This window comes from Sphaerodactylus townsendi, linkage group LG03, assembly GCF_021028975.2.
Source record: "Sphaerodactylus townsendi isolate TG3544 linkage group LG03, MPM_Stown_v2.3, whole genome shotgun sequence".
Taxonomy (NCBI): domain Eukaryota; kingdom Metazoa; phylum Chordata; class Lepidosauria; order Squamata; family Sphaerodactylidae; genus Sphaerodactylus; species Sphaerodactylus townsendi.
Genome location: NC_059427.1, coordinates 174,347,258 through 174,418,683, shown reverse-complemented (window position 1 = coordinate 174,418,683; position 71,426 = coordinate 174,347,258). Strand labels below are relative to the sequence as shown.

Genomic DNA, 71,426 nt, shown 5'->3' with positions numbered 1-71,426 from the left:
TCATGGGATGACTCACGCTCAATAACTAACAAAACAACACCAGACTTTATTGCAGAAAAAATACCTTGTGGCAACTGAGGAAAATAGCATGATATGAAATCCAAAATAAATACTTTCGCCTTTGCGCTTCTTTGGCCATAATCAGTTTTTGCACAATAACCGAACCACACTTTAAGTTGCTGTACACAGAATCTGGATGGGGAGAGTGATGCAGTTTACCAAACTTTGGTTATTAGCAACATTGGTTAACCTACCCCGTGTAAGAAATTAAAAGTACACCACCACCAGGTCAGTTACCCCCTGACCACACTACCCCAAACCAGAAACAGTTTTCTTTTAAAGATATAAAATTATAAGCTTCTAGACCAGGGGTCTTCAGCCTATGGCCCTCCAGATGTTCATGGACTGCAATTCCCATCAGCGCTGCCAATTGGTCATCCTGGGCAGGGGCTGATGGGAATCGTAGTCCACGGACATCTGGAGGACCATAGGTTGGAGACCCCAGTTCTAGATCAAAAGCATGCAAAAGGTAAGGATGAAACAATGTATATAATACCTGAAAATATTTCAGAAATCAGAATTCATTCATGTCATTTCAATCTTCCTTTTTTTTCCACACCATGGAACCAAAAGGCATTTTACACAGGAGATCCCCATCCAGGCACTGATTGGCCCCAGACCTGCTTAACTGCAGCAAGAGGGCAGCATTGTGTTCCTCCCAACTTTACTCTAGAACCCAAACAGGAACCAAATTCCCTGTAAGCGGGAAGGAGTTTGGGAACCCTGCACAGCCGACCAAAGGAAATACATGCAAATAATATTATTCATCAATTTTTACCCCTGGCTTATACAAAAGTCTCTAGGTGGCTCAATACTGAAACAATAATAAAAATATGCTTCAGTCATATAATGTAAGCAGAATTCAGCTTTACTTGATGCAGAAAATCCTGGGACCTGAGGATGCTGACATAGTGATCAGCTAATCAGAGGTGGCCAACCTATGGTGCTCCAGATGTTCATGGACTACAATTCCCATCAGCCCCTGCCAGCGTGGCTAGTTGGTCATGCTGACAGGGGATGATGGGAATTGTAGTCTGTGAACATCTGGAGCACTATAGGTTGGCCAACCCTGAACTAGGTCATGCACAAACTTAATAGGCCACTTCCTCAGAGCTGAAGGACTCTTGCCCCCTTCTCCACACTGCCAAAATACTCACTGCCAGAAGTTTCCTGCCCTCCTCATCGAGGGGTGGCACCACCTTACTGAAGTCCTGCCGGGCCCACTTGGGAAAGCTGGGTTTGTAGTCAGGCATGGACGTGACACCGGGCCACACGGTCTCATCTGGGGTGCCCAGCGTGCGGAAGATGCGGAACAGCTGGTCAATTTCGGAGTCACCTGGGAAAAGAGCTCTTCGGGTAATCTGTTCGGAAGAAGGACAGACCGGGGCTGTGGTTTAATGTGCCATATCTGAGAGTATCCCTCCTTACGTTCATGGCAGATACAAAATGGCGGTGTTCCCACAGATCCAAAGGTATCCATTGGTATTTAGCTATGCATATGTCATGATTGTTGTTATTTTGCTGATACTGTTACATTATATGCTAATGGGTTGTGTTATTGATAAATTTTATGTGTTGGTACATTTTGTAATGTACGATACTGACTTTGTAAAGTACGATATTGCTGACTTGTTATTTTGTTGACTTAATTGCCCATGTCTATGAATTTTTCTTGTATATTGTGATGCTTATTGATGTTTGCTAGTATTGATAATGTTGATATTGATATTGTTACTTATACTATTGTTGTGCGCCACCCTGAGCCCTTCGGGGGAGGACGGGATATAAATTGAATAAACTAAACGAACGAAACTAAAGCAGTGCTGGAAGGAATTTTCCCATTATCTGCCAGTTATATAACACTTCCAGTTTGCAAAGGTTGGCTTCCAAGCATCCCTGAACATTTCTGTAAAGGTTGCATTTACAGAGGGGAGACAGATTCAGAAACAATTAGCAACTTGCTCAAGACCACACAATGAAAGAGACAAGACAGTGGGCAGGGAGGGGGCAGCAACCTCAATTACACAGAAGAGATGGCTTATTCTGCAACATGCACACACCCCTCCCTCCAACAAGAATGCTGCTAGGAGGCGGGGGAGGTTCAATGGCACAAAGATATTGCTCGTTCTTGCAGGGCATGCACCCCATTCCGATCAGCCGGAGCTACTGCTAGGAGTTGGGGGAGGGGAGCAAAGAGGAAGGGGAGCTGAAGGTTCTTGAGCTGTTTGAAGATGTCAGATTCTATGCAGCGAGAGACATGCAGGCAACCTTCCCTGGCCTTGCTGATCTCCCTCTTCCCCCTGGCCTAAGCACTCTTTGCTCTTTCACCTGCAAGACCTTCCAGGTCCTTGTCCCCTGCTTCAAGAACCGTGGCAGGCTTTAGGGATGTGAGACTTCGGGTGTGTGGGTGTATGTGCTTAGGGCACATTCTTAACACTCACGGGGGAGACGAGTTTTGGGGGCTGGTGATCCGATTGCACCCCCCCTCCCCCACCGCCACCTTGTGCTCTGCTGAGGTGCTGCAAGCCCTGGTCAAATGGGGCAGAGTGGAAAAGGATGAGCTCTTCTCTCCACGCTGCTTTAAAATGGGAAGCTGTGTTATGTTTGGCTTTGCCAAAGGTCATGAGTAGACCTACCCCCTCATCTGATAGGCTTGGCATTCCCTAGAGAGCCATGTTGAACCCTGAGGTGGGGGAATGGGTAGGCCAGTTCATGTATATGATGTTTCATCAAGTCATTTCTGACTTATGAATCAATAACCTCCAAAAAGTCCTCTTATTAACAGCCATGCTCGGGTCATGCAAACGGAGGACAATGCTTTCTTTTATTCAGTCAGTCCATCTCCTGGGGAACCTTCCTCTTTTCCTACTGCCTTCAATGTTTCCTGGCATTATTGTCTTTTCCAAAGACTAAAGTACAGCATCTTCAATTTAGTCATTTTAGCTTCCAGCTGCATAATTACCGGATAAAGCTTTTCTTGGGACGTATTTTATCAGGCTGCTAAGGCACCTTAGGTGTGTTTGGTGTTTCCCGTTACAAAATTAGGTGTGATGTAAACTAGGCTGCAAAAATTCTCTTCTTGGATTGGGTTTTGGATTGGATTGGCAGCAGTGGCGTAGGAGGTTAAGAGCTCGTGTATCTAATCTGGAGGAACTGGGTTTGATTCCCAGCTCTGCCACCTGAGCTGTGGAGGCTTATCTGGGGAATTCAGATTAGCCTGTACACTCCCACACCTAGCCAGCTGGGTGACCTTGGGTGAGTCACAGCTTCTTGGAACTCTCTCAGCCCCACCTACCTCACAGGGTGTTTGTTGTGAGGGGGGAAGGGCAATGAGATTGTAAGCCCCTTTGAGTCTCCTGCAGGAGAGAAAGGGGGGATATAAATCCAAGCTCTTCTTCTTTTTATGTGTGCAGAGGGCTTGAGGGAATAGTGAAACATTATAGATAGGTAAAATAATGTAAAAAATACAATTGTTAACAGTTCATAAAAATCAACATAATTTATTATATAATTTAAAAGAATCATTGATTATATATGTCGATTATACAGGCATAAATAAATAAAAATAGGACTATACAGTTATCCCTTCCACATCTTTGGGGTTAGGGGCGTGGTGCAAACCGTGATCTGGAAATCCGCAAAAAATAAATTTGGCCCTCCCTTTGTACCAGAGAATAAATCTGATTTTTTAAAATTTTAACATTTGAAAAGAAATTGTGTATACTCACAGTATTAAAAAAAATGTAATATGTTGATATTATAAAATACTATACATATATTTTATGCATCTGAGTTTCTAAATGTTTGCTGTGTCGTCTGCTGGCTTTCGTGCGTCGCCTGTAATATATAAGGGGCATTATCTTGGACTTTTGCTCTCCTTCAAAAAAATAAATAAATAAAGCTCAGCCCTGACTGACTTCAGGGACTAAATTTGAACAGTCCTTTCGTTTTGCTGGTCACTTTGAGCACCTCTCTATAGCAAAACAAGATTCTGTTTTTTGGTTTTTTAAAAATAATAATGATAGAAGTGTTGAAGGCTCAGGCACCTATCCCTGCCAAACAAAGAATTCAGGGTGTTGCAACCCACAAAGTGTTAAGTAGATTTCGGGGAAAGGAATGCTGGGCCAAAAAGCAATGCTTCCACAGGCCCCCTCCTCGACAACTGACGCACAGCCCCGCTGCATGTGACACAACTCTTTGGAATACAAATACACCCACACAGCCCAAGGGGAAGGAAGCAGCCTTCCCAAAGCCTTAGTTCAGGCCTCAAAAGGCCAACCCACAACAAATCTTGTCTGTTTGCCTCTTCCCAGTTCTATCAAGGCTTCTGCCCCAGGGAAAGGTGATGACATAAGCGGCTTCCTCCCACATGAGGTGATGCCAAGTCAACTGATTCTTGTCAGAAGGTCTTCACAAGGGAATGGAGTGGGGAGCGTTTGACCCGGACTGACTCTACTTCACACACACAAACTCATGAATGGAGACGCAAAAGGCAATTCTACAGCCAATGCATGCTACAGCGCCACTGCAGTTTAAAATGTGCTGGATGAGGATGTTTTTGAGGCTCAATCACCCACAATGCACCAGTCATGCAAGCCGGGTATACCTACCTGAATCCATTCAAGTTGCATTCTTTTGAAAAAAGAATTTGTTACACATTCATGGGTAGAATCTGAGATTGTTTGACTGATGGAACTTGTGTAACCAGCATTGTGTAGTGGTTAGGAGCAGGCAGACTCTAATCAGGAGAACTGGGTTTGATTCCCCACTCCGACATGAGTGGGAGATTCTTTTCTGCTGAATCAGATTTGTTTCCCGGGTCCTACATTCCTGCTGGGTGACCTTGGGCTAGTCACAGTTCTTCGGAACTCTGTCAGCCCCACTTACCTCACAATGTGTCTGTTGTGGGGAGAGGAAGGGAAAGGAGTTTGTAAACCACCTTGAGGCTCCTTACAGGAGAGCAGGGCATGGTCAATCCAAACTCTTATTTTTCCCACTGCAGCGATACAAAGCAGGGGAATGGCAAAAACCCTTTCAACTACTGAAGAGACTTTCCAGTTCCAGAGCACAGAAAGGTGTAGTTATCCTTATAATGAGCCAGACCAATGTTCCCTGCACTCCAGATCTTAAACTTAACTCACTTGACCTGGTGGCCTTGAGCAGCACCATACTAATAAAGTTAAAACAATCCTAACAGCCCGACCTACCTACCTACCTACCTACCTACCTACCTACCTACCTACCTACCTACCTACCTACCTACCTACCTACCTACCTACCTACCTACCTACCTACCTACCTACCTACCTACCTACCTACCTACCTCTCTACCGTATTTCCGCGAATATAAGACAGTGTCTTATATTAATTTTTGCTCCCAAAGATGCGCTATGTCTTATTTTCAGGGGATGTCTTATTTTTCTGTGTTCTGTTCGTCGGGCATGCTTCCAAACAAAAACTTTGCTATGTCTTACTTTCGGGGGATGCCTTATATTTCGCACTTCAGCAAAACCTCTACTATGTCTTATTTTTAGAGGATGTCTTATATTAGGGGAAACAGGGTATCTATCTATCCATCCATCCATCTATTCATATCATTATATCTTGCTGTAACTTGGGGGAAAAAACTTTGCAACAGCTGAAGTGGCCTTGTGCTCAATGCCTGCTAGATGCATTCACAATTTCTCTTCAGTAGGTATATCATATATTTGCCTTCTCTTGAAGAAGCAGCAAAATTCATAGTTCTCTTATATCAGAGAGAAATATACAATCTAAAAGACAATGCTCCAATGTTATCAATTCATCCCAATAGGCACAAACATAATCTACTTGAGGAATGAAGCTTCTTATAGCAACCATCCATTACCTGAGAAGATATTACGTGTCACAACCCTAAATAAAGGGGGGGAGCAAACTCTAGATCTGGGTTGCCCAACCTCTTGCCCTCTTGTAGTCCATGGACTACAATTCCCATCAGCCCCTGCCAGCATGGCCAATTGGCAGCAACGATGGGAATCGTAGTCCGTGAACATCTGGAGGGCTACAGGTTGGAGACCCCAGCTCTACAAGCTGTCAAAAGAGCTCAAAAAATCCAGTTCAAATGGCTCAAAATTTAATCTAGGTCAGCCAACCCTGACTGAAATATAGGATATCAGGTAGGCCTTTTCCCTAGATCTGTGATCAGAGGACAAAGCTCTGCTCTGGCCTGTAGTAATTAAGCCTTGAAACCTACACTGACCAGACTGTCTTTGTTGATGGCAGTGTGTGTGTGTGTGTGTGTGTGTGTGTGTGTGTGTGTGTGTGTGTGTGTCCAGCTTTCCCTTATAGCAGCGGTTCTCAACCTGTGGGTCATGACCCCTGTGGGGGTCGAACGACCCTTTCACAGGGGTCGCCTAAGACTCTCTGCATCAGTGTTCTCCATCTGTAAAATGGATAAATGTTAGGGGTGGGGGTCACCACAACATGAGGGGCGCGGCATTAGGAAGGATGAGAACCACTGCCTTATAGTGTATCACATGGCATATTTGCAAGAGTCATCTACACGCCTTGCAAGTATCCTTTTATACAGTGCACTGCACACTACTTGGGTAAAATCTGATTTCTATTGGGAATGGTCTGGTAGATGGTTGCCGGCGTCTGAAGCTGGGGACACTAGACTAGATGGTCCATCGATAGGGTTCCACTGATGCAAAGATGCACTGGTGAATCCTCTCCTCTCCCCGCCCCCCATGTTATATCTAGAAAGTATATGGCTCAGATCACTGTGTCCTTCCATAGCAGTCCCCTGGTTTTTGTTTCTTAGGCGCTTTCCGCACACGCGCAGAAACGCACCTCCACGAATTATGCCGGTGGAGGCTCGGGGACTGTGTGAGCAGCCCCAACTTTCCCCTCAGCCAGGGAGGTGGCTCTGTACGGAGCTGCCTCTGGTCGCCCTTCCTCCACTCACCGTCCTGTCCAGCGTCGCTCTGGAGGGCTGCAGGGACCACCCACACTGCCCTCCGACCTCCAGGGGTCAGAGGGCAGCGTGGGTGGGTCTCTGCAGCCCTCCAGAGCGACGCTGGACGGGATGGTGAGTGGAGGGAGAAAGCGGTGTCTTCCCGCTGGTGCTGTTCGCACCATGCCGATGGGAAGATGATACTTTGCAAAACCCTTGCTCGTTGAGTGAGGTTAAAAGCAGCAGCTTCATGCTGCTCCCGGGCAGGAGCGCCTCCTGCGCAAACAGCAACCCAGGGACGGCGTTTTTGCCGTCCCTGGGCCGCTATATATCACCCGTGCGGAAAGGGCCTTAGTATCAGGGAACCAGATCCTTACAGGAGGTCAACAGGGCATCATCTGCTTCATACTGGCATTTGTACTGCTACTTCTCCTCTCACCTCATTACCAGGATAGTGGATTCACTTTTTCTACTTTTTTCCACCTAGAAGGGCTTTTGTCATTGGTCCAAAGCCAGAACTCTGCTAGAGACTAGAGAACAACAGACCCATGGGTTCTCTGCCCATCACTGTCCTGGTACCAGGGTCAGTCCAGGACCACTTTGCTTCCCAATATTTCTAAAGGGTACGTACCATTTCTGCAAAGATGCAACCCAGGCTCCAGATGTCTACAGCTGTTGAGTAATATTTGCAACCAAGCAAAATTTCTGGAGCCCGATACCAGAGGGTCACCACCTAGGACAAAAGAGAACATAATTCACACTTCTCCTTTCGAGTTCCCAAGCAGAGATTAGATCAGAAATTTTTTCACTGCCACTCTGAAATGTCTTACTAACTAGCCAGATCGTCAACCAGCTCACTGCTTAGACCAGTGGTGGCGAACCTTTGGCACTCTAGATGTTCTGGACTACAATTCCCATCAGCCCCTGCCAACATGGCCAATTGGCCATGCTGGAAGGCTGATGGGAATTGTAGTCCAGAACATCTGGAGTGCCAAAGGTTCGCCACCAAACTAGACTATCACATTGCTAACAAAGAACTGCTACTGTGCACGTAGAGAGTGTAACAAAGAATATATATCTAATGCCTAGTGTGCGACTGCATGTGCCTCGTGTCAGTCGTCTTAACCAATAGGTATCAATTACCTGGTCACTAACTCAGAAGACCTCACTAACTAATTAGCATGCAACAATTAACTCCTTCATTGCTGGATTGTGGGAAAAGGATCTTAACTAGCGTCACAGACCTTTTCCAAGTTGAGGTCACAAGCTGATTAGAGGTCACAAGCTTCCTTCCTCTGCTACCCCAACAAATATTCTTTAAAAATCATTATTTTTCTCCCCAACTATCAACAATGGAAAATGGGATATCAAATCACCAACCGGTAAAAAATAATAAATCTCCAGGTTTAGATGGCTTTACAGGTGAATATTATAAGGAAATGGCGGAATTATTAATTCCGGAATTATAAATATTATTCAATAAAATATTAAAAGGCCAGAAAGTACCGGAGATACGGAAATAATAACTATTCTAAAACCAGGGCGTAAATCAGAACAAGTGGAGTCATACAGACCAATAAGTTTATTAAATCAGGACTATAAAATATTTGCCAAAATAATATCTAACAGAATAAAGACAATATTACCAAAGATAATAGGACAGGATCAATATGGATTTGTAAGAGGAAGAGATATCAGTCACCCTCTGAGGAATGTTCTAAATGTGATGGAACACGGGAAAAAAAATGCTATAATAAAGCTAGATGTGTATAAAGCATTTGATACAGTAAGCCATGATTACTTATTTCAAATAATGGGAAAATTTGGGTTCGGGAATGGTATAATAGAGATAATAAAATAAATGTATAGGAATAGTAAAGCAAAGATCCGAATAAATGATGGCTGGTCAGAGGAAGTAAAGATAGAAGGAGGAGTTAAACAAGGATGCCCTCTATCACCATCATTATTTGTAGTCGCAATGGAATACTTAGCAGATAGGATAAGAAATAATGGAAGAATTAATGGGTATAAAATTAATCAAGAAGAAATAAGGTTAAACTTATTTGCTGATGTTATATTATTAATAACAATTAACCCAGTGGAAATGTTGAACGAATTGAAAATAATATTAAAAGATTTTCAGAAATACTCAGGGTTGCAGGTAAATATAGACAAAACAGAAATTTTGGGAATAAATATAGAAAAGAAAACATTAGGAAAGGAACTGGTGAAGAAGAGAATAAAATATTTAGATATAACTTTAACAAACAGAAAGGAGAAGATGTTCAAATATAATTACGAAACAATGTGGCAGAAAATTGAGAAGCAACTAAAAGAATGGCAAGAGAAGAACTTATCCATCACAAGAAGAATAATGGAATTAAAAATGTGTGTAATTCCAAAAATGTTTTACCTATTCCGCACTTTACCTATAGAGATTAAAAAGAAGCAGTTTGAAGTTTGGGATAACAAAATTAAATCTTGGGTGTTTAATCAAAAAAGGCCAAGAATAATGAATAAAATAGTATATACATCAAAGAAACTTATGGGCTGGGAGATCCTGAAATTACAAGAGTATTATGAGGCTTTCCAAATAAAAAGTTAAATGGGAATTCAAGAAACCAAAAGTGAAAGATGGATCAAATTTGAAAATGAGATAAATGAGATGATAGGCTGTTCTGGGATATATACAAATTATTTAAAAATGGAAAAACAAAAATTAATTGGAGCCAGAAAAGTCATATTAGAAATTTGGGAGAAATGGAAAGGTAAATGGAAGCCAGGAATACTGGACACGGTGCCACTGGGGAGCATGATCGGTAAAGAGGGGAGAAATGCGATAAGATCTCTACAAAGAAAAGGTATAAATATAGTAGCTAATTTGTATAATGAAAGAGGTGAAATAATATTGTTGTCAACACTTACAGAACTGGGAGGTTTAGATAACTGGTTGGTGTGTAATTAAATATAAGATGGCAGGAAGAATTTTGGGAGATATATATATAAATTTATGGTTGACGATAAAGAATTCATAGTAAGAGCCATCTCGGATAAATGGAAACAAGATGGGGTAAAAGATAAAGATACTATCCAAAAAATGATAGATAATATAAACAAGATAAAAATTGAGAAGTATGCAGAATTGGAGAAAAAATTAATGTTAAAATGGTACAGAACCCCAAAACAATTGGCATATATGATAAAAGGACTCAGTCCAAAGTGCTGGCATTGTGGGGATAAAAATGCTAAATATCTTCATATGTGGATGGAATGTGAAGAGGTTAAACAAATGTGGAAACTTCTCTTGCCGTATATAGAAAAATATGTAAAGGTACGATTAAGGATAAATGTACACCTATTACTTCTAGGAATAATTGATAATAAAGAAATAGAACAAAGACAGAGGTCATTGTTTAAAATAATGACAAGAGCAGTTCATGGTGTAATAGTGTTGGGATGGAAAGATAAGAAAATATGGACAAATACCGGTATTTGGAATAATGTCAAGAAACTGGATATGGCAAGAAAAACAAATGGACATGATGATGATTTGGATGGAATTCACAGTCTGGTTGATTGAAGTTGGAATTACAGATGATAAATGGAAAAGAAGAGTTGAAAGAATGAAACTGCTGCTGCACATTTGAAGAAGGGAAGAAAAATATGGAGGGAGGGAGGGAGGGAGGGGAAAAAGGGGGGTAAAATGATATTAAGGACATAATGAACGGTTTTAAAATACATGTAAACATATCGATGCAAAATATCAATAAAAATCCTTAAAAAAATTAAATCACCAACCGGGGCTATTAGATCACTACTTTCCAACTGACAGTTCTCTTATCAAGTTACCACAGCCCATTTTACTGCCATACTTACTTGGAGTTCTAGCCCGCCCAATGCTTGCCTATTTAGAAATTAACTTATTACAAGAAAGAATGAAGAAACCAAGAGAGGGCTGAGCAGAGAGGGCGAAGGGAGGGGGGGATGATTACTTGGAAGTAAATCTCACTGTACTCAATGACATGTGTGCCACAGGACTGTCTCCTTCAGTGAGAAAATCCATGTTTGAGAACAAGCAGGGATCCTCAGTAGAGTTCTACCGTCTCTAGCTAGCACAGCCTATTGAAATAAGTTACTCATGATGTACGAGTCTAATCAGAATTATCCCAAAATTATTCACACAAACGGGCCATTTCCACTGCCATTCCATAGATTATTAAGTTGACTCAAGACACACAAAACAGGAGCTGCTAATACAGCTATTTAACAGGAATTCACTGTTGTTATGCAATGCCCCATCCATTATTTCCATTGGGACTTTCAGTCACTCTTCAGTTACACTCACGTCGTTTCCTGCCCACCACCTGCAAGCACTTCTTAAAAATTCAGGCTCAATGGCCCATAAGTCACATACCAAGAAAATATTCAAGACTTTAAAGCCACAGAAAAGAAGAATTTTGCCACATCAGCCACCAATGCCTCACAACAGCCACTCAGAAACAATTTTAACTGATGGGTATCAGAAGTGACAGAAAATTTTAACAACCATTTTGCAAGAAACTGCTCCCTGGCAAAAGTGCATTTGGAACAATAAAAGAAAACATGTGATAACGAATTAACAAATTGACAAGGAGTGATCACAGAAAACGTTGCTTTGAGGAATCCCAGCAAGACACCCTTTCATCTGGGCTGTAGGCAGAATATTACAGTGCACAAGCTTATATTACCATCTTAATTTAGGTATCGTCAGCATATAAAGACAGGACGGGATCACCACCTTCACGTTCCAGTTCTAAACAAAAACAATACAGTGAAACCTCGGTTTTCATTGCCTTCAGTTTTCACCTGTTTCAGTTTTCATCGATTTTTTTCAGTGAAACATTTGTCTTGGTTTTCATCGATTTGCAGTAAGGTGCAGGGGTTTGTGGAGAAAAATCAACCGGACAAAGCTGTTTCAGGCCGTGTCTACAACTTGTTTAATGCCAATGTCTTGCCCCATTTCAGATAAATCTTAAAGAGACATCAGGAACAAACCTATTTGGACATCTTTCTGGTGCGACATTAATCCACTGGCTCGGAAGCTGGTCCTAGTGTTATTGTTTGTTACTGTTTTCAGCATTAAACACTATATTTATTCACCCAAAAAATGTGTTTTGGGTATGTTTTTTGGAGTGCCTAGAACGGATTAATTGGATTGACATTGATTCCTATGGAAAAGTTTGCCTCTGTTTTCATCGGTTTCGGTTTTCATCGATTCTTTTCAGACGGATTACCAACGACAACTGAGGTTCCACTGTACTTTAAATGTCTACGCTGTTTCACAGGCTTAGCTTGCTTATGTTCCCAGGAATGCTAAACACAGCTTGCTCTCATTTTCTTGTGGGATATTCCCTCAACCGCAGCTTCTCAGCGACGAGTCCTGATGGCTTCTGAATCACATGCTCGTTCAAATTTATGAAAAAAGGCACAGCTTACAGAACTTCACTCTAACCTATAGGTTGAGCACTGATTCTATTTCTCAGAGTGCAGAAAAGAACTTGGACGTCTCAGACTAGTACTGTCAAAGGCTTTCACAGTTGGACTCAACTGGTCGTTGTGGGCTTTCTGGACTGTGTGGCCGTGGTCTGGCAGACCTTGTCCCTAACGTTTTGCCGGCATCTGTGGCCGGCATCTTCAGAGGTGTATCACAGAGAGAAGTGTGCTCTCTATGATACATCTCTGAAGATGCCTACAGGCATCTGAACCAAGATCTGAACCCGACCGACACAACCAACCCTCAACAACCAGTCTCAGACTAGGTGTTTAACTTGTTGTAACCAGTGGTGGGATCAAAAAATTTTAGTAACAGGTTCCCATGGTGGTGGGATTCAAACAGTGGCGTAGCGCCTATGGGGCTGGGCAGGGCACGACGGGGGCGTGGCCAGGCATTCTGGGGCGGGGTATTAATAATTTCTCTGTTACTGTAAAAAACTCTTACTGTAAAAAAAAAGTTCCTACTTTCCAGCTGGTATCTTTCTGCCAATAATATAAACTCATTATAGCAAGTCCTATCGTCTACTGGCAACAAAAACAACTACTTCTCCTCTAATTGACTGCCTGTCAAATACTTAATACTTTCAAATACTTAGTTTTGTTTCTAGAAATCAAAAGAAGGATACTTTCCTTAAACAAGGAACTTTACCATATTTCTAAAACATGTTTTTAAAACAGCCCAACAGGGAGAATTATCCCGTTTTCTACCTTCGCTAACCAGCCACATAGGAAACAACAGGGCTTTATGATTTTTGGACCTAATGGAATTTCTAACAGAAAAGCAGACCCAATTAACAACCGCCTCTCGGCACACACAAATAATTAGTAACCCACTCTCGGGAACTGGTGAGAACCTGCTGGATCCCACCTCTGGTTGTAACCCACCCTGAGCCCTTTGGGAAAGGGCAGGATAAAAATAGGATTAAATGAATGAATGAATGAATGAATAAATAAATAAATAAATAAAATGGCAGGATGGGTTGTGGCAGAGAGTTAAAGTCACCCCATGTGTCATCACATGCATCTTATCAGCTTTGGGGAGATATGGCAATCAACTCGGTACTAAGGATGAGAACATTATGGAACAGGGATGTTCAGGGATGAGGGCCTCTCCAGCCACCTCAACTCACCTGGAGAAGGCCCTCATCAAACTCTAAGGGACAATATGGAAGGCGGGAGAGCTTGAAGAGGCAGGCTGGCTGGGGAAAGGCCAACCAGCCCAGAACCCTTCTGCCATGGCTGAAACCTCTGGTCTTGCCTGATTGTGCTGGAATGCTAACGATGAGCTAGCTCTGTGGTGGCGAACCTTTGGCACTCCAGATGTTATGGACTACAATTCCCATCAGCCCCTGCCAGCATGGCCAATTGGCTATGCTGGCAGGGGCTGATGGGCATTGTAGTCCATAACATCTGGAGTGCCAAAGGTTCGCCACCACTGAGCTAGCTGGAAACGCTGCCCACCACCCCACCTAGTGACTTAAATCTGGAAGCATGCCCATGGGATGGGCGGCTAGTCTGGGACCCAGCTTGGCCTGACTGACGGCGTGCGGGCCAATGGGGGCTTCCAGATGGGGCAAGGCCCCGCTGAGCTGAGCTAGGTTGGCTGGGAGACAGGGTAAGGGTGGGTGAGAAATTGGGGAGGGCACAAAAGAGAGGTGGTTCGAGTGAGAGTGAGCAAGAGAGAGGGAGGCAGAGAGAGGGAAAGCAAATGTAAGAACAAAGCAGAGTTGCTGAGCAAGAAACAAAGCTAACTGGAGAGCTGTCGGGACCTGCAAGTGAATAGGGCCTGTAATGCAAGGTGCCTGCAACAAGGAAGGGTTAAAGACCAGTCGGGGAGGAGGGATGGCTGATAGGTCTGACCCCAGGGGTTATCCCACTGGTTATGATGTCAAAATGCTACAAATCCATGTTTCCTCCATCAGATGACAGACGAAAACTCACATAGGAAGTAATACCTTGAAATGCTCACCTCATGGGTATAGGTTCTCACTGGAACACCAAATGCTCGGGCAAGCCCAAAGTCAGCCAGTTTTATTGCTCCCTCAGCATTGATCAGCAGGTTCTGTGGTTTGAGGTCACGATGGAGCACACGATGCGAGTGGCAGAAGGCGAGGCCTTGAAGAAGCTGGAACAGGTAGCTCTAATGGGAAGAGAGAGAGAGAGAGGCAAAAGGGTTGGGAACACAGCCACACAAATCAGAAGGCTAGCTGTCTTTCAGGCACAGCCTCAACATAAAGAGCTGACAGGTACCAAACCAAGCACCCTCAAGTCACCTCAGTCTTCCACCTGTAGCCACTTAAGGAGATTAATGAAGGTGATTCATTAACCCCGACTCCACTCCCATCATTATCTTCATTTCAACATGGCGTTTTTAAAATTAATGAAATTATGGGAGAGGACTTAGGTCACATGCGTCAGAACTCTGAATCATGCTAAATGGCTTCATACAAAAGTCTCAAGTGGCTAGAGAAAATGTGTTCGCTCAGTGGTGTCCAACTCTGGCGCTTCAGATGTTCATGGACTACAATTCCCATCAGCCCCTGCTGGTATAGCCAAATAACAACAACAACAACAACAACAACTATTATTTTCTAAACTGCCCTCCCCCTAGGGCCGTGGTGGCGAACCTTTGGCACTCCAGATGTTATGGACTACAATGCCCATCAGCCCCTGCCAGCATAGCCAATTGGCCATGCTGGCAGGGGCTGAAGTGTAATCCCATAACATCAGGTAAGAACCGCCCTACAATGCTCATCGTTAGCATTCCAGCACAATCAGGCAAGACCAGAGGTTTCAGCCATGGCAGAAGGGTTCTGGGCTGGTTGGCCTTTCCCCAGCCAGCCTGCCTCTTCAAGCTCTCCCGCCTTCCATATTGTCCCTTAGAGTTTGATGAGGGCCTTCTCCAGGTGAGTTGAGGTGGCTGGAGAGGCCCTCATCCCTGAACATCCCTGTTCCATAATGTTCTCATCCTTAGTAAGCAAATCCATAACATCCACGGAGAGGCCCAATTGGCCATGCTGGCAGGGACTGATGGGAATTGTAGTCCATAACATCTGGAGTGCCAAAGGTTCGCCACCACTGCCCTAGGGGCTCAGGGCAATGGACAACAGTGATAAAAACAGCTTAAAAACATAACATAAAACAACTAATTAACAATAATAAAACCAGGAACCGTATAGCGTCAGATGGCGTTTCAATTGGCCATGATAAGAAGGGCTGACGGGAATCGTAGTCCATGAACATCTGAAGTACCAGAGTTGGACACTCTTGTGTTAAGCTTATTGTCAAATGTTGAGGTTTTTAAATTTTACATTTCCCTTTGGTTTTTGAGCTGTCTGAAAGCATTTTTTTTTCATCACAATCACGAGGACTAGAAACCTGGGGCGCAAGCCCAGCTATTATTGCTATCCAGATCTTCAGCCCATAGGGTCGCACAGATCTCAGTTTGAGAGTGTCCACAAAGGGAGGCCAAGATGAAATAGGTCATAAAGCCGCACGATCCCCACCCTCAGCCACATAAGAATGTTATTCAAAAGCAAGCCAGATCAAGGTTTTATTCATGCCTGCTGATCTATGGGACATATGCATTCATGCGTGGGTGGCCTAAAAGGGCTCACGGTAGCTCTTGCAGAACTTCCTCATTTACTTCAAAGACAGAGTCAGCCCTGCGTGTGCATTCCTTTCAGCACACAAGCCATGCTCAATGCTCAGGGGAAAGGAGAAGCCTTTGCCTGCAAGAGCACATTTGTGCTCTTGCAGCTGGCATTTCCAGGGCCCAAGAAGCATTTTATTTTCCCTCTGCAGTTGGTCACCTTGATAAGGGGCAACTCTACACCACTGATGGAAGTTGAAGAATCCATGAACTTCTTGAGGTCCTGATTCAGAAATTCGAAGACCAAGTAGAGCTTGTTCTCTGTGTGGATCACATCCAGCAATCTGGAACATCAAGGAAAGGGGGCAGAAGAACAAACAGAAGAGAGGTTTGGTAAGGAAACAGCGAAGTGAAATGTGCCGAATGCCCTAAAAACAGAAAAGCCTGAATCATCCAGGAGGAGATTCAGGGGGTTCAAGAAATCCTACTATCTCTGAGAAGAGCATTAATCAAATTAGCGTGAATGGCAACTGGTGCCTTTTTTGATTGTCACAGTTCTTCCTTCATGCATTCGGGGTCGGCAGCTATCAGATATAGGTCTTGAATGGGTAGGGTGACTGCTGTGAAATTAATGAAATGTTGGGCTTTTCTATAAAATGTGCCTAGATTCCCCACTGGCTTTCCATAAGGCATCAGCTGCAAATTCATACTGGGAATTCAAACCAGAATTCAGAATGCAGCAGCCAGGCTGCTTACTGCCAGTTCGAGCAGGGATCGAATTACACCGATCCTATACCATCTGCACTGGCTGCCGATTGAGTTCCGGATTATGTTTAAAGTGTTGGTTTTGACCTTCAAAGCCGTTCGCGGTCTCGGACCTGCATACCTGAGGGACTGCCTCTCCCCCCATAATGTGCTACGTGAAGCCCCTCCCGCTCCTCGGAGGAGGACCTACTGTGATCCCCTGGCCCAAAATGATCAGGCTGGCCACCGGCCGAGGGCAGAGGCCTTTCAGCCCTGGCCCTACCTGGTGGAACAGGCTCCCTAGGGAGATCAGGGCCTGAGGGAGCTTACAGAGTTTCCACTTGGGGCCTGCAGGACGCACCTGTTCGGCCGGGCGTTTGGCCCGCCTGGTTAAAACCATCTCCCATGCCATCTGGCCTCCCGGGGGCACAAAGGGGGAGGAGCCAGGCATGCATCCACATTTTTAAATGGGTTGTTTTTTTATGTAATTAATATTTAAATGATGTTTTACTGTATGTTTTAATCTTGTTGTAAACCGCCCTGAGCCCTCAGGGGGAGGGCGGTATATAAAACTAATAAATGAAATGAAACCCCAAGTTCATGGGACTCCCTATACCAGTGGTTCTCAACCTTCCTAATGCCATGACCTTTTAATACAGTTCCTCTTGTTGTGGTGACCCCCCACCCTAACATTTATCCATTTTACAGATGGAGAACACTGATGCAGAGAGTCTTAGGCGACCCCTGTGAAAGGGCCGTTTGACCCCCAAAGGGGTTGCGACCCACAGGTTGAAAACCGCTGCCCTATACTTTCTAAAACTGTAGCACACAGGGGGAAAAGGCTTCAGCTTTCCCCTTGGTCCTGTTTTCCAACATGAAATGGCCGTGGGAAACGTGTGTAGCGTAATAGTAAACACATAGCTCCCTCTCCGTCCAAGACTAGTATACCTCTAGTATCCTTCACATTATCCCTCTATGGCTGTTTCAGGTAAATGGTACCTGGTGGTACCTTCTCCCCACATCTCAACCCAGATTGGGTCCCCTTTGGGCTTAGGAACCATGTTTCCAGTGAGGAACTTGCAGCTGACATCTGGCTGAAAGTCCTTGGGAGAAACCCAGGGACAAACCATGGGAATATCTAATGTGTAGGCCACCCCTCATTTAGACTGGGCTTTGTTAAGGCGTAGAGAGGTAGAAGCTGAACAGATGGATCTGTGAAAATGGACTTTAACTCGCCGTACCCAATCTCTAAGAAATGAGATTCCCCTAACTACTTTCCCCAGGATCTTTCTCTGCCAACTCTCCTTCTGTCACTTACTTGACAATGTTGGGGTGGTTCAGTTCTTTGAGTAGGGAGATCTCCCTGATAGCTGTGCTTGGAACCCCTTCCGTCTCCCTGTAAGCAAAGAGCAAAGAGAAAATTATGCTACAGGAGTGAATTAACCAAGGCCTTGCTTAGTTGACGCTAAGAGATAAAAAACCAAACAGACAGCTAGTGCAGTTGCTTCATAATATGAAAAGTCATCTAACAAAGGCATACTGTACTGTAGTTTTGTCCAATTCGCACCGGGGCTTCCAAATTAGTCTCTCTCTATAGTTAGGCTGGCTGTTAGAGAGTAAAATTCTTGGCACCTTGGCCTTTTCTGCCAGTAGGGTGGGTTCCATCTGGTACAAGCAGAGTATTGCTTGCAGAAATGAACTTTGCCATCTCCCCATTTGAGTCTGCTGTACCCCTGAAGTTGTGCCAGGCAAGCTGAGTGGGATTTCAGGATTAGTATGGGGAAATTAGCCAAAACCAGACTCACTTCCCACTGAAAGTTAGCTTGTTGTTAGCATTGCTTGTGTGCTTCAACTAGAAACGTAACCAAGACTTTGCATATAAATTGTCTGTATGCTAAACCTTTGGCAGGATTCACAACTACCATCTTGCCCACTCTGATGATCATGAACCCTGGAAATATTAGGTAATGACCCAACAATATTGTTTCTTAAAATCGTTGGACTTGAATGCAGTAGAGGGGAGGGCTCTTGTAATCTGCACTCCAGCTACAGCGGAACCTCGGTTTTCGCCGATTGTCGCCAGCCGTTTCTCACCTTGCTGACAAAATCCAAGGCAACTTTTGCGTAATTTCGCTGCACCGTTTGCGTTGTGCCTGCGCAGGCAGTGTAGCCTCGGTTTTCGCCGATAGTTGCCGGACGGATTACCGGCGAAAACCGAGGTTCCACTGTATAGCCTTTTCCGCCAAAAGATCTAAATCAGGGGTCTGCAACCTGCGGCTCTCCAGATGTTCATGGACTACAAATCCCATCAGCCCCTGCCAGCATGGCCAATTGGCATCTCGGTGCCATGCTGGCAGGAAGGGCTGATGAAATTATGAATCCATGAAGCGTTCGGAAAACCGCGGGTCTGATTTCGCCTAAGTATGTAAAGGCATCTGCCACTATTTCCTGTGTAATGGGAGGTAGACCAGCCCTTTGAGCAGCTGCGAGTCTTAGATGCGAAGATTTCTCATTTAATACATCAGCAACAAAAAGGGGGGAAAAACTACATGTATGCATGATTGCCTGGAAAAACGAACTTTATTCATCAACTTTTTACAGTGAAATGGCCTTCAGATAAGCTGAAAGCAGAGGAAATGCCCGGAAAAATTCTGCAAACGGTGACGGCTGCAGAGGTTCCGGAAGCTGACATAAAATGGCGAAAAAGGGGGGAAAAGAGCTCTAATGTGGTTACGGTGGGGAGACAAGTTTTGCTGATAGTCGTTCGACGCGCTATAAATGCTCTTTTATCAAACTACCATGTTGAAAACTGTACAGAATGCTGGTTTTGATGAAGGCTGCGCTTAAAAACGATTCTTTAATGCTCATAAACAATTGAGACTACTTTCAACAGTGGAAACTCACTAATGTCACTTCCAACAAACCACAACTGACGATGGAAGGGAATAGGGGAAAAAAGAAAAGAAACGTGCCAGGTGTCATGACCCTCTAATGTCTTAGCCTGGGTCCTGCCACATTTCTATCTACTGAAAAATTCCTGCTCTTTCAAGCCTGGGAACATTATCTGGTACAGTGGAACCTCGGTTTTCATTGCCTTCAGTTTTCATCGATTTTTTCAGTGAAAAATTTGTCTCGGTTTTCATCGATTTTGCAGTCAGGTGCAGGGGTTTTGTGGAGAAAAAATCACCCGGACAAAGCTGTTGCAGGCTGTGTCACCGCAGCTTGTTTTAATTTAATGACAATGTCTTGTCCCATTTCACACACAAATCTCCCAAAAGAGGTGTCAGAAACAGACCTCTTTGGACCCAGCTTTCGGTCGCGACATTGGTCCACTGGCTCTGGAAACTGGTCCTAGTGTTATTGTTTGTTACTGTTTTCAGCATTCAACACTATGTTTATTCACCCAAAAATGTGTTTTTGGTATGTTTTTTGTAATAAAGGTAACAAAGATGTAGGTAACGTTTTTTGGAATGCCTAAGGCAGATTAATTGGATTTACATTGATTCCCTATGGAAAAGAAGTTTACGTCTCGGTTTTCATCGTTTTGGTTTTCATAGATTCTTTTTTGGGCCAGTTACCAAGCGAAAATCCCGAGGTTCCACTGTACATTGATTAAGTCTAGATAGGCTGTTAGACAGTTAACTGGGGTGCCAGAGTCAGCAGTGGTGGTCCCACAGTGAGTGCAATGACATTGGAAATGTAGCCCGGGAGGGTTCTGGAAGCTAAATTTAGGCTGCTGAAACAGGTTCAGGACCCCAAAAGGTGGCGCATTCTCCCGAAATGCTACCTGTTCCACGGCGAGCTAGGCAAAGCCGGAGATACAGGGTCTCAATGCGTGGATGAGGAAGGTGGTGTAAGGCAGAGGGTTTCAGCTTTGTCAGGAACTGGGGAACCTTTTGGGATAAGGTGACCTGTACAAAGGGGCCGGGCTTCATCTTAACCAAGAGGAACCAGGCTGCTGGCTCAACATTAAAAAAGGTGGCAGAACAGCTTTTAGAAAGCTGATCCTTGGGGAAAGCTTGACAGGAGCTGAGGTGACTTAGGTTAGGAATACAGAGTCCATGGGGATGCAGACACAGAGAGGTTTTTTTTCTAAATCCAACCACATACAAGCGAGGAGCATAGCAATGCTTGATAAGTGATAGTGTCTACAAAAGGCTAGAGGGCAACACATAGAAATCAGGTTAGGGACAGAGACAGAGTATACAAGTGTCTCTATGCTAATAGTAGAAGCATTCGACCTAAAATGGGGGAGCTGGAGTACAGAGTTTTTGAAGGAGGACATTGATATAGTGGGCATCCACAGAGACATGGTGGAATGAGGGAAGAGAACCAGTGGGATGCTTTGTTATCCCAGGCTCTCTACAGGAAGGATAGGACAGGGAGGCGTATTGGGGTGGGGTGGCCCTCTACATCAAAGAAGGCATAGTGTCATAAAATAGACAATACGGGGGGGAGCTGGATTCCTCTACAGAAGCACTGTGGATATCAATACCAGGGGTGAAGCATGGTTTAACATTAGGAATATATTATGTAGATCCCCTGACCGAAAGTGCACAAGAGAGGGATTCTGAGATGGAAAAAAAAAAATTAGAGGCCAACAAAAGAAGTAAAATGTGCGTGGTAATGGGAGTTTTAACTATCCCCACATAAACTGGAAAAATGCATGTTCAGGGTCACAGTAAAGGAGAACATTCCCTGGATATGCTAAATGACTGTGGCCAACTAGAGCAGATGGTTGTAGAGAACCAACCAGAGGAGATGTGATCCTAGATCTAATTCTATATGTAGGACCCAGGACCTTACAGATGCGGGGAAGTCAGTGTTATTGAGCCGATAGGGAACAGCGACCACAGCCACTGCATCCAGATTCGAGCAACTCTGCATGCGAATGAAAGTAACAACTACTAATGTAGTTACATTAGCCTTCAAGAAGGAATGAGGGGGGATAGTGCGCAGGAAGCTGAAAGGGAAAATCAAGAGAGTCAAAAATGTCCAAGGTGCTTGGAGGTTATTTAAAAACACAGTCTTAAAAAGCTCGGCAGAATGTGTTCCACAGGTTAGGAAAGGCAACCCAGTCCAAAGAAAGCCACCATGGTTAACAAAGGGGAGGTTGAGAGGTAATAGGAAAAAAAGATGTCTTTTAGAAAATGGAAGTCCCAACAGCTGATGAAGAATACCAGAGAGAGAACACAAATGGTGGCAAAAAGAAGCAAGTTAAGCTGTAAGGAGGGCAAAAGTTATGAGGAGGCGCATGGCTCGCGAGGAACATCAAGACTAGCAACAAACAGTTCTTCAAGTACATCAAAAGCAGGAAGCCAGCTAGGGAGGCGGTGGAGTCCGGATTAGATGATGAAGGAACAAAAGTGTACTAAAGATGACAGGGAGATTGCAGAGAAGCTGAATGAATTCTTTGCATCTGTCTTCACCCAGAGGAGAGTGAGAAAAAATTCCTGCACCTGAACCGAGCTTCTTAGGAGGTGAATCTGAGGAACTAGCGAAGTTAGTGGTAGACAAGGAAGAAGTTCCTGGCAGCCATTGATAAATAGAAATGTACCAAATCCCCTGGCCCAGATTGCATTCATCTAAGAGTTCTTAAAGAGCTCAAGCATGAAATTGCTGATGTTCTCATTAATATGCAACTTATCCCTGAAATCAAGGCTCCATCCCTGAAGACTGGAGAAGATGGCCAATGTCACACCAATCTTTTAAGAAAAGTCTAGGGGGACCGAGGGAAATTACAGAGCCAGTCAGTTTGACATGTGTTCCTGGTAAAGTGGTAGAATCTATCATTAAAAGATAAAAATTGTGTAAACATGTAGAAAAGCAAGACCTGCTGAGGAAGAGTCAGCATGAAACTTTTTTTGTAGAGAGCAAGTCCTGTCTTACAAAACTTACTAGAGTTCTTTGAGGGTGTAAACAGACATGTGGATAAGGGGGAACCAGTGGACGTGTCTACTTGGATTTCCAAAAGGCTTTTGACAAAGTTCCTCACCAGAGACTGTTGAAAACTCAGCAATGAAGGAATAGAGGAGAATCCTCCTATGGATTAAAACTGAAAGTTTGAGGAACAGGAAACAAAGGGTGGGTATAAATGGGAGTTCTCACAATGGAGAGATGTCGGGAGTGGTGTCCCCCCAAGGATCCGTTTTGGGACCAGTGCTCTTTAACTTATTCATAAATGACCTGGAAGTAGGGGTGGGTAGTGTGGTGGCCAAGTTTGCAGATGATACCAAATTATGTAGAGATTGGTAAGAACCACAAAAGGATTCTTGAGAGCTCCAAAGCGGACCTTGATAAAATTAGGTGAGTGGGCTAGAAATGGCAAATGCAGTTCAATGTAGCTAAATGTAAGAGTGATGCACATGAGGGCAAAAATCCAAACTTCACATACTGCGCTACAGGGGTCAGTGCTATCAGTCTGAACCAGGAAAGGGATTTAGAAGTCTTAGTTGATAGTTCCATGGGAATGTCAACTCAATGCATGGCAGCTGTAAAAAAAGGCAAAACTCTATGCTGGGGATAAGTAGGAAAGGAGTTGATAATAAAACTGCAAAGGATTGTCATGCATTTATATAAAGCAGTGAATGCGACGCACTTGGAGTACTGTGTTCAGTTCTGGTCACCACATCCTCAAAAAGGATGCTCCCGAGAAGAGATAGAAAAAGAAGTGCAGAAGAAATACGCGAGGGATGATTGAGGGACTGGAGCACCTTCCTTATGAGGAGGCTGCAGCGTTTGGGACTCTTTGGTTGGAGAGGGAGGCGTCTGAGGGGGATATGATTGAAGTCTATAAAAGTATGCATGGGGTAGAAAATGTGGACAGAGAATTTTTCTCTCTTTCTCACAATACTAGAACCAGGGGGGCATTCATTGAAAATGCTGGGGGGAAGAATTAGGACTAATAAAAATTTCCGCATAGCGTGTGATTGGTGTTTGGGGTATGCTGCCTGGGAGGTGGTGATGGCCACTAACCTGGATAGCTTTAAAAGGGCTTGGACAGATTTATGGAGGAGAATCAATCTATGGCCCTGCCAATCATTGATCCTCCTTGATCTCAGATTGCAAATGCCTTAGCAGACCAGGTGCTCAGGAGCAGCAGCAGCAGCAGCAGGCCATTGCTTTCACATCCTGCATGTGAGCTCCCAAAGGCACCTGGTGGGCCACTGCGAGTAGCAGAATGCTGGACTAGATGGACTGTGGTCTGATCCAGCAGGCTAGTTCTTATGTTCTTATGTTCTTATGTACTACCGGTAGGTAGTCTTATGTTCCTGCAGCTTCATGGGAGTGGTGAGAGGTGCAAAGTATCGCGAAGGGGTCTCATCCTGTTATCTCATACCAATGGAGATAGTGTGCATGTGAGGGCTTTCCCAAAAGCTTCCCACAGAAGTATGTGCATGTGTGTGCCTGAGAAGGAAGGGGGGTGGGTTTGCCTGACAGATCTAATGCTTTGCCTGTTTCCTTGTATCCAGTTCTAACAATACAAGTCAATAGCTTTCCTATGCTTCTCATTAACACACAAGAGTTCTACTTTCAATGTACTGATTCCTTCGCTGAGCAAGACTGGGGATGTGATTCCAGGCTTTCAAAACCACATTCACAACTTCAAGGTCTCGTGGTTTAAAAAATCAAAAGAAAAAAGCGGGGAGGCATAACACAGCACAAATGGTCTTGCAAAGCTGCGTAATGCCAGCAGACTCAGTTTCCTCTCCTGCAACCAACATAAGCATCAAGCACAACTGAAAAAAAGCTACTGCACATCATGTTGACAATGTCACACAACTCTTTCAATGGGCCAACTTGTTTCTGAAGACACATTTCAGCTAATTAGTCTATTAGCAACACCAGTACCACGTCCTCATTGATTCCAACACTATGAAACAGATCCTGTATTTTTCAACCGCAATCTTTTTTGGCACAAGAGGGCCAATAATTGTGGCGCCAAAGAAAAGGGCGCGAAATTTAAAAACGGCTGGAGTTTCCTTTTCTCCTCCTGAGCCCCGGCTCGGATGGGGGAGGAAAAAAGGAAAGAGACGCTGAAAAGTAGAAGCTAGGAAGGGAAAAAGAAAGGAACAAGGGTGCTCCTGTCCAGGAGCTCGCTGAAAAAGGCTGCTCTCCCTGTTGAGGGGAGGAAAAATACTGGGGAGGAAGATGGCTCCCCAAGCCCACCACAGGAAGTGACAGAATTCAAGATCCTGCCTCCCTGAGGAAGGGTTGGGAAACCACCCAGCAAGATGTTCCCCGCCTCCAGGAGAACAACTTCTTGTTAACAGAAAATACTACCTATTTCTAGATTCACACACTTCCATCCACTACAAACAGCTGTGTAGCTACTTTGTGTTTCTTTGTTTTTGGGATCACATTATACAATATTTTTTTAAAAAAGTAGAATTCACTATACAGTGTAATGTCGAAGGCTTTCACGGCCAGAATCAACTGGCTGTTGTGAGTTTCCAGGGCTGTGGTTGGATAGTTTTTGCTATGGTTGGCTGCTTCAGAAGCATGTCACGGCGAGATGATGATACCAGCCATAGATTGGGTGAAACATTAAGTGCAACAAGTACCAGACTAACATAAAACGGGTGCTTGAACAACTCCAAAATTACGCACATAACTCTAGTGGTGTACCGGGCCTAAATGGCACCCGGGGGCATGACTGGCTCCCCACACCCCACTTTTGGGAGCCAGCAGGGAGGGCGGGGGGCAGTTGCTATGGCACCCGCCTGGGCTGCTGAGCCCCTCCCCCGGCCTGCAGGGAGGCCAGGACTCAGAGGCAGGCAGCCTGGGCAGGTGCTGCAGCAGGAAGGGGGACGTGAGTGGACCTGTGGCCGATGAGTGGCCCCCCCGGTACAGGGGGAGCTGCCAGGTGCTGGCTGGGTCACCATGCTGCAGGAGAGGCCAGGCATGGGGACACAGTCGTTGCCTGGCGGGCCTCCCCCTATGACGAAACGCTGTGTGTCTGGGGATATGGGATATCCCATGTCCCCATTAGTGGCACACCACTATGTAACCCCTAATGGAGCCATTCTGGCCCAGGAAAATGGCATATGGGCTGCAAAAGTCTCCCTTATGTGGTAAGGGCCAAACTGAATCAGTCCCCTGAAGATCTCAACAATGATGTTTCCTGCAGCTTCTGTGTGGCTGCAAGGACAGTGAGCTGGATCCAACTTCCCCAGAGCAAACATATTTTTAAAAATTGTGCAGATTGGCCCTTCAAGTCAACTTATCAATATCAGACTGAGAAATTGGGTGGGTAGATTTTGCCAATACAAATGTTAGTTCCACTACAATATAAGTAGACGTAGGGCTCAGCAGCCTCTAAACTAACTGCGGTGACATGCAATAATGAAGAACAGCTTGCTTCTGGGAATATGCAGAGGGCATTTCCACCACCACACACAAGGAATTCAATAGCTGCAGCTTCTATTTTAGAATGGCATAATGAGCTGCCCATGTACTCCTTATACTTATTTACTTGAGGGTGTGAGAAAGTCTAGCTAGCCCAGACTTCCCAAATATATGCAGCCCTTGCTTTGCTGTGTAATGTCCCAACATCAGGCGACTTTTCCACACCCCATAAAACAACAACAGAGGAGGAAGGCTTTGCTTAGATAACCTACAATGGGCAAATATAATGGGGAGCAGAGCTATCCGATCTTTACAAGGAGGCTATCTCTCGCCAACAGTGCATGCTGAAGTTCACTGGGAAAAGGCTTTGAGCATCCTTGGCTAGACCCTGATTTCAGGTCTATATACAAACTGGCAGTAATGGCCCCGCGACAAAGAGAAAGTCACTCTGCACATGGTTAGAGCTGTTCTCCTCTTCAGCCTACAATCCAAACCACCGAATGACGGAGGAGATTCAAGACGATGCAAGAGGTTCCCAAGCAGCTTGTGATGCCCAGCGCCGGGAAAGCTAAGTTCCAGTCTGGCACCGACCGTGCCCAATTTTCTACTGCAGCCCAACCCACAGCCAGAAAATCAGTTGAGAAGCAAGCCTTTATTGGCATAGACAGCAGTACAACAATAATAAAAACAGATTAAAAAGCATATACAATACAGGATATACATGTTAGGACGAAGGAAATCTACTGGCATTTAGTAATTTCCAGGAGAAAGTCTGCCACTATCATACAGAGAGAAGGATAAGGGTTGTCCAACAAGTAGTGTAATCTAAATAAATCGGGGAGATCGGGTAAATGTAAAGGAGTGAGATTCACATACTTGGATCTGATTTCCTTGAATCTGAGACAGTGAAGTAATTGGTGGGCCAGAGATTCAACTGAGCCATCGTTACATGGGCACAGTCTTTTAGCCTTTTCTTGCTTATTAAATCTGCCATGTAACAAGGCAGAAGGCATAACATTAAACCTGGCGAGCATTATGGCTCTCCTTTGAACAGGGTTTATTAAGCAATACAGATAGTGTGCCAAGTGGCCCCGTTCAAATGGGAGAGAAAAATACAGGGGGGAGCACGTTTTCTTGGCTGTGGTGATTAGGGTAGAGAACTCTCTATCCAAGGAAAATCAGTTGCCTTTCTATGCAGCAAGCATGAAGATAGCCTCTCTTCTTTGCAAGCCAAGCAGCCCTGGGATTCCTTTTTTCAGAGCCCCGCCACAAGGGCCCCATTCTGTTTTTGGTACCGCCTATTCTGGGCAGCTGTCTACGTGCTTAAACTCCTCCAGCACCCTGCCCTGAGGCACCCTGGCATCGCCACTTAAGGAAAATCATCATATTGTAAAAACACAGCATGCAGGCAGATCTAATCTGGACACTTCTGCCTTAAATAGTCCCAGAATGTAAGTGAAGATCTTCACTGGGGCCTTATGATCCCAGAGCCTCCTTTCTTGCAAAGTGTTAGCTCCAGCTTGTCACAGCAGAAATTCCCTATCTTTAAACTGCTTCCAAGGGTGTATGGTGGGTTCATGGGAAAGATCATCTTCCTACTCAACAGCAAAATGTAGCTCCAGTTTTCTTGGAAACTTGAGACTGGCTCATTTTTCACAACTTCAAGAAGTCTTTCAAATAGTTTATTGGAACTGCTTGTTGGACATACTTTTAGTTTAGAGTTTTGGTTTGGTTTTGCATTGGTTTTTTCGGTCTGTATTGCTGTGTTGCCACATCGTGAGGCTGCTAAAATGGGGTCATACTGCTGCTATTTTAATTAATGGATTCCATGGTTTTTAATGATTGTTCGATTGTCTTGTGCATTGGGTTTTATTATATTATTCTTTTTTTTACATGTACACCGCTCTGAGCCCTTCGGGGGTAGAGCGCTTAAGAAATTGAATTATTATTATTATTGTTATTATTATTATTAATAATAATAATCTGACACATTATAACTTCCTAGGCCTCTGGGTGAGGCTCGAATTGTAATGAAGGCCAACAACCAGCTAAAGATCTGGCAGCTGTGAAATCTACCATCATCATCGCAGCCACCAAATCCTTTCCTTAGGATTTCAACAAGGGCTAGAGGGTGGCAGGGAGAGAATGGACCCCCTCTCACAAGTTAACAGAGCTCAAACATACAGTGGATTGGGGAGGGGGAGCACACACTACTGAACAGCAGTGCGTGAGAACAAGATCTTGGGGTACAGGTGAACAGTAAATTAAATATGAGATGCCAATGTGATGCAGCGACAAAAAAGGCTAATGCGATCTTGGGGTATATCAACAGGGGCATAACATCCAAATCGCAAGATGTCATAGTCCCACTGTACATTGGATTGGTCAGGTGAGGTCTGGAGGCCTCATGCCAAAAAGGATGTGGCCAGAATGGAGCAGGGCAGAGGAGAGAGACAAGGATGATTGGGGCTGGGAGATCAAGCCCTACACGGAAAGGCTGAGGGATTTGGGAATGTTCAGTTTGGAGATCAGGAGACTGAAGTGGGACATAACTGCTCTAAGTATTTGAAAAGCTCTCATTTAGGAGAGGACCGGGAGCTGTTCCTGTTAGCAGCAGAGGATAGGACACTCAATAATGAGTCTAAATTATGGGTGGAAAATACGAGCACGGTATTAGGATTTTTTTTTTTACAGTAAGAGTTGTGCAACAGTGGAATCAGCTGCCTGGTGTAAGGGAAGTTGGGCCCCCTTCACTGGCAGTCTTTAAGCAGCAGCTGGACAAACACTGGTTTGGGATGCTTTGATCCTGCATTGAACAGTGGGTTGGACTAGATCAGGGGTGTCCAACTCTGGTGCCCCAGATGTTCATGGACTATGATTCCCACCAGCCCCTGGTTTAGATGGCTTGCACGGCCCCTTCCAACTCTGTGATTCTAAGCCATCACTTGACTGTGCTTGGGATGCAAGGCCACTATAATTCATGTACCATGTTTACACCTTCCCCTTCCTATAAGGAGCTCTGGGTGACCACCCCCCCTCACAAAGTAGCCTGGGCTGAAGGATAATAATGTCCAAGGCAACTGAGCAAGGGATTTGAAAACACACACTTCATGATTTTACACTAGATCAAGCGACAGTGGTCCACTGGAATTAGGGTTGCACGCTCCGACTGGCATCTCCCTGAAGTCTGATGACAAAAACTAAACCTATGGAGCTATGGGGCCAAAGCATGTGCTCTACTAAGGGGCAGCAAACCCCTCCCAGTCCAGTCTTAATATTGCATTACCCCACAGCCAGAGGTGGGATCCAACCAGTTCTCACCTCTTCTCTAGAAGTGGTTACTAATTTTTTCTGAGTGCCGAGAAAGGGTTACTAAAGCAACCTCCCTGCCCAATAGGGACTGGAGGTGCATGTGTGCGTTGCCACCACTGTTTGAATCCCACCACCATCGGAACCTGTTATTAAAATTTTTGGATCCCACCACTGCCCACAGCGGATCACCCAGCCAAAGCAACAGAACAGGAATAGGCTGGTGTGCTAAATATTGTCTGTTGAGTCTCAGCACTGAGCCCGTTGGCACTCCGCCAGCAAAACAGGAGGGAGGACCAAGCTCGGATTACACAGGGACACTTTTCCCAGGTCCCTTTGCTCGTCACCCAGCCATTCATAACAAGCGGGGGGGGGGGGTTATGGAATAATAGCAGCCCCTTCCAAGCAAACTGATTCATTCTTGGAAGAAGTTTCATGGAGCAAAACCACTGGTGCCAATGCATGCAAGGAAACACCCATTTGCAACAACCTAGGAGCAGCACGAATGCAAAAAGAGGCTCTGATTATTCCTTCTAGCAACGAGGCTACCCCCCATCCCGGATTTTCGGAGGGGGGGGGGTGTGATTGGTCGTTGTGTGAGTGTCCACTCACGTGTCCAGGCGGATCTTTTTCAGCGCCACCACCTCGCCCGTGACTTTGTTCTTGGCCTTATAGACCACGCCGTAGGTCCCCTCCCCGATCTTCTCCACTTTCTGGAAGTTCTCCATGGAAGGAGAAGCGGGCGGCGACGGATCCCAGCTTGCCTTCGGGACCCCCGAGAGGTCAGGAAAGGAGAAGGGCGGCAGAAAGAAGGGGCGAGCAAAGTCCGGGCCGGGCACCGATAGCGCTGCAGAGCCAGTCGGTGGACGCTGCGGCCGCAAAAGGGCAGAGTCGCCACGTGGCCGCCCGGCGCGGATGGAACGTTGGGGACCTTCTCCGGCAGTTGCTTTTCCCCCCTCTTCCCCTCCCACTTTTCCCGCGCGCGGCGAGCCCCGATTTGCAACAAAGCTGCCGCCTCCGAGTCCCCGCCTCCTTCCCAACCGCTTCCCGCGTTCCCTAGGCCTCGCCTCCTCTTCAATCCTATTGGTTCCGACGCACGTTACGAAACACGTTGAGGAAAGACGGGAGGGAAAGAAGAACGCGGGAGTTTTCTTAAAGGGCTCCGGAAACTTCCACCAACAAAAGTTGCAAGGGGTGGTGGTGTTGTCGTTATTGTGATTTGTTTACACTTATATATACATTTATAAACACGCACATATACATGCACATATGTGTGTGTCGGAGGGTGATCAATATTGTGGTTTTTAAGATAGATTAAATACACACATACGTATATGTGTGTTTGTGTTGCAAGTGTGGGGGGATCGTTAATACTGTGGTTTTTAATATATATACACATACATACATACACACACGTGTGTGTGTGTGTGTACGTACGTGTGTGTTACAAGAGTTGGAGGATCAGCAATATTGTGGTTTTTAAAATATGTATATACACACACTCACATATATACCCCACAATATTGCCCCCCTCCCCATACAACTCTTGCAAGTTTTGTTGGTGGAAGTTTGGAGCCCTTTAAGAAAAGTCCCACATTCTTCTTTCCCTTCCGCCTTTCCTCAACGTGCTTTGTAACGACTCTTGCAACATAAAAATACAAATAATGAAAAGTATGAACAACATTCAGGGCATATAACCTAAAGCCAGTTTTTCTGTGGGCTGGACAAATGAGAACAATACAACAATGTGTGTAACATATAGATATGTAAAAACCAAGAATCGCGTCACACACTAAGGCGGAAACTAAATAAATGCAAAACCAATAAATCTCTGAAGTTATTACTATAATTCATAAAGTGTTGTATAACAAACAAAAAAATAGACCAAAGTCATGATTCAAATTCATCAAAATAATTATCTTAAGTCTCTGTAAGTATCTAGAGTCTCTCATTCAAATTCTTATAACAATTCATATAGTGTGATATTATATGCAAAAGGCCAAAATAATGGTTCAAAGAGCGTCAAAATAAATATCTCCAGTCTTTATAAATGCTTTAGAGTCTCTCAAACGCCTCACGCGTTTCAAAAAGCGTTTTCGTACATATCTTCCTCAGGAGAAGAAATTCGTAAATTCTCTTTTTCACATTTCTTAATTGCCATATGGATTTTCTTCAAAATAATAATAATAATAATCATAGTTTTTTGTTATACACACTTACTTTTAAACATAAACTTATTAATGTTTTTAAACAATTTTAAACATGACAGCTCTACGGAGAGATAAGTAAGATAGCTAAAATGGTTATTCAAATGTAATGTGTAGTATTAAAGTTATATAATTTGTTAAAATGATGTAAAATTATTAAAAATGTTTAAAAATGTTAAAAACGCTTAAAAATGTTTAAAAATGTTCAAAATTGTTTAAAATAAATACAGCTGACTCGTGTATAAATCGAGGGGGGCTTTTTCAGCACAAAAATTGTGCTGAAAAACTCAACTTATACATGAGTATATACGGTAATTCATAGCAACCCACATAATTGGACTGTACTTTTGAAACGAATGACTATTTAAAGAATTGCTTCTCTTTTATTGGGGGGTGGGTGACACATCAGCTTAAGTTAGGCATTTTCTGAATATTTGACATGCTGAGTCCAAAACGTTCGCCATCTGTGGTCTAGGAAGACCCAGGCACTGTGGGATGAGCTGCAAGCAGAGGAAACTGTCATGGGGAATCTTCACGGAGAATCTGCTGCAGCACACAAAATGGCGGGCATGAGTGGCGGAAACAAAAATAAGAGATTTGGGTGGGAAAAATAAAGTATTGTGTTCACTCAGCAGGCAGGAAACATGTTCAGCCCAAGTGGGGGGGGGGGGAAGGTCGATAGTTCCACGATTTTTGAAAAACCTGCATTGAGAGGAACAAAACGGGCTGAAGTTGTTTTGGGGAAGAGAGCAGTGTGAAGTTCTTCACCCAAATGCTTTTTATAATGTCCTAAAGATGTTATATTTATACTGGGTGAAATCCACCAGAGACAGACAAATCTCTCTGAGAAAGGAGTTCTAAAGTTTTGGTGCCATGGGGGCACTTTCTCAGGTTGCCCCCCATGTAGCTTCAGGTGGTGGGGGCAACCAAAGCAGGGTCTCCGAAAATGACCAGAGTGTCCAGTTTACTTCATACAGGAGGAGGTGGTCCTTAAAGTATGTTCAACCCAACCCAGATAGGACTTTAAAAGTTAATACCAGCACAGAAGCAAATTGGAAGCTAGTGTAGATGAAACAAGACTAGAGCAATATTGTCCCTAGTGCCAACTACCTGTCAATGCTGTAGCCACAGCGTTCTGTACCAACTGTTGCTTCCAGACAGTCTACAAAGGTAGCCCCAAGTAAAGCACATAGCAGTAACCCTAATCTAGATGTTACCAGGGCTTGCACCACAGTGGCAAGATCTTCTCTGCTCACAAAGGGCCAACTGCTGACTCATCAGCCAAAAGTAGTGAAAGACCACCCCCACCCCCTGGCCACCACTGCCACTCTTTTATCCAACAGGAGACCCAGATCCAGGAGATATGGACCTGATCCTTTAGGTCAGTGATGGCGAACCTATGGCACGGGTGCCAGAGGTGGCACTCGGAGACCTCTCTGTGGGCACGCACACACAGAGTTCGTCATGTGGGGGGGCGGAAAATCACACACACACACACACACATCTAGGCTGGCCTGGGCCACTGAGCACGACGTGCACACCGCGGTGATCAGGGAGGAATCGGATGACGGGCCTGGTGCCTGTGCTCTGGGTGGCTGCTGCCCAAGGGGGGGGGTGTGCAGAGGAGGCAGAGATGCTAGAGAGGCACAGAGCGGTGCGTGCAGGACTTGCTGGAGGCTAGAGCAGGCTGGCCCCTTCTCGAGCGGGTGGGGCGGAGAAAGAGGGAGCCAACCGTTTTTTTCTAAACTAAAACCTCAGCATTCAGGTTAAATTGCCTGGTTGGCACTTTGTGATAAATAAGTGGGGTTTGGGTTACAATTTGGGCACTTGGTCTCAAAAAGGTTCGCCATCACTGCTTTAGGTGGACTGCAACCTGATCCAGAACAGTAGAACTCATTTTCTGAGCCAGACTTTCTGCCACCAGCAACACTTCCATTTTGTATTTATTTATTGGTTATATTTATATACCGCCCTCCCCCGGATTCAGTTTAAAGATTCAATTTAAGCTTATTAGCCCTCATCCATGCCCAAACTGCCTCTAGATCAGTGGTTCTCAACCTTCCTAATGCCGCGACCCTTTAATACAGTTCCTCATGTTGTGGTGACCCCCAACCCTAACATTTATCCATTTTACAGATGGAGAACATTGATGCAGAGAGTCTTAGGTGACCCCTGTGAAAGGGTCGTTCGACCCCCAAAGGGGTCGCGACCCACAGGTTGAGAACTGCTGCTCTAGATACCCTGTTTCCCCGAATATAAGACATCCCCGGAAAATAAGACGTAGTAGAGGTTTTGCTGAAGTGCGAAATATAAGGCATCCCCCAAAAGTAAGACGTAGCAAAGTTTTTGTTTGGAAGCATGCCTGACGAACAGAATACAGAAATATAAGACATCCCCTGAAAATAAGACATAGCACATCTTTGGGAGCAAAAATTAATATAAGACACTGTCTTATATTCGGGGAAACATGGTAGCTGTTCACAGTTTTCACTTTCTCTGGGGTCTGCTGATAGCATTAGACAGAGCTAAGTGTCATTTGGATATTGGTGGCAGCTGACTTATCCCAGGAGATGTACATAGGCGTTGAAAAATATGGGGGGAAAGATTGAACCTTGGGGAACAGTGTTGGCCACAGGCCAAGGGGCAGAACAGCAGCAGACTTTGACATTCTACCCTTGTGGTAGGTTTGGAACTATCACAAAACAGTACCTCTCAGTTCCAGAAAGTGATCTATACTCGGTCTCAGTAAAAAAGATGTACGGTCAGTTGAGGCGCGGTGGTCAAGAAAATTGTATGCTTCCACATTAGACTATAGTCCCAAATTAACATGAGATTTATCATTCATTTTTATACACTGCCTTTGTCAAAACTGAGGTGGAGGAATATACAACCCTACTATACCTTGTCTCAGAGACAGGTAGCACCTCAATGTTGAATTAATCCACAGCCACTTCCTGAAACTTCCTTGTAGTGAAAGGAGGTGGTAGCCATCACCGGAGACCAGGAAAAAATGACAAAATTGGAAGGTTTGAGTTTTGAAAAACTGATGGGTGGAGAATCCTTATGTGACCCCAAGCAGAATGCAATTAAAACCGTTGCGATAGCCCAAGGGATTCTAGACATACAGGTGGTCTTATCCCAGGCGACCGTTTTAGTATCAGGAGTCAGAAGCACACTGCTTTCACGACCTTTGAACAAGGCAGAACAGCATTTTTATCTTTTGGTGGGACAGAATATAACATCTTTTTCTGAGAAAGGCTAAAGAAGGCTACAATGATCAATTTACTTTGAGTGACTCATACAGAGCACTTCTTTTGAAAGACGTCGAGCCTGTTGTTGATACTTGTTGATGCCTTGTACGTCTCGCTAGCATAAATGGCTGTCTCGATCACAGTGGAGGTGCATAGGTGTAGTATATATACCTGTGAGTAAAGGGACTCTCAAAAGCTTTCTTGAAGTCGATGAAGTTGATGGCCAGTGGGTGTCCATACTCCACTTGCTTTCCTTTCCTACTATCAGATCCTCTGAAGATGCCAGCCACAGATGCAGGCGAAACGTCAGGAGAGAATGCTGCTAGAACATGGCCATACAGCCCGGAAACAACACAACACCGAGTGATTCCGGCCGTCAAAGCCTTTGACAGTACATGTTCCAGTTCTCTGCAAGAGGTAATCCAGGGCAACAAGGAAGAGATGTGGAGACAGAATGCAGCCTTGTCTGGCCCCAGTGGTGATTTCAAGGAAGTCTGTCTGTGCAGACATTATCTGTCTTGATGCAACAGCTGGATCGTAAGTACAAGAAGATGGTGACGAAGGCTGCTGGTACTCTGTGCCAATGCAGGATCTGCCAGAGGGACTCTTGGCGAATGATTTATACGATCTGAAGAGAAACCAGAGATCATTCCATTCTAAATTTCTGCATAAATTATTTGGCATGCCAAACTGCGTCCCATATGCAGTTCTATGTCTAGAATCTGGCCAATACTCTATAGAGGCCACTATCTGGTTAAACATCATTAAATTATGGCTGCATATTCATTATCAAAGCTCCGACAACTCACTGACGCAACTCACCTTGAGAGAACTCCATCACTCTAAATGGTGCACAACAGTTATAACAAAGATTGGGGAATTGGGCTATGATAGTGACTCTCTGAACATGCTAACCCTTACTGAGACATTTGCCCTCATCAAAGAGCGGCTACTAGCAATGGATTATCAACAACTGCAGAGCTTGGCCAACAAATCCTGCTCGCCAATGAACGTGGCAATTCCATTTGTGCAGGGAAACCCAGCCTACTATATTGCAGCGCTTACCAACCCTATATATAGGAGAGCCTACATGCTGGCTAGATTTAATATTATGCCATCCCCGCTCCATAGAGGAAGACTCAAGGGTCTACCAAACGATAAGAGGCTTTGCCCCTGCAGCCCAGGGCAGTTGGATTCCATTGCGCACATTCTCCTCCACTGCCCACTTTACCAGAATCCAAGATCCAGCTTATTATTACAAATCATTGACTCTATGAAAACCCTGACAGAGCTTGATAAAGTAAATATGCTCTTAAACTGTAATGACCTTGACTGTTGTCTCGCAGTGGCAAAGTTTCTGGCTGAGGTTCGCGAACTGAACTTATGATCCAGTGTGAAGTTTTATCTAGTAATTTTAACTGTATTTATATTGTATGTTCTGTATGCCAATAAAGGCTTATTGAATTGACTCTTGGCGAATGCTGTCAAAAGCTTTCTTGAAATCAATGAAGTTGATGGCCAGTGGGTGATCACATTCAATGCATTGCTCTATGATATTTCAGAGGGTGAAGATTTGTTCACTGCAAAATCCAACTTGTTCTTCTCTCAGGCATGGTGAAGGGCACTCTGCAATCGCCGGAGTAGGATCATGCAGAATGCTTTTCCAGGGACTGAGAGGAGTGTGATGCCCCGCCAATTGGTGCATTTGGAGATACTGCCTTTCTTATAAGAACACCTGTCAATAATACAAACACTCAGCAATTATTATAAAGAACTAGCGGGCCTGACCACACTTTGCTGTGGCTTTGTGTGGTGAGCTCGGAGGGGAAGGGAGGAGGAGGAAGGGGAGAGGCGTTATGGCTGTTTCTTACTGGGTGCCTGGGAACGCTCCTCCTTCCTCTTCCTGTGTGGACGAGTCTGGCAGCCTTCAGTTTAGGCTGGCATGCATGCGCACGCCAAAGTGAAGGTGGGCAAGCCACGCCCGCCCGCACGGCAGCCCCTGATTGGTCCGCCACGGGTTTTGCAGAAACATGCAGTTTACCGAGTTCAGGTATGGACTTTCAGTGATTTGAAGGTCTGATTACCTGCCCGCAACGGGGAGGGACGTAGTGGGGAAATTTGGTAGCATTCGGTCCAGGTGTTTCCACGTTAGGGCGTGAGGAACAAACGCACGGTTAACTTTTTATATAGAGAGATTGATTGAACTGGAAGGCACTAATCTCACTCAAAAAATGAATAAATATGTCAGTCTTTAGGCAGCCTGAAGTACCCACCCTGGTGTTATCAGTGCCATCCTAAAGAGAGTTACACCCTTCTAAATTCAGCATGGTGTAGTGCTTAAGAATGGCAGACTCTAATCTGGAGAACGGGTTTGATTCTCCACTCCTCCACATGAGCGGTGAGCTCTAATATAATGAACCATGTTTGTTTCCCCACTCCTCATTCAGAACTCTCTCACCCCCTCCTACCTCACAAGCAGTGGTGGGATCCAAAAATGTTAATAACAGGTTCCGATGGTGGTGGGATTCAAACAGTGGCGGCACCGCACACACGCACCTCCAGTCCCTATTGGGCAGAGAGGTTGCTTTAGTAACCCCTTCTCGGCACTCAGAAAAAAATTAATAACCACTTCTAGAGAAGTGGAGAGAACTGGTTGGATCCCACCTCTGCTCACAAGGTGTCTGTGGTGGGGAGAGGAAGGGAAAGGAGCTTGTAAGTCACCTTGAGACTCCTTACAGGAGAGAAAGGTGGCATATAAATCCAAACTCCTCCTCCTCCTCCCCCACTGCTACTGCTGCTGCTGCTGCTGCTGCTGCTGCTGCTGCTGCTGCTTCTTCTTCTTCTTCTTCTTCCCTCACTACCTCTGTGAATACCTGTGTGATATCACTTCTTTCACTCCCTTCCTCCTTCAAAATATGACACCCTTACTCCCAGCTTCTTAGACCTCCTTTAGGACATTTTTTAAAAATTGTGGGGGGCAGCAGACAAGTGAACAAGGGTTGCTTTTGCACTGTCAAAATGCAAGGAGTGACATTGTGTGGAGGCTCCCTCCAAACTCACTCTGATTGGGAAGCCAAGCCAGAGCAAAACCTCAGTGTGGCAGGAGCCATTTGTAGCAGGATTCCTTCTGGTGCAAAGCTCTGTGGAACATTTGTGCTGTGTTTTGTTTTTCTCTTAGATTTTTTTAATACGTCTCACTCCAGCTGGAGTGTGAAGCTTAAGCATAACACTGTTCTGCAAATTTTCATTTCTGATGATTTTCTCTCCCTCTAACCGTGCCATCCGAAGCAGAGCTCCACCCTTCTAGGGGCCCAGTTAGAGGCAATGTTGTTGTTGTTGTTGTTGTTGCTGTTGTCGTTTGTTGTTGTTGTTGTTGTTATTTATTGGGGTTATATACCGCCCTCCCCCGGAGGGCTCAGGGCCGTGAACAAATATAAAATAGAGCACATACATCAAATTAACATTCAATAAATATCAGTTAATAGGCTCTAATAGAATAAACCCACCCCATTAAAATGCAGCATTATTAGTTCAACATAAAAGATGGCAACTGCTAACCATTCCCTTAAAAACCAAAAGGAAGGGGCGGCCAACTCCGCTTGATGTTATGAGGAGGAGGAGGGGGCCCATCAGCGGCTGGGCTCCCCAAAGGCCCAGCGGAACAGCTCAGTCTTACAGACCCTGCGGAATTCACTAAGGTCCCGCAGGGTCCGAACAGCTGATGGAAGAGCGTTCCACCAGGCCGGGGCCAGAGCTGTAAAGGCTCTGGCCCGGGTGGAGGCCAGCCGCATCATTGAGGGGCCAGGGATCACCAGTAGATTGGCCTCTGCTGAACGTAGAGACCGATTAGGGACATATGGGGTAAGACGGTCCCCATGTTGGATACAAGGACATCATCACATCTAGTTTGGCCCTAAATAAGGTCATTAATTTTAGTGTACTTCAGAAGGTGTAACCCAGCACTGTAAATAGCATGGATGTGATATTTATTTATTTATTTAGGCTTTTATACCGCCCCATCCCCGAAGGGCTCTGGGCGGTGTACAGCATATAAAAATAGCAGTATAAAACAATCAACATTTAAGGCAGCGGTAAAAGCTAAAAATTTAAATTATGTAATACATCACAATAAATGGCATAGTTGGCGTCCAATATTCCAGATTAAAATTCCCCCTCCCCCGAAAAAGGGAGGCATGGTGAGTCTCGATAGATGGTAAGTGGCCTAGATGACTGGCCACAAAAAGAGGGGGGGCACCATTAGCGGTCGGTTCCTCCAAAGGCCCGGCGGAACAGCTCCGTCTTACAGGCCCTGCGGAACTCATCAAGGTCCCGCAGGGCCCGGACAGCTGGCGGAAGAGCGTTCCACCAGGCCGGGGCCAGGGCTGTAAAGGCCCTGGCCCGCATGGAGGCTAACCGCATCGCTGAGGGGCCAGGGACCACCAGTAAATTGGCCTCCATCGACCGGAGAGGCCGTGTAGGGACATATGGGGTGATGCGGTCTCGAAGATACGATGGTCCCAGGCCGCGTAAGGCCTTAAAGGTCAACACCAACACCTTGAAGGTGATCCGGAACTCTACTGGGAGCCAGTGCAGCTGATGCAGGACAGGTTGGATATGTTCCCAGGTGGCGCTGCCTGTTAATAAGCGCGCCGCTGCATGCTGGACCAGTTTTAATCTCTGGATCAGACGCAAGGGAAGGCCCGCGTAGAGCGAGTTACAATAGTCCAGTCTGGAGATGACCGTTGTGTGGATCACAGTGGCCAAGTCGGCTCGGGAGAGGAAGGGGGCCAGCCGCCGGGCCTGACGAAGATGAAAAAAGGCAGCCCGGGTTGTATGGGCCATCTGGGTCTCCATTGACAGAGACAAATCCAGGTGGACCCCCAGGCTGCGAACGGAGGGGGTCGGCGCCAATATGAAGCAAAAAAAAAAAAGCTATGCAGGGAAAAATGCATGTTGCATTTTTGCAACACATAAAATCACATACTGCCATGCAGGTCCAAATGTTTCTTTCCAAAATGTTTCTTCCCTGCTGAAAGTAAGCGTAAGCACATGCCATAGGGATGAAGACACATCATTTCCCCTGTTTATTGCTGCATCCATTTCCTTCCTTTCCCTTTGTTGTCCCCCCCCTATGGGAAATTCTGAACGACAAACTCCCTGGGGCAAAGGCCCACCGGTCAATTGTGTCCAATGGGTATTTCTTTATTGTATTGTCAAAGGCTTTCACGGCCGGAATCATTAGGGTGCTGTGCGGTTTCCGAGCTGTATGGCCGTGTTCTAGCAGCATTCTCTCCAGACGTTTCGCCTGCATCTGTGGCTGGTATCTTCAGATCCTCTGAAGATGCCAGCCACAGATCTGGCTCTTCTTCATCGGAAACCATAACGAAAAGCCACAACTATTTATTTCTTTTATCTATATTTGCCTTTGACCACTAAGGCATTGTATGTAAAAAAAAGTGCAACAGGGCAGCTTAAGCAGGTGATCTTTACAGTGGGCTACAATCCTACTTCATTGTAAAGATGCTCTCTGGGACCGTTCAATAACTGTAATAATAAAGTGACCGCAAAGAGAGCGATGGGTGTGGCGGGCCACTGAGGCGCCCTGTAATCTCATCCCAGCGCCCTAGTTGCATAACTAGTAATTTCTCTGACTCTTGTAATGACTCTGACGATCCCCCCCTACCTCCTTTAAGGGCTCTAGTGTTTGAACTTGGCCCATCCCTTTCCTTGGAATGCCAGCGGAAGAATGAAAGAACGAGGCCCCATTGTGTCCGAAATACAAACTTGTGACTGGATCATACACCCCATGGCTCTCCTTTCCTAGAAGGAGGGAGGGGGAGGGGGAGGGAAGAAAGAAACGCTTGATGCCTTCATGCCCTAGAAGGGGAGGGTGTACGCAAATGAGGTCCCTTTCATATAGCCCGTGGCTTCCCACTTTACCTTTCTGCTAAAAGACGTTCACAAGGCTACAGAGAACCAGGGCAAAGATGTCAAGGATTTGGTGCCTGTTGGCAGCAACTTGGGTCCTTCTGTCTTTGGCCACAGCCCAGCGCAGTAAGTACTGGCCAGTTTTCCTCTCCGAGTGTATTTGTTTTCAACTAGGTCGTTGGTGCAATTCCAAACAGAGTTACCCCCTTCTAAGCCCGTTGGCTTCAGAGATGCCACTCTGCTTTCCGATTGCCCTGTGTATTGATGCCACCTGCAGAATTGGTCTCCATCACACGTTCATGTTCGTTCCTGAGTGCTGGCATTTATTTCACAGCATAGCATAAAGTGCTACATGTGCTGAAGACCCCCAGCAACCCCCCTCCCCCCCAAAAAAACTTACCACTATTTTGATAATTTCATCACTGTGGGGATTTTGATTGTCCTGCACGTTTGGTGTGATGGACTCCATGCATGTGATGGACTCCAAGTGATTTATGCTATAGGCCAGGGCAACCAAAGTTAGGGCTACGATCCCGTGCACATTTCCTAAAGAGTAAGCCCCACTGAACGCTGTTGTACTTCTGAGAAAGCATGTTTAGGATTGCCCTATTAAGTTTCCAATTGTGCTCCTTGCTGGCATGAAAAGAAACACCTCCACGTTTCTTCTGACATATTTCCTGAATGATGAATGTTTGTAATTTACCCTTCAGAGCCATTAATTATAATAATGTAACATACTTAAGAGGGAGGGAAGGTGGCATATAGCTCGATAAGAATCAGTGTGGTGTGGTGGATAAGAGTGGTTGAGTCTAATCTGGAGAACATGAGCGGCAGACACTTATCTAGTAAACTGGGCTTGTTTCCCTGCTCTACACACGATGCCTGTGGGTGACCTTGGGCTAGTCACAGTTCTTCCGAACCTTCTCAGCCTCACCTTCCTTACAAGGTGTCTGTTGTGGGGAGAGGAAGGGAAGGCGTATGAGTCTCCTTACAGGTGAGAAAGGTAGGGAATACATCCAAACTCCTCCTCCTCCTCTTCTTCTTCCTCTTCCTCTTCCTCTTCTTCTTCTTCTTCTTCTTCTTCTTCTTCTTCTTCTTCTTCTTCTTCTTCTTCTTCTTCTTCTTCTTCTTCTTCTCCTCCTCCTCCTCCTCCTCCTCCTCCTCCTCCTCCTCCTCCTCCTCCTCCTCCTCAACAGAACTAGTTTTATCTATGGCTTAAATATTTATGGGGCAGTAAAAAGGCTATACTGTTGTCTCTTCCTGCAGTCTAGGAATGAGCTGTAATGACTTAATCTTTGCTGACAGCAAGGAGTAAATATAACCTGGACATTCTAGTGGGAAAAACAGGCTTGGTTCGAATGGTAGCCACAGGGGAATGGAAAGCACACTTGAACCTTGTGTAAAGAAAAGCCAGTTGCATATATTGAGTTGCTGTTCTGAAGTTTAATTCAAGTCCGATTCAAGAACAATCAGAGAATACCAGGAGCCCTTTTCCAGGACTCTATTGCCCCCCCTTCAAAAAAAGCCCCCATAGCTTTGTGTTAATTGAGTTGATGGATTAAGGCACAGTCAAGCATATACACACAAGTCCTTTGCCTGCCCTTGTAAATCCAAATCTCGTGGTGATCTGGTTCTGAGCCTGAGCAGGCAAGACCCCATTAATCCCTTTGCGGTGGCGCTTGCTGTCTGGGATGTGGAATGTGTGTGCGTTCATGTGTGCACTTGATACCCAGGAAGACAAAAGGTGGAGGATCTCTGCCCTGGGCGCCAGGTCCAGCCATTGCTTTAGAGAGGACAAAAACTGGCTTGTTTAAATCTGGTGAGGGTGAAACATTGCGCATTCTTCAACCAGATTAAAAACCACTTTTTCTACCCAGAAATATATTCTTTTTGCTAGCCTGAGTCTAGAACTGGTGCAAAATTACTGTCTGGTGCAAAATTTAACATTGACTATATGATAATGTAAAAGAAACCCATGCCATCTGTATATGATTCCAAGATCTGTATATGATTCCAAGATGGTGATGAAGAAGAAGAAGAAGAGTTAGATTTATATCCCCCCTTTCTCTCCTGTAGGAGACTCAAAGGGGCTGACAAACTCCTTTCCTTCCCCCCTCACAACAAACACCCTATGAAGCAGGTGGGGCTGAGAGAGCTCAGAAGAACTGACTAGCCCCAGGTCACCCAGCTGGCATGTGTGGGAGTGCACAGGCTAATCTGAATTCCCCAGATAAGCCTCCACAGCTCAGGCGGCAGAGTGGGAAATCAAACCCGGTTCCTCCAGATACTCTATACACCTGCTCTTAACCTCCTACGCCACAGCTGCTGATACTGTAGTATTCCTTGCTAGTCGCAGCACTATTCCACATCCTAATGATTGTCCCTTCTGCTTCATAATACAGCAAAGCAGACATAACAGAGATGAAGACACAAACTTGTGAACTAGGCCCCCTGCCTCTATAGAAATGTCTAATTCCATCTTGGTTTCCTTACAACCTTTTTTTCTAATGTGATGTTACCATTCTCCAGAATGTAAACTATGCACTTGGATTAGATGTAGGAATGGTTAGTTGGCTTGCCTTATTCTTGAAGATGCTTGGTTAGTAATTAAATTATCCAAATAGAAGTAGTTAATAGGAGCCCCACAGCAAAGAGTGGTAAGCGACAGTACTGCAGTCAAAGGCCCCTTCCGCACACGCAAAATAATGCGTTTTCAAACCACTTTCACAACTGTTTGCAAGTGGATTTTGCTATTCTGCACAGCTTCAAAGAGCATTGAAAGCAGTTTGAAAGTGCATTATTCTGCAAGTGCGGAATGAGCCAAAGTTCTGCTCACAACCTGAGTTAAATCCCAACAGAAGTCACTTCCAGGTAGCCGGCTCAAGGTTGACTCAGCCTTCCATCCTACAGTAATAGGACAATAGGTCAGTAATAGGGGGTAAAGTGTAGATCACTGTAGAAGGCCATGGCAAACCACCCTGTCAACAAGGTCTGCCTAGTAAATATCACAATGTGATGTCACCTCATGGGTCAGTAATGGCCTGGTGCTTGCACAGAGGACTACTTTTACCTTTACACAGGGGTAGTTGAGATGCTGAAGTAATTCTCCATTGTCAAATTTACAGTCCAATCCTAAAGCAAATTACTACAGACTCTAACCCATAGGTGTCAAACTCGCAGCCCTCCAGATGTTATGGACCACAGTTCCCATCATTCCCTGCCAGCATCGTGGTGGCAGGGGATGATGGGAACTGTAGTCCATAACATCTGGAGGGCCGCAAGTTTGACATCTGTGGTGTAACCCATTCACTCCAGTGGGCTTAGACTAGAGTTGCCCCGGCTTGGACAGCCCAGACTAGCCAGCTGGGTGACCCTGGGCTAGTCACTGCTTCTCGGAACTCTCTCAGCCCCATCTAGGAGCAGCAGTGGCGTAGGAGGTTAAGAGCTCGTGTATCTAATCTGGAGGAACCGGGTTTGATTCCCAGCTCTGCCGCCTGAGCTGTGGAGGCTTATCTGGGGAATTCAGATTAGCCTGTACACTCCCACACACGCCAGCTGGGTGACCTTGGGCTAGTCACAGCTTCTCTCTCAGCCCCACCCACCTCACAGGGTGTTTGTTGTGAGGGGGGAAGGGCAAGGAGATTGTCAACCCCTTTGAGTCTCCTGCAGGAGAGAAAGGGGGGATATAAATCCAAACTTCTTCTTCTTCTTCTTCTTCTTCTTCTTCTTCTCCTTCTTCTCCTCCTCCTCCTCCTCCTCCTCCTCCTCCTCCTCCTCCTCCTCCTCCTCCTCCTCCTCCTGGCTAGTACTTGGATAGGGGGCCATCAAGGAATACCAGGGTCACTATGCGGAGGAAGGCAATGGCAAACCACCTCTGTTCGTCTCTTGCCTTGAAAACCCCACTGGGTTGCCATATGCCGGCTGCAACTTGCTGGCACTTTACATGCAGACTGGAGCAACTCTATATAGGATTGGACTGTCAGCCTCTCTATTAGGGAAATGTCATCATTGTAACGGATCTCTCATCCAATCTTGGATAGGTTATGGCATTGTCAACAACAAGGGATGTGAGCAGTGAAAATAGGATGAAGGGCTACTAGGCTAGTGATGGGCCACTAGGCTAGTTAATTGGATTTTTCCCCTAGTGTTATTAAGGGAAGGCTGGGGCAAAACTTCCAGCAGAGACTCTTATGGCATTTGCTTTCCTTGGTCTATTCTTGGTGCTAGCTATTTGATTACAAATTCCTACCCCTTGAAGTCTCCATTCTGGGAGATGCATATTCTCCCATCAATCTTGAAAGGGAGTGTGGTCTAGTGGTTAAGAGTAGTGGACTCTAACCTGGAAAACCGGGTTTGTTTCCCCACTCCCACATTCCTGCTGGGTGACCACAGTTCATTTAGAACTCTCTCAGCCCCACCTACCTCACAATGTTGTGGGGAGAGAGGAAGGGAAAGGTTCTGTAAGCCGTCTTGAGTCTCCTTACGAGAGAAGAAGACTTTATTTACAGTCAATGACCAAATATCCTTACGAGAGAGAAAGGCAAGGTATAAGTCCAAAGTCCTCCTCCTCCTAGCAAGCTGCTTTGAGGTATGGTTGCTTTCAAGCACCCCAGCCTGTCTGGTGAATGTTGCTACTTTGGTTCTTGTTGGAAGATTGTGAGATGTTTCTTCATCAGTGGTAGTTGGGATGAGGATTGGGCCCAGCGGTTTCACACGCAGGATCAGCCTGTACGCAAGTGTCCACTTTGGGAGCTGTCCTTGGACAGGTGACTACCCTGTTTCCGCGAGTGTAAGACATCCCCTGAAAATAAGACGTAGTAGAGGTTTTGCTGAAGTGCGAAATATAAGGCATCCCCCGAAAGTAAGACGTAGCAAAGTTTTTGTTTGGAAGCACACCTGACGAACAGAACACAGAAAAATAAGACACCCCCTGAAAATAAGACATAGCACATCTTTGGGCGCAAAAATTAATATAAGACACTGTCTTATTTTCGGGGAAACACGGTAGTACCATCAAGGCAGTTGACAGTACAATCCCAAGGAAAATTACTCCTTTGCCATTCCTTTCAACGGGATTGCCCTTTTACCGGTAGATATACCAGATGTGGCTTTGACCAGGAGATAGACAGGGATTATTTTTCCGTGTGTTCTTCTCTCCATCATGTCCCCATCAATCTTCCCTGAGTTTGGGTAACTGAGGAAAGATTAAAACAAAACAGAAGTCCCACGGCCTTGTAAGCTAACACAACTTATTCCGGCATTAGCTTTTGGGTGTCAAGAGTGCAGTTCATTAGAGAAGGCAAGCTGGCTGTAAAATTAAGGACTCCCCCCCCCCATTAACCCCCCCCCCTGTTTTATCTACAAAGCCTTGCCAGAAGCTATTGGCTGTCAAAACAACATGCTCTGATATGCTAGACACCGATTCCCTCTTAGGGTCTTGCAGATGTTCCCCTGTTACATCTTCACATACACATTAGCCCTTTTCGCACATGCAGAATAATGCGCTTTCAATCCACTTTCTATTCACTTTAAAGCTGGATTTTACTGTGCGGAATAGCAAAATCCACTTGCAAACAATTGTGGAAATGGATTGAAAGTGCATTATTCTGCATGTGCGGAAGGGGCCATTCTGTAGCTCCCAACTGCATACTAGGTGGTAGATGTTCCTTACAGTTCTCTCTTCTTTGCAGCCCCCCCCCCCCTCCGTCTTTGTGGCAAGCAGCCCAAGATTTTTCCATTCTGCTGCCAGTCTAGGTAGCATGTGATGGCTCCTTCACAGTGCCGTGGGGCTTCTATCACATGGTGCTTGGCTGCCTTTGCCCAAGCTCTTTCATGTGACTCTCAGCTGAAGGCCGGGCTCTGATCTGTGGGTTAAGAAGGCACAGGCTACATGTATCTGGAGTCTTCTGTCTTCTGCCAGAATTTGCGCACATGAAACTGAACCACCAGTGGGGCAAAAAGGGAGCTAGACGTCCGAGGGGTGATGAAGATGAGTAGCTGCTTGCGTCAGTGTCTGGAAATCGGTATGGTGGTAGGCCTGATGAACATGTGGTAGACATGTGGTTGATTTAGAGCTGAGAGGAAGTGATAAGTCAAGGGCTCATTCCGCACATGCAGAATAATGCACTTTCAAACTGCTTTCAGTGCTCTTTGATGCTGTGCGGAATGGCAAAATCCACTTGCAGACAGTTGTGAAAGTGGTTTGAAAACGCATAATTTTGCGTGTGCGGAAGGGGCCAAGGTGACCAGATACCTTTCCAAATAGGACCCCTACATAGGACAAAGCTGCAGAGGCAAGAACTGCTGGGCTTGCCCCAAATTTCCCTTCGACACAAAGGTGCAGGAGTCCCCTTACTATTATATTCCCCCCAAAATGGAAATCAAGAAGCATGAAATGCGGAGGCATAGCTACACTCAAGAAAAGCATATTGAAAAAACCAAGCAAACTCCACTATTATTACTTAATATTTGTTTGGAACAGCAGTGGCGTAGTGGTTAAGAGCAGGTGCACTCTAATCTGGAGAACTGGGTTTGATTCCCTGCTCTGCCACTTGAGCTGTGGAGGCTTAGCTGGGGAACTAGATTAGCCTGTGCACTCCAAACACATGCCAGCTGGGTGACCTTGGGGCTTGTTACAGTTCTTCAGAGCCCTCTCAGCCCCACCTACCTCACAGGGTGTTTGTTGGGGGGGGGGGGAAAGGAGACCCTTTTGAGTCTCCTTACAGGAGAGAAAGGGGGATATAAATCCAAACTCCTCCTCCTCCTCCTCCTCCTCCTCCTCCTTCACTTGGTGTAATAGAGGTTTGAATATGTAGCTAACTTCCAGATGGAGCCTGGAGATGTCCCAGAAATATACTTGATTTCTAGACGACATTGATTAGTTCCTCTAGAGAAAATGGCTGCTTTGAGGGGTGGGGGGTGGACTTTATGGCATTATGACCCGCTGAGGTCACTCCCCTCCTCAAATCCTATTGTTCGCAGGTTTCACCCCCAAAATCTCCAGGAATTTTCCACCCAGACCTGGCCACCCTATAACCTAGAGAGATTTTGGACGTGCCTTTTTAAAAAATACCGAGAGTTGTTATGATTTCAGTTGGACACACACATTTCTTCTGTGGGGAAAAGAGAAGATTCATCTTGAGTTGAACAGAGTCAGCAACTTGGAACCCTGATCTTGTCAGATCTCAGAAACTTAGCAGGGCCAGCCCTTGCTAGTCCTTGGATGGAAGACCACCAAGGAAGACCAGGCAATGGCAAACCACCCCATTAGTCTCTTGCTTTGAAAACCTATTGGGTTGCCATTTCTTGGATTGACTTGTAGAAATGATCGTGTACCAGAAATGTGGTGTGTGTGTGTGAGGGAGAAAGGTTGTATTTGACCAGACACATTGGAAGCAAGATGAGACTCAGTAGCAGCGTTATATCTCAGAGGCTTGCTTAAGCTCTACCCTTGGGTAAAGAACCAGTTAAGTAAAATGGCCTGTTATGTTGCTGTTTACCACACATGCTGGGTTGCCAATTCCTGTTCTAATGGAAGGAAGGAGTTTGTAAGCCGCTTTGAGACTCCTTACAGAAGGGAAAATGGGGTATAAATCCGAGCTCCTCCTCCTCCTCCTCCTCCTCCTCCTCCTCCTACTACTACTACTACTACTACTACCACCACCACCACCACCACCACCACCACCACCACCACCACCACCACCGTGTTTCCCCGAATATAAGACACTGTCTTATATTAATTTTTGCTCCCAAAGATGCGCTATGTCTTATTTTCAGGGGATGTCTTATTTTTCTGTGTACTGTTCGACGGGCATGCTTCCAAACAAAAACTTTGCTATGTCTTACTTTCGGGGGATGCCTTATATTTCGCACTTCAGCAAAACCTCTACTATGTCTTATTTTCCGGGGATGTCTTATATTCGGGGAAACAGGGTCTACTACTACTACTATGTACAGGAAGACAAACTGTGATGGGAGCATTTATCAGGCAGTGACTGTTGGGGTGTTGGTACACAAGACTGATCCATCTTTGCCTGTGAAATATTGACGGCTATGAGGTTCTCTCTTTCCTTCAGGGTCCAGTAGCAGGAACAACCGATGGGAAGAAAATGGGAGCGACAAGCCCGCTGCCTACAAGACTTGGAATTCCCGATTGTACCCCAGGTGGAGAGAGGGAGACCCAAGGCAGAGGAACTGCTGGCGAGGTGTGGGCTCATTTTGAACAGGAAGTGGGGGTTCCACATGAGAAGGGGAAGTTGTGGGTTGAATCTCAGCAGCCTTCAGAGATGTACTGGGGAAAATGGCACTTGGGGCAACACCTGCTTGGGGTGTCGTCCCCAAGCCCCTCCGAGCCCCGGTTATCTTAGCTGGCGGAGGAGAACGGCTGCGGTCCCAGGCAGCCTAACGGGGCCGGGCCGGGCCGGGCCGAGCCGAGGGGCACCTGGTGGAACTGTGGCAGGCTCCCAGTGAAGTCGTTACGGCGACGCAATGAAGAGACGAGACGCAGCAATATCAGGAAACTGGTGGAGAGAAGCCAGCGGCTCTGGCTAGTCTGCCTAGTCTGCCGAGCTGGGGTCCCTGGCACCTTTATTAAGGGTTTGGGAAGGCGGGAGAGCGGGACAAAGTTGCGCAATTCATGACTCAGCGGAGGGCTGCGTACGTGCAGGGAGAGACGTTCCTGTTTGGGTCGAATCCACATTCAGGTATCTTGTGACCTGGGCGTCTAGGAGATCTCGTGATGTGCGTACGTGTGAGCCCAGGAGGGGACAGATGGCACAGGCATTCCTGTGCACTTTCTGAGGCTCTACTGGGTTCGCTAACGCACCCCTACATCCCAGCCGGGCTGCTCCTTCAGGAGCCTGCCCTGCCATGCCCTGCCCAGCCTGCCCTGGGGCCACCAGGGACCACCATGATCTAACGGGTGGCGCCCAGGGTCAATCGACCCCCCATGTCCCTCTGGCAGATATGCCACTGGCAGCCTTAACTGGGGTGTTGGGACTCCAGACTTCTGTGGCATTTTTACCCCTTTCCTGTTACTTCCCAGGAGGCCATGTGGCATTTGACATCAGCAACGATGCCCCAACCATAACAGGAGCCAAGGCCACGTTCAGCATCGCTCTGCGATTCCCTCACAATCAGACTGTGCTACCAGATGGGCGCATAGTGTGGAACCAGAACTGCTCTACGAACGGTGAGGAAGGCTCTGCTGTGATGCATCTGTATTTTGCTAAAGGCCCTACAGAACTGAAGTGCCTACAAAAGCATTATGTACTACCTTGATTTCACTGGCTTTTACTTTGCTGACCTCATACTGAATTCTTGTTTTTCAAGTTTTGAGTTGTTTTATCTCTGTCGGTTTCCCTTGTTGTGGCTGATGTTAATGCTGATGTTTTATGAGCTTGGATTTTAAAGCCGTTTCTTTTTTTGACCACTAATTGCTGCTTAATTTTTCCTTACTCCTGTCTGATATATATATATACACATAGTGAATTCCCAGTTGAATTCCAAATCATCTTCAAGGTGTGGATTCTGACCTTTAAGGCCTTGCGCGGCCTGGGACCCTCGTACCTTCGGGACCGTATTACCCCATATGTCCCAACTCGACCTCTGCGCTCAGCAGAGGCCAATTTACTGGAGGTCCCCGGCCCCTCAATGATGCGGCTGGCCTCCACTCGAGCCAGGGCCTTCACGGCTCTGGCGCCAGCCTGGTGGAACACTCTCCCTCCAGCTGTCCAGGCCCTGCGGGACCTTGGGGATTTCCGCAGGGCCTGTAAGACTGAGTTGTTCCACCGGGCCTTTGGAGAGACCGGCCGCTGAGGGTGCCCCTGCCCCCTCCTCTTTACCCCCATGGGCCCTAATACCATCAGGACCCATTATTTTGCATTAGGAGGGTTTCGTAAGGATGCGGGCGATGCTTTAAGATATGACTGTGGTTTTAATTATATGTATGTTTTTAGCTGATGTTTTATCTGTACACCGCCCTGAGCCCTTCGGGGATAGGGCGGTATACTAAATTCAATAAATAATTATATATATATATATATATATACACACACACACACACACACACACACACACACACACACACACACACACATATATATACACATACATATATACATATACATATACATATATACATATGTACACACATATACACACATATATACACACACACACACATAATGCATATGTTAGAACAGGGATGGCCAATCTATGGTGCTCCAGATGTTCATGGACTACAATTCCCACCAGCCCCTGCCAATTCCCACCAGCCCCAATTGGCCATGCTGGCAGAGGCTGGCGGGAATTGTAGTCCATACACATCTGGAGCACCAAAGGTTGGCCATCCCTAGAGGTAAATTTTTTATGACTGCTAAAATGCAGCCTTGAGATTTTTGAATTGTGAGTTCAGGAAATGCATTGACTGAAATGATGAACAATATTGCTTCTTAATTTCCACATTCCCCCCCCCCTTGTTCCTCCCATCACTGCCTTACAGGTAGCCAGGTGAGGCAGGGAGACCCCGTTTTCCCTGATCAAGACATCAACATTTCTGATGGCTTCTTTCCTGATGGGGAGCCCTTTCCGTCACGTAATCAGGGCACACGGGGCAAATTTGTCTATGTCTGGCAGACATGGGGTAAGCGTTTGATTGTTGGCTTCTTAAGAATAATTTAGAGTTTTCAACTCCAAGTTGGGAAATTATTGTAGAATTGGGGGTGGCGCCAGAGGAAGGCAGGGGAGAGAGCTCAGCAGGGTATAATGCTATGTTATGATTTGTGATGTTATGTTTATTGACCCCATGTCATTGATGCATTTATTGATGGTTGTTCTACGACAGTGGTGGCAACCTTTGGCACTCCAGATGGTGTGGACTACAATTCCCATCAGCCCCTGCCAATTGGCCATGCTGGCAGGGGCTGATGGGAATTGTAGTCCATAACATCTGGAGTGCCAAAGGTTCGCCACCACTGTTCTACGATGTTATGTTTATTGATGTTATTATGTTGTTGAGCACCGCGCTGAGCCTTTCGGGGGAGGGCGGTATATAAATTAAATATACCATACCATACCACACCATGATGTTATCCATTCCTCCCTCCAAGCAGAGTTGCCAGGTCCCCCTAACCACCGCTGGGTGACAGAGGGCATCAGGTTGCCAACTCCAGGTTGAAAAATCCTGGAGATTAGGGGATGGCGCTTGGGTAGGACAGGGGTCCCATGAATTCAAAGCTCCCATTACCTCCAGGGGAACTGATCTCTGTAGTGTGGAGATGAGCTGTAATTCCAGGAATTCCCCAGGACCCACCTGGAACCTGGCATCCCTACTTCCAAAGCGGCCATTTTCTCCAGTGAAACTGATGCTTGTAGTCTGGAGATCTAGTGCAATTATGGGAGATCTCTATCAGCAGAGTTTAAAGTGGAGTCACTCTGGTAAGATGAGAAGGTCTGTAGTCTTCTTGCACTCACTGCAACCTTCTACCACTCTTGGAAAAGAATACTCTCCACACAAGATGTTCTTTCCATAGGAAGGTTTTACTTTAGCAGTTGCAAGGTTACACAAGTCTATGCTATACAAGACTATAAGACTATACAGAACTCTTCAGCAAGAACGAAGTTGAACACACACTGAATTTAGACTCAACTCAGACTCTCAACTTAGCATATACAATGCTTTGCTTCTTATATATCCAACAAGGATACTTTCCCCCCGCCCCGGCAACAGTCTCTCATTGGTCTAGAGTCACAGTTGAACTCACCAATCATGTTAAAGGTCAACGGTAGCTTCTTCGCCCTAGACTGGCTGTCTCCGGCCTCTGTGTTGGGCAAACTTCTGCTGACTAGGAGATGACCCTTTTGTGAACCTTTACTCTCTTTTTTTGAATATCATGACAATTTCCAGGCTGCACTTGGGGGTTGGCATGGCTAACCAAAACAGAGAGACATTTCCTGGTTTCCACTTCCTGTTCCTCTTCTCCACACTAGCAGCTTTTTGTTCAAGAATGTTTCTTTCTCACAGGGCGCTACTGGCAGGTAGAGGACGGTCCCTCATCCCTGCTGACCGTGGATACCAACGATATTCCGCTGGGTTCCTACACCATGGAAGTGGAGGTCTTCCACTATCGAGGACGTGAAAAATTCATCCCCATCGGGGGCACCTCTACACAGTTCAGCATCACTGGTAAGAATGAACGGCTGGACTCCATGTTGGGAGAGTCACTGTGGGCCAAAAAGAAGAGGAGGCTGGATGAAGAGGGAGCCAAGCATAATTCCTTTGGCTCGTGTTTATAGCAGCTACTGTCTCTATGCCCAATAAACTTCTTCATCCCTTATTTGCTTCTCTTTCCAGACCAGATCCCGTTCAATGTGGACATTGCGCAGGTGATGGATATAGACGGGACGGACGGCCGCTTTGTGCGAAACCGGGCTATTTCCTTTGGTGTTCGGCTCCACGACCCCAGTAAATACCTGGGTGATGCTGACATCTCCTACTCTTGGGATTTTGGAGACGAGAGCGGGACGCTGATTTCCCGGGTATCCCTGGTTACCCACACTTACCTCTCCGCTGGCACCTTCAGCCCTCGTGTGGTGATTCAGGCCGCCATCCCTTTGGCCTCATGTGGGAGCAGCACTTCAGAAGGGCCAGTCGTCATCCCCACAACAGATTCGAGGGGCAGCACAGTTCAGGCGACCAGTGCCCTCCCCACTGTCAGCAGCATAAGTGGGGCAAGCTCTGAGGGCATCCAGACTGCAGGTATGAGCCAGGGGCCCCGCCCCCTCACTAGTTAACCCAGTCAGCATTCTCGTTGGGGTTTTCCATTCTGGGCAGTTGCGACAAGGGCCTTCCTGGTTTGCCTGGTTCTGGAGCACAAGGGTACTTTCCACACAAGTCCCTGAAAACATTTGTGAAACGTTTTCAAAATGTTTTCAATCCCACTCCCACCCCATCTAAATAAATGTATACCCCGCTTTTCTCAAACAGAAGGAGTGATAAAGCAGTTTACAAACCCCTTTCCCTTCTTCTCCCCACAACACACACCTTGTGGGACAGGTGGGGCTGAGAGAGTTCTGAGGGAACCTTGACTGGCCCAAGGTCACCCAGCAGGCTTCATGTGAAGGAATGGGAAAACAAACCCAGTTCACCGGATTAGAGTCCGTTTCTCATGTGAAGGAATGGGAAGACAAGCCCAGTTCACCAGATTAGAGTCCGCTTCTCATGTGGAGGAGTGGAGAAATCAAACCCGGTTCTCCAGATTAGAGTCCACCACTCTTAACTACCGTACCATGCTAGCTCTCATTGGAACCAAGGCTTGGCCCAAGAGCTCGAGCATGAGCTGCGAACCGGGCACTGTGGTCTGTTTCTGTGCAGGCCCACTGCCTACTAGCCCAGACTAGCAGCAAGGTAGTTATTCCTGCTTCTGGGGTATCTGCTGAGTCTCCTGGTGGCAAGGTGTCCACTGCTGGTTCTTGGCCCATGTCTTAAGAAGCTGGAGACTTCAGGACCTTGCCTGTAGGCTATTGGGATATGGCTTCAGCAGCCATGAGCTCTGGGTCGGAGGGGCCTTTCTGGTGCTGGGGATCCCGTGAGCCTCTAGGTCTGTGGTGGCGAACCTTTGGCACTCCAGATGTTATGGACTACAATTCCCATCAGCCCCTGCCATCATGGCCAATTGGCCATGCTGGCAGGGGTTGATGGGGATTGTAGTTCATAACATCTGGAGTGCCAAAGGTTCGCCACCACGGCTCTAGGTTGACCTCAGACAGGAACCCTGCCTCATCTTGAAGCTCATGTAGGTCCTCCTTTGATGAGTCTGAGCCTGGTTCGATGAGAGTCAGGACAACATCTTTTGGTGCCCAGACTCCCAGCAGAAAAAAATGCTACCAGACCTGACACAGGCTGGCAGATGTGATTCACATTCAGGTGGAACCGAACCTCTGCCCCCTGGCTGCCATTTGGCCCTAGCTTCCACCAACCCATGTTTTGCATAAGACAGTGTGGTTCACAATATTCGATCATATGAAATGTAACACAGAGATGAGGCCTCGGGGTTTTGTTTCAAAGAGGGATGTCCACGTTTGAACTGCCTCTTGAAAGCCATAGACCACGGAGTAAGCTAAGGTGTCCACCTGGGCAGGCGTAGAATGTCTACCGTTGTCTGTTTTCCTGCATTCTCTCTACCTTTATTTTTTGCACATTCAGTCCCAGCTTCTGGAACTCCAGCGCCCCCAACTGAAGAGCAGCCTGAACCAGAAACTACGGAGACCGGATCCTTGGTCACTGCAGGGCCTGGTACAGTAGCCAACCAAGTGCCTGAAGGGGCCGATTTAGCAGCTGCCTCTTTGGACCCTGTGATTGTTGTCTCTGCCACCTCGGCTGAAGTTGCATCGGCCACCTCGGCTGAAGTTGCATCCGCCACCGTAGATCCCCTGTCTGTGTCCACTGCAGTGACTGCATCTCTGACCGGCACTGTGGCACCTGCTTCTTCATCCGTAGTGACCCCTGCGGATGACCCTAACACTACAGAATCCACAGTTTTGTCTCCAGTAGTGCCTACAACTGAGCCTCCGTCAGACACAATCTCTAGTGCAGCCAACACCCCTGCTTCTCCAGGAACAGAAGGTGGGTCTAGCAAGAGATACCAGGTCCCTCTGGAACTCAGCAGGGCAAGGACACATGCTGCCATATGAGATTTATTTTATTTTTTATTTTATGAAATTTAATATCCTGCCCAATCACAGCACAAGGCTGGGCTCAGGCCAGCTAACCAAACAGCAGTGGTGTAGTGGTTAAGAGCAAGTGCACTCTAATCTGGAGGAACCGGGTTTGATTCCCTACTCTGCTGCCTGAGCCATGGAGGCTTATCTGGGGAATTCAGATTAACCTGTGCACTCCAGTGCATGCCAGCTGAGTGACCTTGGGCTAGTCAGTTCTTCTGAGCTCTCTCAGCCCCACCCACCTCACAGGGTGTTTGTTGTGAGGGGGGAAGGAAAGGAGTTTGTAAGCCCCTTTGAGTCTCCTTCTGGAGAGAAAGGGGGGGGGGATATAAATCCAACTCTTCGTCTTCATTCCATGTCAATATCACAAACAGTAAAAATAATTTCATACAAATCTCACAACAATTCTGTAAGTCTGTTACAACTATTCCAAGATGGCGCTCCTCAGACTTTATAAACAAATTATCCCATTCCTATTACCTCCTTTCTAATCTGAGTTTATCTTAAATAAAAGGAAGGGAGGGGGAAAGGCTCAGATGGGGGAAAAGACATGGGAGGCTAGCCATGTTAGAATTAAACCGTGGCTGCCTTTGGTTAAGGCCTGGTGGAACGTCTCCATCTTGCTGGCCCTACAGATTAAATCCCAGGCCTTGGTTGAGGCCCACTGGATACTTTTAGGGCCAGGAAGTAACAGAAGATTACGTTTGGAGGAGAGCAGTTGGGGGGAAAGAGAGGTGGGAAAGCATGTGTGTGTTCAGAACTGGCTCATCACTGTAAACCTCAATTGTTTCTCAACAGATCCTACAGAAGACACCACAACCATTGATCTAACTGCATCCGTTGTGCCTGACATTGATCTAACTGCATCCGTTGTGCCTGACATTGATCTAACTGCATCCATAGTGCCCGATATTGGATCAGTTGCAACCAATGTGGTCCAGGTGTTGGTAAAACGGCAGGCACCATCTGGCTGTCTCCTCTACCGTTATGGGACTTTTGCCACTAATTTGGATGTTGTCCGTGAGTCTTGGAGACGGGGTGGTGAGAGAGGGGTATGGGGGTCACTTGGAGCACTACAAAGTCCACAGAAATGTTTATTATCCGGCTTGGGCTATTTCAGGTTGATTGTAAGAAAGAGTTAATCAGGTGGATTAAATCCACATAGACCTGCAGCTCCACAACTTCTAGGAGAGTTCTGAGGTCATTAGAAAAGGATAGAGAAGTATGACCTTTATGGCTGAACGTAAGGATGACAACTGGGTGTAGGTATAAACCTAATTCAAAACCTAATAATCTGGATATTTGCCCATTTTAAACAAGCCCATTTCTTTCCTTCTTCCAGTGCCTCCTTCAGCTCCTCTTTATTTAGAGATACATTCAAAAGTCTATCTATATATAATAAAGTCTACATAATATAATAAGAACATAAGAACATAAGAACAAGCCAGCTGGATCAGACCAGAGTCCATCTAGTCCATCTCTCTGCTACTCGCAGTGGCCCACCAGGAGCCATTGGGAGCTCACATGCAGGATGTGAAAGCAATGGCCTTCTGCAGCTGTTGCTCCCGAGCACCTGGACTGTTAAGGCATTTGCAATCTCAGATCAAAGAGGATCAAGATTGGTAGCCATAAATCGACTTCTCCTCCATAAATCTGTCCAAGCCCCTTTTAAAGCTATCCAGGTTAGTGGCCATCACCACCTCCTGTGGCAGCATATTCCAAACACCAATCACACGTTGCGTGAAGAAATGTTTCCTTTTATTAGTCCTAATTCTTCCCCCCAGCATTTTCAATGGATGCCCCCTGGTTCTAGTATTGTGAGAAAGAGAGAAAAATGTCTCTCTGTCAACATTTTCTACCCCATGCATAATTTTATAGACTTCGATCATATCCCCCCTCAGACGTCTCCTCTCCAAACTAAAGAGTCCCAAACGCTGCAGCCTCTCCTCATAAGGAAGGTGCTCCAGTCCCTCAATCATCCTCGTTGCCCTTCTCTGCACTTTTTCTATCTCTTCAATATCCTTTTTGAGATGTGGTGACCAGAACTGAACACAGTACTCCAAGTGCGGTCGCACCACGGCTTTATATAAGGGCATGACAATCTTTGCAGTTTCATTATCAATTCCTTTCCTAATTATCCCCAGCATAGAGTTTGCCTTTTTCACAGCTGCCATGCATTGAGTTGACATTCCCAATAAAGATGCATAACATATATGTTATATTACGTATAATATAATAAATATGTGCCAAGCATATGTGCCAATAGAATAGAATAGAATGGCCCTTTCCGCACAAAGCATTTAAAGTTTTGAAAACGTTTTTAAAAGAATCGCTTTTGTCAGTTTGTCCAAATTGCCCATAAAAATAAAGCGTTCCAGGTGAAAACGGTTCATTTTTAAAAACCTCATGCCTGGCTTTGATGCTACAAAGACTTGATATCAGAAGCCCTAAATATTCTGACTTCAAATCCATGTAGCATTGAATCCACAACACACAAAACAAAAGGAAAAATTGCATGTTCGTAGTCAATAATGAATTCATTACTGTACAGCAATGCCAGAAATGGCGGACAGCTGCAATGCCAGATGAGAAAACGTCCATAGGAAACTTCAGCCGGAGAAACAAAAGTAGAAGAGTTGAAGGGGTGTGTGGAAATAAAGCATTTCCTGTTTCTCCACACAGACAAGAAGGAAACATTTTGAAAAAGTTTCCAGAAAAAAGATTAGAGGATCCAAATAAAATATTTTGAGGATGAAATAAAACTTTTCAAAACATTTTTTTTGGGGGAAAAACTGGCCAGAACTCCTTAGAGGAAATGTTTTATTTCTTTCCTTAAAATGTTTTATTTTGGCTGTGCGGAAATGGCTGATATCTATGTAACATAATAAAGTTTGTGCGTGTACATGTATGTATGCATAGGTGTATTCACTTTAATAGGCAGCAGAAGGAATATATCGGGGCTGCGAGTGGGACAAACTAGGAGGCCCATTGTCATTCTCTTTTATTGCAGAGGGAATTGAAAGTGCGGAGATTGTGCAAGTGGTGGCACTGACCCCCAGCATCTCTGAGAACACAGTGGACCTTACGGTGACCTGCCAAGGAAGGTAAGGAAGGCATGCTCCAGGAAGGTTCTTCACCTATCCTAAGTCAGATTTCTGTACATTGCAGCAAGTGGCAATGACAGTGGGAAAACAGGAGCAGCAGCAGTAGATACTATTTACACCAGGGGTTGGTGTAACGAACTAGCAAAGTCCAGGCCAAAGTAACCGTTCTCAGTTCTTTATTGTGCTGGTCTGAGAGCCTCAGACCTTTGATTTTAGATTTTACACAGTGGCACATCACATTCCCGCCAATCCAGAATAAACAAAGCCAATACTCAAAGCAATACAGAATAAACAAAGCATAGTTTCACACAGGCAAGTAAAGATAACCTACAAGCAAAAAAAATCCCCATCTCAAGCAGAAAGCCAGAAGCAGCCGGCAGCCACCTCTCAAGGACAGAACACACACTCACCACATCCTGACAGTCGGCAACCTTTACCACCCAAAGAGCTATTTGGACCCATTTTCCACAGCCCCGAAGATCTACCGAGCTGGAGAGGTGGCTCCGCATGGAGCTGCCTCCAGTTCGGCCCCTCCATTCACCTTTCCTTCCAGTGCTGGGAGGCGTGGGCGCCGGGCAGGGAAATCCCCTCTGCCCGACCAAGCAGGCAGCCGCCTGGTCCATGAGGCAGAGAGGGGATGGCGTCTGAGGCCTGCCCGGTGCTGCTGCCTCTTGCGCTGCGGCGCCCTCACGCATGGAGCCGCCTCCGGTTTGGCCCCTCCACTCACCTTTCATTCCAGCACTGCTCTGGAGGATTGGAGGGACACGCCCATGCTACCCTCCGACCTCCAGGCCACGCGGAACCGCAGTATAAGGCTGAAAGAGCCGCATGTGGCCCCGGAGCCGCGGGTTGCAGACCCCTGATTTACACAGACAGAGCATTCCAGAGGGGCGCCCATGTTAAATCTGTAGCAGCAAACTGAGACAGGAATCCAGTGGCACTTGAAAGACTAAGGCTGTTTTTTCACTTTCGAAATGTCCCAATGGCATATCTGGGGAGAGTACCTGCTACGGGGCTTCTCACCCTGCTTGTAGTGCCCCACGGCTGCCCGCAGTGGTGGGATTTAAATAATTTAACAACCAATTCCAGTGGTGGAATTCAAATAATTTAACAACTGGTTGTTGACAAGCACTATTTTAACAACCAGTTCTGCCGAAGTGGTGCGAACCGGCTGAATCCCACCACTGGCTACCTGGCTCTTTCCTTTGCTCGAGTCAGGGCCGGTGCGGGAAGCCCCATCTGGTTCCCCACGAGTCCGGGGCTTTCCCATAACCAACGCAAGCTCTTCCACGCATGCGTGGGCAGCCTCCGTTTCCTGCGTTTGGATTTGCTGAATCTTGCCCCATTCGTCTCACTCACTTTCAGTACTTAAAAAAAAAATTAAAACCAGAATGCAGGCAGGTACTGAGAATCTATGGATTTCCAGTTTCTCATAAAACGAACAGGGTTGAAGCAGGTGGGAGAATCAAAACAAACTGGTGGAGAGGAATACAAGGAAATCAGAAACTGAGCCAGGAGACCTGCGGGGTGATTTGTGTATCCCCATACACAAAGCTGAGAATACACAAAGCTGAGAAAGGAAATCCGCAATGGAGGACAGAGGCGTAGCTACAGGGGGACCGGGGGTGTGCATTGCACTGGGCGCGCGCCGGGGGGAGGGGCAGCAAAAATTTCAGGTTTATTTTTTGTATTTTTGAATGTTTTTCAGTTTTTGGCCTGTAGGGGGCACAGTTTTTAGGCTAGCAGCACCAAATTTTCAGGGAGTTTTCAGGGGACTCTCCTGATGATGCCACCCAGGTTTGGTGAAGTTTGGTACAGGGGGTCCAAAGTTATGGACTCCCAAAGGGGGTGCCCCATCCCCCATTGTTTCCAATGGGAGCTAATAGGAGATGGGGCTACACCTTTGAGAGTCCATAACTTTGGACCCCCAGAACCAAACTTCACCAAACCTGGCTGGTATCATCAGGATAGTCTCCTAAAGATACCCTGAAATGTATATGCTGCTAGCCTAAAAACTGCACTCCCTGCAGGCCTAAAACTGAAAAAAATACAAAAAAATACAAAAAACACAAACGAACATGGGGAGGGGGGGCGGCAGCAAAACTCAGATTTTGCGCCAGACTCCATTTTCCCTAGCTACGCCTCTGATGGAGGAGAACAAGGCTGACGGCAGTAATGGGAAGTTGGAGAGGTCTTCCCCCAACATTCGGATTTCTGTTCTTGTTGTGTTTGCAGCCTCCCTGAAGAAGTCTGCACGACCATCGCAGATGCTGAGTGTCTGACAGCCCAGCAGACCATCTGTACCCCAGTCCAGCCCAGCCCTGACTGCCAGTTGGTTTTGCGGCAGGTCTTCAACCAGTCTGGCCTTTACTGTGTCAATGTCTCCCTGGCTGATGCCAATAGTCTGGCAGTCGCCAGCACCCAAGTCAATATCCAGGGTAAGGCCAGAACCTCTGGGAGTCAACCTTTCAGTAGTTCAGTTCTATCCTAGCTGTCAAGCCTTAAAGTTTCTTGGAGGAAAGAAAAGTCTCCTTCGGTCCCTTCCTGTAGCATTGTTACAGCTGTACTCTGTCTCACAAAAAGATGCTAGTAAATTGTATATTCCTCCACCACTGAACTCAACATGCTGGACCTTCTTTGTTGTAGAATGCTGTTCCTGGGTCCTAGTGCCTACCTGCTTGCAGCCCCCCCCCCCCCCCGCATCTGTTTGAAAGTTTGATGATAGTTAGTCAACGGACTATAAATGCTCTTGTATTGCTCTTGTATCAAAGTTCAGTAACACACAAAATAATAGTTTTGACAAAGGCAGCACATAAAAATCAATGATAATTCATTGTCATATTCATTTGGGACTGTATTCTAATGCGGATGCATACAATTTTCTTGACTGCTGCTCCTCAACTGACTGTACTAACATCTTTATCTGAGACACAGTATATCGTACTATCACAATAGCCAACATAGTGCAGTGGTTAAAGTGTCAGATTAGAGTCTGGGAGACCCAAGTTGAATGCGCACTCTACCATGGAAGTTTGCTGGGTCACTTGGGCTGGTCACTCGCTGTTAGTCTAATGTACCTCACAGGGCTGTGCAGGTAGGTAGTAAAAGTTTATTGTCTTGACCATAGGCCTTCACAATCTCTTCATACACAGCATCATAAAATGAAAACATGCACAAAAGCACCCCAAAGGACTTAGCTAAAATGGACTACATTAACTCTATATAACTATCCCTATCGAATAATACAACACAACATCATTACCCCATGCTTAGCCTGATTCTTCTTGCATTATTATTATTATTATTATTATTATTATTATTATTATTATTATTATTATTATTATTATTATTATTATTATTATTATTATTATTATTATTATTATTTATTGTATTTATAAACCGCCCTCCCCCGAAGGGCTCAAGGCGGTGAACAAAACATAGAAATAGAGCACACAATAAAATCAGTAATATCAAATTGGATTAAATAAACATTAAACAGTGGCTCTATCAATGTTAAAATCACCCCATTAAAAGCAGCGATCAGTCAAATATATAGATGGCGTCCTACTAACGGATCCCCAAAAAAGAAAAAGAGGAAGGAACGGTAGGATCCACAGATGTTATAGAAAGGAGAAAAGGGGGGGGGGGGTCAGCGGCCGGCCTCCCCAAAGGCCCAGTGGAACAGCTCGGTTTTGCAGGCCCTGCGGAACTCGTTAAGGTCCCACAGGGCCCATGTAGCTGGAGACAGAGCGTTCCACCAGGCTGGGGCCAGAGATGTAAAAGCTCTGGCCCGGGTGGAGGCCAGCCGCATCATTGAGGGGCCAGGGATCACCAGCAGATTGGCCTCTGCTGACCGCAGAGGTCGATTTGGGACATATGGGGCAAGACGGTCCCATAGGTACGGAGAAAAAAGCATGAGGAAAAAGTGCCACTCAATTGGTAATATATGGATCACCATCAGATAATAGACAGATCAATTTCCCAGTGTTATTGGAAGAATTCCTTTAATATATTTGGATCTTACGTTATCATAGAGGGGACACTCCAGAACATAGTGCAGAATGTCCTCATCTGCATCACTACCACAGATACATCTGTAGTTAGGTACTGGTACATTACTACATCGTGCACTATACGCTGCCGTTGGTCTGGCCTGGAATCTCAAGTTGGTAAACGCCATTCTAAAGATATAAGTTGGCAAATTCTTTAAGTTGGGCTGTTGTGAGGAAAGAAGAAGAAGAAGAAGAGTTTGGATTTATATCCCCCCTTTCTCTCCTGCAGGATACTCAAAGGGGCTTACAATCTCCTTCTACTTCCTCCCTCACAACAAACACCCTGTGAGGTAGGTGGGGCTGAGAGAGCTCCGAGAAGCTGTGACTAGCCCAAGGTCACCCAGCTGGCGTGTGTGGGAGTGCACAGGCTAATCTGAATTCCCCAGATAAGCCTCCACAGCTCAGGCGGCAGACCTGGGAATCAAACCCGGTTCCTCCAGATTAGATACACGAGCTCTTAACCTCCTACGCCACTGCTGCTCCTGGAGAGAAGAATGTTTGCAGTTTGGGGTCCACTTTGGGTAGAAAGGCAGGGTGCATATTAAGAAAATAACCTTGAATAGCAAGAAGGCAGACCGTGGCGTCTTCGTTTTCTGTGCACTTAGAAGATACATATTTGGAGGAGGCACAGAGGGGCATTATAAGGCTAGTTTGAAGCACTGACCTTGCATTCATTTCTGGAGGAAATGTATGCGTCCTCTCCAGCCTTACTGGCTGTCTCTGTTACTTTGCTCAGCACTCTGAAACCAAATGGAAACCAACTGTTGCTCCCTCCTCTTTTTCTCCTGCAGCAGGAAGATCTCCAGCCTCAGCCCAAATAACTCTAGTAGTTGGTGTGGTGCTAATTGCTGGTCTCTTAGGTGCCATTGCCTATACCTACAGGTAAGTCTCTGCCTAGCAGTTCTGAGTTCAGTCTGAGTCAGGAGCAAGGGTGTCAACTCAGAAGCTAGTAGCATGACACAGAAGAGGCGGCCTAGAAATCTAAAATATAAATAAATAAAAATAAATAAATAAGAGTCTAATGCAGGAGTGTCCAACTCTGGCACCCCAGATGTTCATGGACTATGATTCCCATCACTCCCTGCCAGCATGGCCAATTGGCCATGCTGGCAGGGGCTGATGGAAATCGTAGTCCATGAACATCTGGGGTGCCAGAGTTGGACACCCCTGGTCTAATGCCTCTGCAACAAGAGACTTCTTTCCTGCTCAGTTGTATTATGACAACAATAACCAAATCTTGCTCCACCTAAATGAGAAGATCCAACGAGTCTGGAGCATTCAGTGACTACCAATATGAATCAAGGCTTTATTGAACGCTGGAAAGACTTGGGTAGGTGAGGCAGTTGATAGATGGATCTTCTGAAGCTGCCTTATACTATCTTTTCATCTTGGACTGGGGCCCCTTCCGGGTTAGATTTACTTTAGAATTATGGATCAGCCCAGTAGTGTGTGTGAGTGCAGTTTATAGAAACTTCTCAAGAGATAAATGTAAAAGGTAAAACTTACATTTATTCAAGCATCTCCAGTTCACAGCTTTGTTCCAGGAAAAAGGTAGATAGAAAGAAACCCTAATCAAAGAATTAGTTTCCTTACGACAAGTGGGCGCTCTAATGCACTGTCACGTGTGTGCAGGTGAGAGACTGCTTCAGTAGGAAAGCCCCACTAACGCAGGTAGCCATTGCGCATGCGCTCAGGACGAAGGCCAGGTCAGAAGAGAAACCAGCATGGGGAAGAAAGGAAGTTAGTGGGCGGCCTCCTAGCCCAGACAAGGAGGGCAAGCAAGAGAGGCAACAACACAGTTAGAATGAGATACACAGCACCGCCCAGTGTCCAGGCATGCAGAAGTCGCTTATTCCAACATTCCGCGCATGCGGAATAATGCTCTTTCAATGTACTTTCATTGCATTTTGCAGCTGGATTTTACTGTGCGGAATATCAAAATCAACTTGGAAACAAATGTGAAAGTGGATTGAAAGTGCATTATTCTGCATGTGCGAAAGGGACCTGGGCCTCTCCCAGCTCTGTTGAGTTTATTTAGCCATTTGACCAGAGGATATAACCCTGAGAAGGTAGTCCATGCACAACTAGCAAGGTTACAAGTTTGTTACATCGATCAGAGATCTCTGCACTGTCCGGGCGCACCCTCCTGCCACCCCCGCGCCCGGAATTGCGCATTCGGGCGGCCAGGCGGGCACCTTGCCGGCCGGTCGAAATGTTGACGTGACCACAGGAGAAGCGGGCGGCGAGGTGAAGCGGGGCCGGGTCGAAGAGGCGACGGGGAAGCAGAACGAAGGCTCGGCGGCATGCAGGGCCATAGCCTCGGCCGCGCGCAGCGCAGCTGAGCCCGATCAGCTCGGCTCGGAGTGGCCTCAGCTCGGGAGAGGGCGGGATTTGAGAGCCGGAAGGGCATTTAAGGCTGGAAGCAACAACGCACGAGAGCTGCTGCTGCAGCGGGGTGCAGGGAAGGGACTGGTTGGTGGCAGTGGGAAAGTTGAGGGAGTGGCCGGGTTGAGCCGGGTGGGCAGGCCAAAGACAGCTCAGCCCGGGGAACTGACTCTAGCCCAGTGAGGTAACTGGAGAGGGCGTGCCGGCCCTTTGGAGCGTGGGTCCAGATGGCAGTGAGGCAACTGCAGCAGGTCCATTTACCGGCACTCACAGGGTTTGCAAGGGAAGGCTGTGAAGCCAGGGACGGGCTGCCTACAACAACAGGCGCCCTGTGGGCTAAACTATTTCTTGGCCCCTCGGGCCAATTAGAAAAAGACACCTCTGGGGAGGCAAGCCCCCAGGAAAGGGAGGGAGGGAAGGAACCACAGCCCGAGAGCCCTGGGCGGGGAGGGGAAGCGCCACAGCACTCTACTGGCTGTATAGCAAAACTTTGCCACTGCTTAAGAGGAATAGTAATCGCCTTATCCTCAAGCAAAAAGTTAACCATAAAATCATCCAAAGGTCTAAAAATTGTGGTCAGCAAGGTGAAATCAATTGATTTCTAACATCCCGATAAAAGACACAATACAATAAAATGTGGGTAGCTGTTTCAATTTCACCAGTTGCAAGGACACAGCCATAAGCATACAATGAAATCTTCCACTAAACAGAGCTGATGGAACGGCATTAAAACGAGCGCTTGAAAAGACCCATGAAAACTTGGCGAAGGTGACGGATTTAAGATAAGGGTCAGTGGAAAATCCTTCCCGACTCTTTAGTAATCTATATGGGCTTAGAAGAAAGGTGATCTCATTCTGCAACTTGATGTCTGTGAGCCGTTGACTAACCCTGTTTTTTTTGTCTACTCAAACTCATTTCTAATAAATTATCAGGAGCTGGACCTATGGAAAGAAGTTTGTTGATTATCTCCAGGCTTCAAGAAGACTGATAGTTGTTGATAGAAAGTAGGGTATAAGACCCACAAGGTCAAGATGGATTTTCAGCTAGTAATTGATGATTATTAACCAAGCCCATGGCCTCTACTTTTAACAGCTTAGCCTTCAGCCGAAGCCCTGCACTGGGCACACATTTTGGAATGTTAAAGAGAGCTCTAAGAACGCCTAATTGTTTTCTCTCTAAAGGAACAAAGTTAGAATAAGGGTCTAATTGGGCACCATTTGTAAGTTGTGCTAAGGATCTGTCTAAAATAGCTTAATTGCAGCTGGAATAAAATCACCTCCTTAATAGGACCTCTGTACTTCTTTGGAGGAGATACCAGGAATTGAAATTGAGACACTGAGCACACGCTTCACTACCAAGTGATTGGTGGGCTTTGCCTCTTTCCCAGCACATATCTATTTCATTTTTTTAGGAAACTACAGTAGAGAAACAAGGCAACCTAAAGCCAGGGAAAATGGAGCCCGGTGCAAAATCTGAGTTATGCTGCCCCCCCCCCCCCAATGTTTGTTTGTGTTTTTTGTATTTTTAGTGCTTTTTCAGTTTTTGGCCAGCAGGGGGTGCAAGGTTTTAGGCTAGCTGCTAGCAGCATAAAAAATTCAGGGTATCTTTAGGAGACTATCCTGATGATACCAGCCAGGTTTGGTTCAGGGACTTTCAAAGGTGTAGCCCCATCTCCTACTAGCTCCCATTGGAAACAATGGGGGATGGGGGCACCCCCTTTGGGAGTCCATAACTTTGGACCCCCTGAACCAAACCTCACCTAACTTGGGTGGTGTCATCAGGAGAGTCCCCTGAAAACTCCCTGAAATTTGGTGCTGCTAGCCTAAAAACTGCCCCCCCCCGCAGGCCAAAAACTTAAAAACACTAAAAAATACAAAAAACAAACCTGGAAATTTTGCTGCCCCCCCTCCAGGTGCAAGCCTGGTTCAATGCGCCCCCCCCCCCCCCCCGGTCCCCTTGTAGCTACGCCTCTGCCAGAGCCTCAATGAACAGTTACATAACTGATGCAGCACTCTGGTCAAATAAATATCATATTGATACATGAAGCTATTTTAAATGGGGTCAGACCATTGGTCAATGTTGCCTACTTGGGCTTACAGAGGCTCTCCAGGGCCTCAAGTGGAGGTCCATTCCGTTATATTAACTTTTTAAGTGGGCATGCCAGGAATTCAGTCTGGGACCTTTTGCAAGCAAATTAGGGGCTCGACCACTAAGCCACTGCTCCACCCGTCGAGGGGGTTAGCTGCATCAATGAAATTGGAAAGCTCCTAATTGAAATGGTGGTTGGAATCAAAAACTTGTGACCTCCTCCCCAAGGCTCTAAGTAAGCAGATTTCCCCTGCCCCCTTTCCCCCTGCCCCAACAGTCCATTTTTACCTTCTCATAATCCCTTTGTTTTTTGGCATGTGATCTCAACCTTAAAATGATCATTGTGGACCAAAAGTTCACTGGTATCGAGTCCTTGACGGTGCAACGTCCGCAGGGCAGAGAAATATCTACCTGTGTTTATTTTATTTACCAAGGTCGGGCTCAGGGTGGCGCACAACATTTAAAAACAGTTTCCCAATACATAAAATGAATAACCAATTCCTCATTAAAAACACACTAAAATCAAGACGGGACCGCATCACCCCTTATGTCCCACATAGACCACTACGCTCGGCGGTGGCGGAACTGCTGGTGACCCCTAGCCCCACAACGATGCGGCTGGCCTCGACCCGGGCCAGGGCCTTTATGGCTCTGGCCCCTGCCTGGTGGAATGCTCTACCTCCACCTGTTCGGGCCCTGCGGGACCTTGGTGAGTTCCGCAGGGCCTGCAAGACAGAGCTATTCCACCGAGCTTTCGGAGAGGTTGGCTGCGGCTTTACTGCCCCCCACTGAAATTGAAACTGAAATTGAGGCTGCCAGTTTCCATCTTTTGTCCTCTTGATTGGGCCTGTTGCTGTTGCTGATTCCATCAGGGCCCTGCCTGTTCCCTTCCTTTCTTCTTTCTTCTTTTGGCCTTTGGATCGGGCGCCTGTTTTTAACTGTTTAATTCTTACTTGTTGTGAGCAACTGCTGCTTAAGTTTTAACGGGTTTAATAAGTTTAAGTTTATGTTGTTTTGAGTTGCTGTTTGGAGAACAGCCATTTTGTGAGCCGCCTCGAGCCCTCCAGGGAAGTAGCGGCCTATAACTTTAACAAACAAACAAACAAACAAATAAATAAAGACGGCGAACAAATAAGCCCCTATTCTTTTTTTTTAATGGATTTCATTTTGACTTCAGAGTCTCAGGTGGGAATGGGAGTCTGTGGGGGTGCTACATGATATTTTTGGTGCTCGGTCCGCCCTCGATTTTTAACAGATTCTTTTTCTCCTTTGCAGACGTGTCCCCCTCCGTACCGTGACTTCTGCCGGCACTTTCCCCAGAAACTGGCTGTCCGGCCGTTCCCGTCTGCGCCACTTCCTACGCCAAGCTTTCGGGAAGGGGGCTAATGGGGAAAGCAGCCCACTGCTGAGTGGGAATGTTATCTAAAGATGGAGACAAATGCTACGGGACCCACCTGAGCCTTGTCCGTTACTGTCCATGAGGCCTGCACAGAGAAAGGAGATGGTGTCTGCCCATGAATACTTCCCCTCTAAATTGCTCTTCCCAGCACTGTTATTCTTTTTTTTTTAAAAAAAATGCCAACTAAGTAAAAGCCAAGACTTCTTGATGCTGCCTTCACAGTGCCTGCCTGGGTGGGAAGAATACAGTCACGGTTGCAGTGTTAATTCAGGCCGGTGGTTCATGATCCTTTCCCCCAACATTTTATTTTATACACTACAGCCAGAGGGGCTGCAATATTAAAGGGGAGGAACGGTGCTGGGAAGAGTATTGTTGCTATCTTCTGTTCCTGTTAAAGAACAAGAGTTCAGATTTGTACCCTACTTTTCCCTCCTGTAAGGAGTCTCAGAGCAACTAACTAACACCTTCCCTTCCTTTCGCTGCTACAGGCACATTGTGAGGTTGGTGGAGCTGAGAGAGTTTGGAGAGAACTATCACTAGCCCACAGTCACCCAGCAGGCTTCATGTGGAGGAGTGGGGAGGTGAACCTGGTTCACCAGATTAGAATCTGCTGCTCCTATGGAGGAGTGGGGAATCAAATCTTTTTCTTCACATTCGAGTCCACTGCTCTGAACCACTACACCAGTGGTGGCGAACCTTTGGCACTCCAGATGTTATGGACTACAATTCCCATCAGCCCCTGCCAGCATGGCCAATTGGCCATGCTGGCAGGGGCTGATGGGAATTGTAGTCCATAACATCTGGAGTGCCAAAGGTTCGCCACCACTGCACTACACCATGCCGGCAGGATAGATACTGTCTTGTCATCTGAAGCATATACACTTTTATTAGCAACTGCAACAAATGGAGATTAGATTTATACCCTGCTTTTCTCTACCTTAAAGAGTCTCAAAGGGTGTCACGAACTCCTTCCCCTCCTCTCCCCACAACAGACACTTTGTGAAGTAGGTGCAGCTGAGAGAGTTCTGAGAGAACTGCTATTAGCCCAGGGTCACCCAGCAGGCTTCATGTGGAGGAGCGGGGAAGCAAATTCAGTTCACCAGATAAGAGTCCGCCACTCATGTGGAGAAGCTAGGAATCAAACCCCATTATCCAGATTAGAAGCTAGGAATCAAACCCCATTATCCAGATTAGAAGCTAGGAATCAAACCCCATTACCCAGATTAGAAGCTAGGAATCAAACCCCATTATCCAGATTAGAGTTCACTGCTGTTAACCATTACACCACATTGTTTTTATGCCTGCTGGGGAAATGCACATATGTATAATTTTTCCTAAAAAACTTTTTTGTGGGGTGGGGGGGGAAGGGACTGATTTTTAATAGGAATATGAAGAATTTCCCACATTAAAATTGCAGCTCTACAGTTTGCATTATATAAATGTATTGTTAAAAAGGAATGTGGAAATACACGATCGTGTATATTTGCCCTCTGTGGTCACATGCCTTGTGGTCAACAGGTCAGAGCTCCTTGTGGTCAACAGGTCAGAGCTCCAGACCTTGATCTGTCCCCTCTGGGATCAACTCTGTCCCAACCATTAGCTGACAATAATCCCAACTCTTTCCCAACCAACGGCTGTTAAAACGCCATCCCTGCAGATAATCTGAGTTTTGCACTGAACTAGGTAGGAGAATTCTGTTCTCCCCTTTCACTTTTCAGGAAAAGCGAATGATTTCTTAGGTCAGGGGCAAAGGTAGGGGTTGCTGGCAGATCTAGCCTCAGATTTCTCCATTCTGCTGACTGACACTGAATTCATCTGTCAAGGTCAGTATTATTTGCTTCAACTCTAAGGTTTTAAGCACAGGTGTTTCACGTTCCATATTATCCGGCCCTTTTAAATGAAGATTCTGAGGGCCGGAACCTCGGGACTTCACAATGTACCACTGATCCAAGCCCCCCCCTCCCCCAATGTGCTAATGTAACACAGGCCCAGAAATGTTTGTTTGGGGAAGGTCACCCCGCTTGAAGTCTGCAATAGCAGAGTACAGAACTCTATAAACAGGTTCCTCAAAGCTTGGGTTTCACAAGTGCTGTTGTCCTACATTTCTGAGCAGATATGAAAGATCCTTCTGAGAGGGATGTGAATGATTTCTTATTATAGAAAACAAATACTTCAGCCTTTTACAGGACAGTTATGCACAAGGTGTCTGCTGCGTGATGGGGGTGAATGTCCACTGTGATAAGATGTCTTTTATAGATCTATTTCCTCAAGCCCTACTTTCACTTTCCACTCTCTCTGCAGCAAGTGAAACCATTTCTAGCATGATTTAATTTGCTTTGCCACCAGAGTGGGACAGAGTTACCAGTGAGCACAGCTTTGCCTTGGACATCTTCCCTCCCCACATGGCCAGCCTTCCCACTCCCTCACACTACCATCCATGCCTCCCCAGCGCCCTTCCCCATTCCATGTCCTGGCTGCTTCAAGTCACAGAAAAGAAGCTCACTCACACAGGCTTAGCCAAAACACACTAATCTCTAATTCTCATATTGATATATTGAGATATTAATATAATAACAACAGAGAGCACTTGGAAATAACAAGCATCTCTGTACTCCTGTGGCGGCGGCGGCAGCATCAAGAAATGTGTGTGTGTGTGGAGGGGAGGAGAGGGGGAGAAAATACTAGCTCTATGATAGTCCCCTTCTTTAATAGCCTGTGGTCCAGGGAATTGCTTTGATTCTTCCATTTATGTGGGCGGATTGTTTTTGGAACAGT

The 71,426-nt window shown here is 46.2% G+C and overlaps 2 protein-coding genes across 3 annotated transcripts in view; one reads left to right on the top strand and one right to left on the bottom strand.

The window, feature by feature from the left end:
- The window catches only part of CDK2 (cyclin dependent kinase 2), a 32,136-nt gene extending 1,605 nt beyond the window's left edge, over positions 1–30,531 (bottom strand). The window contains exons 1-6 of the mRNA XM_048490897.1: positions 30,132–30,531; positions 18,181–18,258; positions 16,339–16,462; positions 14,496–14,666; positions 7,626–7,727; positions 1,218–1,421 (exon numbers count right to left, since the gene is read on the bottom strand). Coding sequence (XP_048346854.1) covers positions 1,218–1,421; positions 7,626–7,727; positions 14,496–14,666; positions 16,339–16,462; positions 18,181–18,258; positions 30,132–30,247 — 795 coding nt within the window. The 5' untranslated portion in view covers positions 30,248–30,531. The remainder of the gene's footprint in view (positions 1–1,217; positions 1,422–7,625; positions 7,728–14,495; positions 14,667–16,338; positions 16,463–18,180; positions 18,259–30,131) is intronic.
- Positions 30,532–40,885: 10,354 nt separating this feature from the next.
- On the top strand, positions 40,886–69,015 carry PMEL (premelanosome protein). Of its 2 annotated transcripts, XM_048491937.1 has the most exons (13): positions 40,886–41,031; positions 48,981–49,109; positions 49,949–50,095; positions 51,407–51,547; positions 52,928–53,089; positions 53,258–53,662; positions 55,109–55,528; positions 56,422–56,493; positions 56,524–56,643; positions 58,634–58,727; positions 60,963–61,165; positions 63,571–63,661; positions 68,528–69,015. In XM_048491937.1, exons 1-13 carry the CDS (start codon positions 40,965–40,967, stop codon positions 68,676–68,678), a joined length of 2,202 nt encoding a protein of 733 aa, XP_048347894.1. In that variant the 5' UTR covers positions 40,886–40,964; the 3' UTR covers positions 68,679–69,015. The 2 variants fall into 2 exon arrangements, with proteins under 2 accessions (XP_048347894.1, XP_048347893.1); XM_048491936.1 differs by having other exon boundaries at positions 56,422–56,643.
- Positions 69,016–71,426: the final 2,411 nt, after the last annotated feature.

What these genes read in the sequence shown, in the direction of transcription:
- PMEL (XM_048491936.1), top strand. Translation starts at nt 40,965, where the DNA reads ATGTCAAGGATTTGGTGCCTGTTGGCAGCAACTTGGGTCCTTCTGTCT. An exon ending in TTTGGCCACAGCCCAGCGCA is followed by an intron (nt 41,032 to 48,980) that starts GTAAGTACTGGC and finishes TCTTTCCTTCAG; the next exon opens with GGTCCAGTAGCAGGAACAAC. An exon ending in TGAGGGCATCCAGACTGCAG is followed by an intron (nt 53,663 to 55,108) that starts GTATGAGCCAGG and finishes TTGCACATTCAG; the next exon opens with TCCCAGCTTCTGGAACTCCA.